This window comes from Bos grunniens, chromosome 23, assembly GCF_055505025.1.
Source record: "Bos grunniens cultivar Pamir isolate PY7600 chromosome 23, Bosgru_T2T1.0, whole genome shotgun sequence".
NCBI classification, from domain to species: domain Eukaryota; kingdom Metazoa; phylum Chordata; class Mammalia; order Artiodactyla; family Bovidae; genus Bos; species Bos grunniens.
Window position 1 is genome coordinate 36,430,444 of NC_141187.1, and position 64,933 is coordinate 36,495,376.

At 39.1% G+C, this 64,933-nt stretch overlaps 2 protein-coding genes and 2 non-coding genes across 4 annotated transcripts; 2 read left to right on the forward strand and 2 right to left on the reverse strand.

Moving 5' to 3' along the window:
* Nucleotides 1-13,528: 13,528 nt before the first annotated feature.
* Nucleotides 13,529-26,105, reverse strand: LOC147347630 (chorionic somatomammotropin hormone 2). Its single transcript, XM_086370802.1, has 5 exons — nucleotides 26,051-26,105; nucleotides 18,509-18,690; nucleotides 16,502-16,609; nucleotides 14,354-14,533; nucleotides 13,529-13,720 (listed from the first exon to the last, which is right to left on the reverse strand). Exons 1-5 carry the CDS (start codon nucleotides 26,103-26,105, stop codon nucleotides 13,529-13,531), a joined length of 717 nt encoding a protein of 238 aa, XP_086226928.1.
* On the forward strand, nucleotides 21,150-21,258 carry LOC147347631 (U6 spliceosomal RNA). The gene has a single exon (XR_015153315.1). It is a non-coding gene; the product is annotated as a U6 spliceosomal RNA (small nuclear RNA).
* Nucleotides 26,106-39,506: 13,401 nt separating the features above from the next.
* Nucleotides 39,507-51,993, reverse strand: LOC147347632 (chorionic somatomammotropin hormone 2-like). Its single transcript, XM_086370548.1, has 5 exons — nucleotides 51,924-51,993; nucleotides 44,382-44,563; nucleotides 42,373-42,480; nucleotides 40,332-40,511; nucleotides 39,507-39,702 (listed from the first exon to the last, which is right to left on the reverse strand). Exons 1-5 carry the CDS (start codon nucleotides 51,976-51,978, stop codon nucleotides 39,511-39,513), a joined length of 717 nt encoding a protein of 238 aa, XP_086226674.1. The 5' UTR covers nucleotides 51,979-51,993; the 3' UTR covers nucleotides 39,507-39,510.
* On the forward strand, nucleotides 47,013-47,121 carry LOC147347633 (U6 spliceosomal RNA). Its single transcript, XR_015153316.1, has one exon. It is a non-coding gene; the product is annotated as a U6 spliceosomal RNA (small nuclear RNA).
* Nucleotides 51,994-64,933: the final 12,940 nt, after the last annotated feature.

Consider the following 64,933-nt stretch of genomic DNA (forward strand, 5'->3'; position numbering starts at 1 on the left):
GCAAAGGAATTCCAGAAAATCATCTGCTTCATTGATCTCACCAAACTGTGTGGATCATAACACAGTGGAAAATTCTTAATGAGATGGGAATACCAGACGAACCTTACTTGTCTTCTGAGAAACTTGTATGCAGTTCAAAAAGCAACAGTTAGAAGCAGACAAGGAAAAATAAACTGGTTCAAAATTGATGAAGGCATCCGTCAAGGCTGAATATTGTCACCCTGCTGATTTAACTTGTATTCAGAGCATGTCATGCGAAATGCTGGACTGGATGAGTCCTAAAGGCTGGAATCAAGATTGCTGGGAGAAATATCAACAACCTCAGATACGTGAATGATACCACGTTAATGGCAGAAAGCAAAGAGGAACTAAAGAACCTCCGATGAGAGTGAAAGAGGAGAGTGAAAAAGCTGGCTGAAAACTCAATATCAAAAAAGCTAAGATCATAGCATCTCGTCCCATCATTTACATGCAAATAGAAGGGAAAAAAGGTGGAAGCAGTGACAGATTTCCTCTTCCTGGGCTCTAAAATCACTGTAGATGGTGACTGCAGCCACGAAATTAGAAGACGATTGCTTCTTGGCTGGAAAGCTGTGACAAACCTAGACAGTGTGTTAAAAGCAAAGACATCACTTTGCCGACAGAGGTCTGTATAGTCAAGGCTATGCTCTTTCCATTAGTCATGTACACATGTAAGAGCTGGACAGACAATAAAGAAGGCAGAGTGCTGAAGAACTGATGTTTTCGAACTGTGCTGGTGTAGAAGACTCTTGAGAGTCCCTGGGGCACCAAGGAGTTCGAAACCAGTCAATCTTAAAGGAAATCAACCCCATGTACCCTTCGGAAGGACTGATGCTGAAGCTGAAGCTCCAATACATTGGCCACCTAATGTGAATAGCTGACTTATTGGAAAAGACCCTGATGCTGGGAAATATTGAAGGCAGAAGAAAAAGAGGCTGATAGAGGATGAGATGGTTGAATAGCATCACCAATTCAATGGGCATGAACTTGGGCAAATTCTAGAAGATGGTAAGGGACAGGGAAGTCTGGCACTCTGCAGTCTATGGAGTCAGTAAGAGTCAGACATGAACAACAACAACAGTTTTATACAAGTTGTAGAATTTTTTTGTTTGTTTTGTGAAAAGTTTTGAAATTTTGAAAGAGACTGCAGTGATATGTAGATAGCTGTGGGTAGAATGGATGTATTAACAATATTAATTCTTCCAGTCAATAAATATGAAGTATGCTCCTTTTGTCTGTTTTAAACATTTCCTTCATGAGTTTCTTGAATGTTTTCATACATATATCTTTCAACACCTTGCTTTAATTTATTTAAGTATTTTGTTTTTTGATGCAATTGTAAATGTGATTATTTGTATTTCTGTAATGTGTTTTGGTGTGTGGATAGGTAACTGAGTTTTATATATTCAAATACAGTATACAAAACGCATGCTATTTTTTCCAGAATAGACAATTTTTCCTCTAAATAAAACAATTTTTAATCTGGGCAGTTTTTTATCTGTATCTTTCAAGACTCTGCAATCCCCTGGGTATATACTAGGAGAAATCTATAATTCCTTAGTCCTTGGCTTCATATCAGCACCACAGAGCATTCAGTATGGATGAGGCTTTGGGTTACCTTAGACAAGTCAGTCTCCTTGTTGAGTGCCATGGTCTAATGCTTATGTTCTCCCAAAATTCATATGTTGAAAATCTAATCCCCAAAGTGACGATTTTAGATGGTGGGACCATTAGAAAATAATTAGGTCATGAGTTCAGAACCCACATGAAGGCAGAGCCCACATGAATGGGATTAGGGCTCTTGTGAAAGAGGCCTGAAATACTTGCTCATCCCTTCTATTTAGGGATATGTCCTGGAAGAGGCCCTCACTCACTCAACCATGCTGGCTCCCTGATGTTGGACTTCTAGCCTCCAGAACTGTGATAAGTAACATCGTTTATAAACCACCCAGCCTCTGGCATTTTGTAATAGCATCCTGCATGCACTAAAACACTGGACATGATTAAGTGGGAAAAAAAATAAAATGTTGTCAATCTTGTTTTCCCTTCCTAGGTCATAAATGTGGAAAAGGTAGCATAGATATTCAATTCCAGTGTCACGTGATAACATACTCCATAGAATTGTAAATTTCTTTCAAATTGTAGTTCTTTAACATGCTCATCTGGGAAGATATTTTCTTAGATGTAATTAAGATTTAAACTATTAGATTTTGGATTTTATGGGATCAGTTGAGGGTGTTAAGAGCAAAGATAGAGCTTTCCCAAAGTAAAAGCAATTCAGCCTGAAGACTGCACCATTACTGGTACCCCAATCACCAGCCCGTCTGCCTAAGGATGAAGCAACTGGACCCTAAGGCCTGTCACTGGACTGTCATAGAATCCTAACTTAATTGCTCTTTGACTTAGAAAACTTATCTTCACTTCTCTAGGCCTTGGTTTTCTCAACTAAACAAGGAGATTAGAGTAGAAATTTTCTTACATTTCAAAAGAGTATGCATATCTCTGTATAAAACATGATCCCAAACTGAGGTTTTATCCTTTTTCGTGAAAAGAAAATTATCGATTGGTCATGAAGCTTCCATGTTTGGATCTCTTCTACTTCACATTATCTGCTCCATCTCACGGTGTATTTCTCTAGCTAGCCTTAAGGAAAATTCCTTGATAGAAATAATTACTTGATTGTTATGATATATTACTTTTATCTTTGGTTTTTCATTGAAAAGCTGGACTTGTAGTTAAGCACACTAGTGAGAGAAATTGTTTCTAAATGTCAGTATGTCACCTTGAGGAATTTTTCTATGTGGAGTTGCTCAGTCAAGTCCAGCACTTTACGACTCCATGGTCTGATGACCCACCAGGCTCCTCAGTCCATAGGGATTCTCTAGGCAAGAATACTAGAGTGGTTTGACGTGCCTTCTTCCAGGAATCTTCCTGACTAGGGATGAAATCCAGGTCTCCTGTACTGCAGGGGGACTCTACTGTGTGAGCCAACAGCTCCCAATAAAATGAGTCTGGACATATACAGAAGATGCGTGATTTGTCTACTTTTGTTTATTGCAACAGGGTTTTTTTTTTCCAGTTAACATATCAGTCCCGTTTCTATTCACCTGAAAGCAATCTAGAATCCAAGTTCTTTCTGAAACAAACAAACAAAAAATAACACAAAAGGAGCTTTTATCTGAAAGAGCAGTTAAGATTCTGTCCTTTTCAACCTTTTTGTCAGTGGTAGATTATCACATTATCTTAGGACATGAAACAGTGAGGGCTAGTGTATGTGGAATAAAAGACCGAACAGGTTTTAGTTCACTGTATGCTGTGAGACTAGCATCAAAAATTCATTGAAATTTTATTCTGCATGAATAAAAGTGTTTCATTGAACAAACACCTAATGAAGGCCTGTTGGATGCAAAGAATGGACAGCAGTGAAGGGCACACATGTGGACTTTATGAATTAGGACTTAAATTTTAACAAAAAAACAGGAATGAGGTGAATTTCAAAGTTAAATGTTGCACCACAACTGGGACACGTGTCCAGAGGGAAAAGCACAGAATGCCCTATGTCCACATAACAAGGAGACCTGAGCTGTGTCAGAGTCAGGAAACGCTGTTTGGAGGAACTGGTTTTTACTGAGATCTGAAAGATGTCGAGGAGGTAATCATGTAAGAGAGAGAGAGTGTTCCAGGGAGAAGAAGGCATTTATAAAGAGTTTTAGCCATATGTGAGAATATAGAGTTAGAAGAACCGACATGCCAGGACTGAGCCTTCAAGGAATTTAATTTACTTGGTAAAACTTAACCCTAACAGGACTATGAATACAAGGTAGAATATGATCAGTTCTGTGAAAGACATAAGAATCAAGCTTTGCAGAGCAAGGAGATATTTCCATTTGCCGGGGTAATTCGGTAAAGATTCACTTAAACCTAGGAAACCTGGTTTCTATTGCTACTTTTGGATCGAGTTTTATAAGTTTAGATAAGTGACATAATCATTCTTGGATTTACTTATATATTCTTAATATGGGAGGATTGCCTAGATAATGTCCAAGGTTTCTTACTTTTCTGAATATCCAATGAATCCCACTGATTATTATCTGGGGGAAAAAAAAAAAAAACCCTTTACATACCAAGTGTAATATCTGAAATAAATTATATAAAAAGCATTGAAATTCTTGCTATTTTTGTTTTTTTTCAGTTTTTTTTATTAAATTCAAATTTATTTATTTTAATTGGAGGCTAATTTTTTTAAATATATTTTCCAGATAAAATGGCAAGATATTTAAAGAATACATGACAATTTAAATAGGTATACATTATTAATGGATTCCCTCATTGATTTAATTAACATATCTATTAATATCACCTCACATATTTACCTTTCAAGATCTTTTTGGTGAGGACTTTTAAGTTTTACTATCTTACGTGTGTGCTAAGTGACTTCAGTCATGTCCAACTCTTTGTGACCCCATGGACTATATAGCCTGCCAGGCTCTTCTGTCCATGGGGATTATCCAGGAAAGAATGTTAAGGTGGATTGCCATGCCCTCCTCCAGGAGATCTTCATCTCTTTATTTTTTATGTAATGTCCTTATATTCCTTTGTCTTTGGAAATTTTCTTTGCTCTCAACTCTACTTTATCTAATAATAACATATGCTTTTATCCTTTTATTTTCCAAATATCCATGCCATTATTGAGTTTCTTGGGCTTTCCTGGTGGCTCAGACAGTAAGGAATCCACTTGCCTTGTGAAGACCTGGTTTCAATCCCTGGGTTGGGAAGATCTCCTGGAGGAGGATATGGGAATCTGTATTCTTGCCTGGAGAATTCATTCCATTGACATAGGAACCTGGTGGGCTACAGTCCATGGGGTCACCAAGAGTCAGGCACAGCCTGGCAACTAAACCACCACCTGGTGTTCCTTCACATTTATTCCTTGGAAGAACAGCCCTACTCAGGCTGCCTTCTGACACTAGGCTGGAGGTAGGAATGCTGGGCCTGGCTTGTCCTCTCTTAGGTGCTGCTGTGTTGCTCTTCCATTCTTCAGGCCCTAAGTGAGTACACTTTATGTTTCAGAAAACTGTAAGTCTGTATTTTTTCATAATTTTCTTTACAAATGCATATATATAGTGATATCCATATGACATTTTATTCATCCTTCTAGGCCATTGCTCCGCTTTTATTATGACTTGAGATTTAAACCCTGAAAAAAAGATATCTATTGTAGAGTTTGGATTATTTGACAGTAGATGAATTGATGGATTAACAAAAGAACTAAAGATGATTACTTAATTGAGCTCACAAAATTTTACATATGCATATGAAGAGAGTTATTCACATACAATTGTATTCCTGGCCCCTTGTGGTATTCTGAGAATTTTGATTGAAACTATATGTAAAAGAAATTACTTTATCATGATAGTTAAATAACTGTTATAATTATGTGTGTACATTCCGAATCTATTAGTCCAGTAACCATAAAAATGAGTGTCCTCATCCCCTGGAAGAAAATGTTACTATTTCCATTTCTATTTCTATTTATCTCAGTGTCATTTAGTTTATATTTTGTGTATATTTTATTAATGTCATAATATATTAGAATACCAATGCATATAAAATACTTTTACATAATATAATTATGTCACTAACAGTCTGTTGAAAAATGGAAATACTTTGGAGATTAGTTCTTCAGGAATCAGAAAATTATCAAATGTGCTGCATAAAATGTTACTTAATTTGGGGGAGTTTACCAACAATTTTTTATGAAACCAGTTCAACTGAAGAGAGGCAGAATGTTCAGAACACGCATATTTGCATGAGTTTGCATAGAGACTCAAAGACGGAAACATTATTGAAGTTGGGTAGTCCATGGGGTTGCTAAGAGTCGGACGCGACTGAGTGACTTCACTTTAACTTTTCACTTTCGTGCATTGGAGAAGGAAATGGCAACCCACTACAGTATTCTTACCTGGAGAATCCCAGGGATGGGGGAGCCTGGTGGGCTGCCTTCTATGGGGTCACACAGAGTCGGACACGACTGAAGCGACTTAGCAGCAGCAGCAGCAGAGGAAGACCAAGAGACCTGACTGGACAGGGGAAAACGTCAATCCTGAATGCAAGAGCAGGTTTGCTCCCCTCAGTGTGGTCTAAGTTGTTTTTCTTTAAATCACCTCCCTTTCTTCACCTTTATTCCCTAAATCCCGTCCTCTGCTTTACTAGTTCTTTTCCAATAGTACAGATCACCTGTTAACATACCATAAAATGTACTTGGATTCATGTCTATTGCAGATTATCTGTCTTTCCCCAGCTAGAATATCAGTTCCATGAGGATAAGTGTCTACCACTTTGTGTATTGATGTAAACAAAGCACCTATAAGAGTTTCTGAGTCAAGGAGGAATTAAGTCAATAATAAATTGGTTAAATGACCGATAGCAGAGTACTGGGCAGGCGTATAGGTTTCAAAATTTTGTGACTTTAATTAGCTATTGTAAATAAACTGTTCTGCAGTTAACGTTACAAGCTTAAGACATGTTTCTGTATCTATTATCAGCATAAACATAAACTATATTTAAAGAGCAAGTTTTAAATCAAACATGATAGCAAAAATGCACATTTGAAAAAAAATTTATACTAGTTTGTTTTCTTTATCCAAGATATAATTATATTCCTTTTCAAAACCTTTTCCTTACATAGGTGTGTGTACCTACACGTTTATATATATAAATAAAATTCCATCTATTCAAAGTTATGGTTTTCCCAGTAGTCACTATGGATGTGATAGCTGGACCATAAAGAAACTGAGCACCAAGGAATTGATGCTTTTGAACTGCAGTGTTGGATAAGACTCTTGAGAGTCCCTAGGACTGCAGGATCAAACCGGTCCATAATAAGGAAATCAGCCTTGAATATTCATTGAAAGGACTGATACTGAAGCTGAAGCTCCAATACTTTGGCCACCTGATGCAAAGAATTGACTTATTGGAAAAGAACCTGGTACTGGGAAACATGATGGCAGAAAGAGAAGGTGATGGCAGAGGATGAGATGGTTGGATGGCATCACCGACTCGATGGGCATGAGTTTGAGCAAGCTCCAGGAGATGGTGGAGGACAGGGGAGCCTGATCTGAGTCCGTGAGGTCTCAAACAGTTGGATATGACTGAGTGACTGAAGTAAATCGAAGGCATGCATATGTGCTATGTCCATAATATAATGATTATATGATCATTATATTATATAAGTCATTATATAAGTCACATTGACAAATATGCTATTTCAGTTTTAGGTATCATTGTATGTAGATAATATTGACATATAATGGTATTTGGTTTCAGGTGTACAATATAGTAATTTGATATATATTGCGAAATAATCTCCGCAATAAGTCTGGTGAACATCCCTCATAAGAAATAGTTACAATTTTCTCCTTGTGATGAAAACATTTACGATCTCTTGGCAGTGTTCAATTAGGCAATAACTATATTCCCTTTTTTACTTAATGCAGTGAAATGAGACAGTGGCGCTGAGTATTAGAATCAAAGAATCATGTTGAAACAGTTGAGTTGAATCAAACTTCTCAGTGCCAACTCATATAGAGCTGTCTTGAAAAATCCATCCCTCATTAGGCCCACCTGGCTCCCATCACAATGGTATGGTGTGCAGGCATAGATCGGTGTTTAAGGCTTATGGTATCTTTTCCACTTGTCCATGCATTTCTTTTTTTTTTTTTTTCACGGTTGTAAAATTATTTTTTATTCTAGGACCAAATTCCTTCTCCCTTGTTCAAAGCTCACAGTGTCATTTGCCTGAAACAAGAATCTACTAGCATCATGTAAGGTCAAGTGGTTTCCTCAATTTTATTCATTGTTTAAGATAAATGTTTGGTAGAATTCAATGGTGGTGCCATACAGACATAGACTTTTGTTTGAGTGGAAGTTTTTAACTACAGATTTAATATCTTTAGTAATTACAGGACTATTCTGATTTTTTATTTCTTCTTAATACGAGTTTTGAAAAGTTGTCTTGTTATAGAAAATTGTCCATTTTTCCTTCAATTTTCATTTTTTGGCATAAATTCTTTTTTAAATATTCTGGATCCTAATTTCAATTTCTGGAATATCTTTAGTGATGTCTCCTTTTTCATTATAATAATGGCTAGTGTATTTTCTTAATCAGTTTTCCTAGTAGGTATCTATCAATTTAATCTTTTAAGAAGTGAAGTTGCTGGCTCCTTGGGTATAAATCTATTCTACTTTTATTGATATGCTAAACAGTTTTCCAAAGTGGTTTTTACCAAATTACACACACACCAGCAGGATATGAGAGTTTTGCTTGGTCCCCATCTTTACGAGACAGCAAAAGAGACACTGATGTATAGAACAGTCTTATGGACTCTGTGGGAGAGGGAGAGGGTGGGAAGATTTGGGAGAATGACATTGAAACATGTAAAATATCATGTAAGAAATGAGGTGCCAGTCCAGGTTCGATGCACGATACTGGATGCTTGGGGCTAGTGCACTGGGACGACCCAGAGGGATGGTATGGGGAGGGAGGAAGGAGGAGGGTTCAGGATGGGGAACACATGTATACCTGTGGCAGATTCATTTTGATATTTGGCAAAACTAATGCAATTATGTGAAGTTTAAAAATAAAATAAAATTTAAAAATAAATAAATAAATAAAAATAAAATAAAATTTCAAAACTTCAAAAAAAAAAAAAAAAGAAAAGGCAAGTTAAGAAGCTGGGAGATGATATTTTGCAATACACATAACGTGAAAAGGACACATACGTAAATGTGTAAAATATATGAAAAATGTTAAAAAAAAAAAAAACCTCTTAGATAATAGAGAAATGGGCAAATACATAGAGAGGAACTTCATACTGGGTTTTGGCAAACATGCATTTCTTTCTCCACATCTTTCAGTGCTTCATCCGTCTCCTGTCTTCATTATCCAAAGAGGTTATAATTATGGCAGAATAGTCTAAGTAGCTAGACTCGCAATTGCTGCCCAGTGTACATTTTGGAAAGAGGCTGGGAAGGAGTCCTTCCAGTATTAGCATTTTACTTTCAGGGGATTAGAAAGCCTTTCATTTGAAGAGTCCATCAATACAAATATGTCTCAGGAGTGAACACTGGTAAATTATTTATTTGATTAGTGATTAGCTGACTGTCGGCTGAGAGTAAGGCAATGAAGGATTAATAAACAAGGTAGGATTCAGGCAAAAGGAATGAGAAACTCTTGGAGAAAGTGGACACATGATTAAGGAGACCATTACCTCTATTTGGTGTAGGTTTCAGGTTTTGTTTAGGCTGGCTCTTGGAGAAGACAATGGCACCCACTCCAGTACCCTTGCCTGGAAAATCCCATGGATGGAGGACCCTGGAAGGCTGCAGTCCATGGGGTCACTGAGGTTCGGACACGACTGCACCACTTCACTTTCACTTTTCACTTTCATGCATTGGAGAAGGAAATGGCAAGCCACTCCAGTGTTCTTGCCTGGAGAATCCCAGGGACAGGAGAGCCTGGTGGGCTGCCGTCTATGGGGTTGCACAGAGTCAGACATGACTGAAGTGACTTAGCAGGAGCAGCAGCAGGCTGGGTGTATAAATGTATGGGTTGTTTCCATTTGATTTCCATTCATCCTCTATGCTTTACAATGTATGTCTTATTTAAGTGTTGAAAGCGACTAGTGACTCACTGCTTGTTATCACTGGGTAGTCCTGCTTTGGTTCTGGTATTCCATAGGGTCTAGCAGAGGCACCTTAGAGTACTTATTTCTATCATTTGCTGCGGAACCTTAACATTTTTTGGTGATTTCTGGTACTAAGTTGATGACATACAGGACAATAGAGCTCAGGTGCTTTTGGATAAAACCCTAATTTATCTCCTCCCTTCTCTCTGACTTTTCAGTCACTTATTGACTCAGCTAGTCCCATGTTGCTGGATGTCTTTTTTGGCTCTTCTGTCTGCCTCATTCCTTGCATGTGGTCAAGGTCTATTTCATTTCCTGTATCTCTCACATGCTTTGCGACTTTTTACTAGGCAGAGCCCTCTTTGATTTTTAGTGTCATAATATTCCCAGCTCTTTCTGGTCTCTTTTTCTCTGCCAGCCCCATAAACATAACTCCTCAATCCACATTAAATTTTCTCTTATCTACTTCTGGACCTAGTGCTCTCTTGGACTGAATGTTCTTGGTTTCCTGTTGCATTGTAGAATAAAGACAAACTCTACATTTTGCAATATATGATTCTCCCTAGTGCATAAAAATCCATACAAGTATTTCCCCATTCTAACCCTACAATAATATATGCAATATATCGTGGGAGCATAACCATGAGAGATACAACATGAATGGTATAAAAAGAACATTTCTTGTGTTTTTGTCAGACTTGATTATTCAATGATACCTTATAATGCTATGTGTATTAATATCTCAGTTGCCTTGATCTAGGATGTCAGAGATCCTTACTTCATAAGATGATCATACATGAATTGACAGATATACTGTTTTCCTACTTTTGCACATCAATATCCCATCAACTTCTCAAAACTCCATCATAAAGCTATCCCATTTGAGTCACTCCTATGACACACTCAGATGGCTCCTAGCTTTACTTCAATCCACTGTAGCCCCGTGGTGGCTCCACATCTTATTCTTTTTCACGCTACCATGCAATATAGCAGTTTGTGTGTTTATATCACCCTCTCCTTCTTCACAACTTGCAGACCTGCTCTGGGACAAGAGAGATTTTTTTAAACCTCAGTTTAAGTCCTCATTGTATCCATGACATGTGACTTACTAACCTATAAGGTCAGTGAACTTCAAAGATTCTTCATTTGTTTCTTTTCGGGAACCACGGCTACTATTCTTGATATGATAGGGCCATTTCTTCAAATGTAATTTTATGTGGAAATCTGTAAAAGTTGGGAAAATCAACGCTTTCTGGAGGCAAGGGAGTGATTGTTAAATCCTGTCCAAATATCCCTGCTTTGGCTATTCCTGACTGACTCTATAGTATATCTATGGCTCTGTTCAATATTGTCTGACACCTACAGTATTCACTTTATATGTCACAGTCAAGCAAGGAGAGCGCTCTGAATGTCACCACTTCTGTTGTTGATCTAAAGTCCTAAATTTATGCTTGAAATAAATTTTATAAGAGACAAATCCACGAGGATGTGTGTGGTCTATTGGTGTGTGTATATTTCCTCCAATGGCATTGTCCCCCTTACTGCCAAATTTTCCCTCTAATAAATACCATCCTCTCTGCTGGAAATATCGAGACACTGAACAAAAGAAAGTTAAGCAAGTAACAAAATAGAATTAGATGTTTAGGGCAGTAAATGACTTAGAAAGTGCTTACAAGGTTTTTTCATGGAAAGGGAATATGAGGTATTTGCTCTTGAGATATTAAAAAAAAGCATATACATTTGGGTCCTTCAAAATAAAGTGTTCTAACAGCATTTCATCCTTCACTACCCAAGTCTTAGAATCACTTTCCCTTTGCTGCCTTTCCTTCCTTCTGTCTTTCTCTGCTTCTCTCTTATTCATCCCCCTTTCCCTTCTACTTTGTTTTTTCCCATTTTCTTTACCAGGAATTACTGCTAAAGCCGGAAAGACGCTGCAAAACCAGCCTCTTCTTAGGAAGAGCCATTATCTCCCTAAGTGACTGACTTCTAGGTACTGACTTCTTAGGAGAGACCGTCAAGTGATTGGCCCTCATCCCAGTTTGTTTGGAGGCTGTTGAACAAGTTGAGCATTCCTAATCCAGTCACATTGCTCCAGTCTCAGTAGAGACTCAGTCTATTTGGAGAATTTTATAATTCAGGGACCTACTAGGGCATGTTTGTAAGGCAAATAATTAATGGCAAGGATAGTTACTCTAAAAGGAAGACAGAATGATATCTCACTTTTCAGATAAATGAGTTTTTGAATCCAGCTTTCTGATCTACTCAGTGTCTACGTGACCAGTTGGACAATTGTCCAGAGGCCTCAGGTGGTGGACAGATGCACACCAGTATTTCTGCCATTCAATTGATCAGAGTGTTTATTATACATGGGGTTCCTGTGGGTCAGTTAGTAGGCAGCGACTATGGGCTGCTTAATTTTCTCCAGATGGTGCTTGCAGAGTGAGGGAAACAGAGAGGCTGTGGAGAATACTGCAGGTGGGGAGCTGTGGTTCCAGAACATTTCCCCTGATTAAAAAGGAAACCATGAATTTGGGGATCCCCAACTTGTGAATGTCCTGGAAAATCACCAGGATACCCCTCAAGAGAAACACCTGTTAGTCAGGGGGAATTTCAGATCAGTCCGTCTGGACCAAAGAAGGCTACAAGGGCACCATGGAAGTCAGTGATGTCAGAACTTTCCCATCTCATTACCATCTTCCCAGTTCCAACATGGCCCAAGGAATGAAGATCCAGAGAGGGAGAGAGAAGGAACGTTGCAGAAATGGACACATCTGCACTTTCTGGTAGGTCCCCTGGGCCTCAGCAGGGGAGAGGGAGACATTGAATAGGCTGAATATGAGATGGAGCTGACACTTGACTGACCTGGACTTGTGAAACCCAGAGTGATAGAGTGTATGGAATGGCTGCAAGGTGATGCTGGAAATGAGGATGCAGTGGACTGTGGGTGACGACAGCCACTGGAGGAGGATGAGCCAGTTCACCTTTGTATCTGCTATAGTCTCAGCCTTTGTGTCCCCCAGAAATTTCATATGATGAAATCCTGATTCCCAGGGTTATGGTAACCCTAGGTGCAGTCTTTGTGAGGTGATGGAGTTGTAAGGATGGACCCTCTTCAATGAGATGAGTGCTTTTATATACAAGAGACACACAGTGCTCCCGAGCCCTCCCCTGTGTGAGGATACAGTAGGAATTATGTGACCAGAAAGGACCCTGCATGACCCCGCTGTGGAAATCCATTTCCATTATTTTTAAGCCTGTGATATTTTGTTATAACATCCCAGAAGGACTAAGACAGCACCCTAACAATCTTTAGACAGTTCAGGAAACCTCATGCTATTTACACAAAGGTGCAAAGCATTTATCTTGTCTGGCGTAACACTGTGATAGTTGGCTGAAAGTCGTGGCTGGCTTTCATAAAGAATCCTGAGAATTCAGCCTTCTTGGTAGCATGACCAGAACCATGAACAATTTTCTAATTCTTTGATTCTAATAACTTGACCCAGAATCACTGGCTGTGATTCTTATGGAATCTCTTAATGGTCTTCTTTCTAATGCCAGCTTTTGCTATTTGTGACTAATTTTAATAGGAGCTTCATTCTCTCAATTGTAGGGGTGGATTTTCTTTTGATTTACTCTTAAATGAAGATAAGAAATGTTAACACATTGCCCTCTTAGATTTTGACATCTCTAAAGCATCTGTGTTTATTTTTTTAAGAGGAGACCCATTACAGAGCATGCATTAAAAAGCTCTAAATTTCAAGTAGCTCGCTATGGGATAGATGATTATGACCATCTCAGAGCTGGATGGGATGGATGTGGACTTAGCATGTTTTGCGGGTTCGGCACGTCAGGATCTTGATGTACATGTCAACTTTACGTGAATCCCTGCGCAGGCAGTAGAACAGGTTATAATATTCAGAAATACTCCTATCTTCATCGCTGAACGTCATGGATGAGAATCTTGACCAGGTATTGCTAACCTCGTGTATCATCTTCAAGACTGGAACAATAATCTGAATACCCAAATGATAATGACTTCTCATGCATTCTCTTAGTATTTGTTTATCTTTTTTTCTTCTAATTATCAAATAAAGATATGAGGAAGACATATGAATATAAAACTCTCTAGACATGGATTTTGGAGCCAGCCTATGAGAAAACTACTAGAAATCTAAAAACTAGATATGGAACTCAAGTTTAGTTTTAACTTTCTCTTTTCTTCCTGGGTTCCCACTCTCATCCTTTAATTTGAGGAGAACAGAGAAAGAAGACAAGTGGAACTTCAATAGCAGATGTCCAGGGTTACTTTAGAAAAATGCTGATCTTGGAAAGTCTGTTCTCTAGTACTATTACTCTTGAAAACATTACAACCACCAGTGCCCAGGAAGAGGCAAGCTGTTGGTGGAACTGTGTGCAATGCAGGGAAGGCTGCACATGTCAAAAATTGCAGTGAAATTCTGATTCCTTTACGGTAGAATCTATCACTATGAATGTCTAGGCTCCTGCTTTATGTAGTAGCCGTCTAGCATATAGAAGTCATGAATCTTTTTCTTACAAAATGAGATATTTCCAAACTCCTTATGCATTACAGTGGTCACCTCTTTCATTCATGAACAAAGCAAGAAAGCCCTCTGCAGGATGCTCACCTTCCTGAATTGACTCTCAATGAATGCTTGAAGTTTCTCTGACATGTTCTCAATCTCCATGGCACTTGATATGACTGCCTCTGACAGATTTTTCATATTCCGAAGCTCCAGGACTAGATAATACAGAGGATTATTCCAGGAGTACAGTAACACAAGTGTCCACTTACTAAGGTCTTCATTCTAAGCAACCAGAAGAAACGGTCTCATTAAAAAAATCATAATTCAGTGGTTTTGGTAACGTGGTCTTTGCTCAGAGCAGCTGACCTAAAAATCTTGGTTATTCCTATGTGTATGCAGAGATTTTTGAAGGTAGTAAAAGTTGCAAAAGTATAAAATGCAAGCTATTAGTTCACACTTTGCTGAATTTTTAAACATCTAGGTTATCTTAGGAACTAATTCTTCTGATGCATTCTAATGTATAACATGAAGAATTTTCTTTTTACTTCTGAAATTCTACCACCACTCAGTGAGTTCTTTTGTGTTTGTATATTTCCCGGAGAGAATCTAAGTATTTACGCAAGTGAGCATGTGCTGCAGTGCCTGACCCAGGAAAGAGGGATTCCACCTGTGCCCACATCATTGTCACCCAGTGATTCATTCGTATTAATGAATCGATGAGTCCTTCCTATTGATTGTAGATCGGTAATTGCTTTATGATATTACAACAAAGAGACAAGGAAGAAGACATGACGTTCCTAAACAGGCTTCTCTCCTCAGCTGATCCCACATCAGCCCCCTGCTGATATCAGAACAGTTGTTTTGTTGACATGCCTCCGGGCAGAAAATGGCACAGCGTTGTCTTAATAACAGCATCAGTGGGATTCACAGTGGAGGGTCCCCCCTAGTTCACTACTACTAGCAGAATTGAGCCTGAAAATACCGGGGGCTGAAAATCTCTAGTTAATATGCTTGATTTCTTTACAGCCATGAACTGTTTTAGTGGTAAAGAACAGAGAACTGAGTAGGATTAAATATAGTAATGCACATAAAGTGAAAGTGAAGTCGTTCAGTCGTGCACGACTCTTTGTAACCCCATGGACAGTAGCCTGCACCAAGCTCCTCTGTCCATGGGATTTTTTAGGCAAGAGTACTGGAGAGGGTTGCCATTTTCTTCTCCAGGAAGTCTTCCCGATCCAGGGATGGAACCCAGGTCTCCCGCATTGTAGACAGATGCTTTACCATCTGAGCCACCAGGGAAGTCTCGTCACATAAAGTGCTAAGTAAAATGTAAGGCCATGTAGTAACTCTAAATAAGCTTTAAATTTAAGCTTATTGAAAATCCCTCCTCTTCTTCCTCTTTGTCCTTTTTCCTTTACTTGTTCACCCTCATTATTAATGAGCTTAACAGGAGAATAGAATGCTAGTATCATTAAGAAGGTTGTAGAGAGAGAAGATAGAATTTTAAGGGGGGATACATGTGAAAATATTTTAAATAAGGTTAGGAGGAAGGATAATGCAGGAAATCAGAAAGAAGAGATTATAACAGTGAAAACTTGTAGCTGCCATAAATGATTGAGGCTTGTATGTAAACTGTGTTGTCCTCAGAACAGAGGCAATTGTTGCCACCATGAGAAGGAAAGCAATGTCTTATAGGCCATTGTGGGGGAGACTTACATATTAAGAATATAAGGTGACAGAGGAGTCGTTGAGAATGACGAATGAAGGAGGTGTCAGAGAAATAAAAGCAGAATCAGGAGAGCTTTGAAAGGCAGATGCGAGGGCTTGGGTGATGCAGTATAGGATTCCCAAGTAGGAGTCACTACTAACAGGGTGTACTCAAATCTGGGGTGTGTTTCTTACATATTCATGAATTTTGCAATCTTATATTTTACACATGGAAGTACCCATTCGTTTCCTGTTTTCATACAGAATAATAGCTGCAATCCTGTGTCTAATGCATGGGTTGAACTAAAGTTGTCTGCATGGACAATTTATGGATCTGTTATTTATCTTGCTACTACAGATCTTTAGTCATCCCTTGATTTCGCTCATGCTTCATCAGCTGCATAATATAGTTTCTCTTCTATTGCTTACAGTTCCTCCCACTTTTTCTGCATATACAGTTCACATAACCTCTAATAATCTGAAGTCTGGTAACCTACATACTGTCTCATTTGATTCGGTGAAAAACCCAGGTGAAAGACTCACGTTCATCTGCTGGGCTTTATCTCTTTCTTCGGGAGTATGGAAGGAATTGGTGTGGCAGCTCTTGGTGGCATTGATATAGTACAGTTTGCCCTGGGCATATTTTTCATCCTGAAAGTAATCAGGCAATTGGTTAGGGTTGTTGGACATTCAGTAGATGAACCCATTACCAGAACACTAACATGTTTGATAGACGTGTATTTTTTTTAATGGGGGGGGGTCACAAAATTTGAAAGTCAATCTTTTCCTACTTTTCTATATATTGTCTCTATAAAAATGATTTTACATATAACTTTTCTAAATTTAACCTTTTCCCTTCTCGTTTTATTATTATCTTTTTTTTTTTTTTTTTTTACTATTTGAACCAAATATAGCACATATGTACCAATATTTGGTGCTTCCCAGGGCACGGTAGTGGTAAAGAATATTCCTGCCAATGCAGGAGATATAACAAGACTGAGGTTTGAATCCTAGGTGAGGAGCATCCCTTGCAAGAGGGGACAGCAGCCTACTCCAGTATTCTTGCCTGGCCAATCCTATGGACAGAGGAGCCTGTTGGGCTACAGTCAGAAGGGTTGTCAAAAATTGGACACAACTGAAGTGACTTAGAATGCATGCATGCACCTCATTTAATCATTTAATCTTTTGTTTACTTGTAAGAGTTGGAAAAAAAATAGACAGTCAAAATGGAGGATAAAAGAAAATCTAATGAGTAAAAAGAACTACGTGAATTTAATAGAAAACTTTAGCTCCGCCTTTTATTACCTGTCTGCTCTACTGTGTGCTCCTTGATTGACCTAAAAGAATTAACATACAACTTTCAAATACCTTGCTCAGAAAGAGAATAATTGTTTCCAATTGTAAACATCCCTTCTACTGCAGCTCGAAACCTAGTCACTGCAAATCTTAAAACAATAATTTGTACCTTTAAAAAAACTACAAAGTATTCATTTCTGTGACCGGGATTCAGCTTTGTTTAACATGTTCCATCCACCCAGTTCACTGCAGAGCAGTTCTTATTTATTGGCTATTTACTCTGAGCCTGGAGAAGAAAGCTCAGAGAGAAAGGACCTGAAAATCAACAGGCTTCCTTTTCCCCAGTCCCACCTGAAAGTGCTTTGTGTCAGGTAGTATTGTGGGCTGAATCTGTGTTCTTCAAATTCATGTGTTAGAGCCCTAACTGCCAAAGTCCTGTGTTTTGAAAAGGGTTCTGACTTTTGGGGATCCCATGGTCTATAGCCCACCAGATTCCTCTGTCCATGGGATTTCTCAGGCAAGAATACTGGAGTGCTTGCCGTTCCAGTCTCCCGGGAATCTTCCAGACCCAGGGATAGAACCCAAGTCTCTCACACTGCAGACAGATTCTTTACCATCTGAGCCACCAGCGAAGCCCATTAAGGTCAAATGAGCTCTTAAGGTGGAACACTGATCCAATAGGTTTAGCGTCTTCATGAAGCGAAACAGCAGAGAATTCTCTCTGTGTCTTTGTGTCTCTGTGTCTTTTCCTCTATCTCTCTTCCCCACCCCCCACGCTTTGGGAGGAGTTACAGAGAAGCCAACCTGGGAAAAAAGAGTTCTTACCAGAACCTCACCTTGCTGGCACCCTGATCTGGGACTTCTATCCCCCAGAACTGTGAGGAAAGAAATTTCTGTCGTTTATTCCACTGAGTCTATTGTATTATTTTATGGCATTCCTAGCTGATAAATACCAAATCATTTATTTTGGAAATTTAAAAAAGAAAATGAATGAAAGGAAATTGAAAAAAGTATTGCACTTCTTAGGAATCTTTGAGATTCCACAAAACTGATCCTTTCTTCGATTTCAACTTCTTATGAACTGACGGCTTCTTTGACCTAGAGACGGTGTTATTGCAGCGTTCTTGTTTGAAGGATACTATAGCCCCGTCACTTAGGGGAAGTTTCCTTCTGGGAGCCTGGTGGTCTACAGTCCATGGGGTCGCAAGAGTCGGACACGATTTAGCAACTAAACCACCACACCAGAGTACTTACAAACTCATTGAACATTATTGTGGAAAGGTTATGGAAGTCGTGGGAGAGGCTGGCGGCATTGATAAACACGTCAATAAGGGATTTCTGTAAGGAGACAAACATGTCAGGACCGCAGGACGGGCAGGAGATGCCTTGGCACAGGAGCAGATTAGACACGACCAGCAGCAGCAGCAGGCAGGACCCTGTTTAAATAAAAACATGAGCCATTCTGAGATGATCTAGTCACCTGAGGTCATCAAATCCATCCTGTGGAGGGAAGCCTTTTCTTTCCCTGTTGCTCTGATCAGGAGTTCTTGCTGTAGAAGCTGGGGTGGGGAAGAAGAAGTGCCTTCAGTGTAAGTTTAGATGGTTGATGATATTTGCATAGATAGAGAGTTGGAGAAGTAGGTTATTCCATGTATTTTTGAATTGCTCCCAGAAGTACTTCTGTGCTCCGCAAACATTTGGAACTTAATTCTGAGCCAGAGGGTTTAGGCCATTTTTTAAAAACAGTTTAATCTTGGGACTCTGCAGACTCTGTGCAGCGAGGCCTTCTAGGAGTTTGCAATTTTTTTACTCTACATTGACTAATGCTTGAATTTTAGACACTGAAATGACAAGAAAAGTCCAGTTAATCTGTGTGGTTTACCATCACACTGGGGTAAGAGTAAACCCGTGACTGACTGATCACCACTATTGAGTACAGAGAGAATAATGAGAGAAAAAGATACTGTACCTTGGATCTGCTCACTCACCTTAGTAACCCCATGCATGTCTCTGATACTTTCAAAAAAGCTTTGAAACATCTCAAAATCTGTGTTCCACAGGAACCCTGTGAGATAGCCTTAATCTTCACTATGATCATCAAGTTATGTTAATGAAGATGTGATGACTTGGAGAGGGCAAGTAATTTTCCCCAGGTCCCATTATTAGCAGATGCAGATGACTGGGCACCAGTACATCTATTCACTTCCTGATGTCACATCACACATGCCTGTGGCCCTCGGTCTGCATGTGTGTAACCAGGACCACATCAGGAGCTGTGATGACTCTGCTTAAGAAGAAAAATATTTTGTCTTTGCCTGCAAAACAGCAGTGACCCTAGAACATTGGTTTTATCCATTTGTTCTGCTCTGTCTATAAAACACTCACTGTTACAGTCTTTGACAATTATCCGTGTGGGGGCCTGGTTCTCCTGGCTAGCCTTTCTTCTTGGCACCTTGGCAGCTCTTCTACTCTTATCCATCTTTATTCTTCTCATTACGTTTGTTTCTTGGAGAAAATACCAAATAAATCTCCAAATGATAACACAAGAATATTACCTGGTCAGCACCCAAGACAGCGTCATCGGCTCTGCAAACAAGGCCTGCCCTTTCCTGACTTTGACTTTTTAAGGACAAAATTTACCTATTTGGTCGGGAATACATCCTGACAACCCATGGGGCTTAGTTTTTAACCATCTCCAAACATCTCCTCTTTGACAGTAGAACTAGACCTTCATGCTTCCATGATGTATTGTAATATTTCAGAAATTATTCCTGGCCCTACCTTTGGCCAACAGAAGCATAAATCATAGACTCTTGCAAGTGTGATTTTAATATTACTTTTCCTGTCTGACCTTTGTAAGTAAGCAGAATTTAAGACTAAAGTGAGCAAGAATTGAGTTTGGACAAGAGAACTGAAAAAATAGAGATTTTATCCTCCTGAATGAGATCTGAACATGATTCTTTTTCCAATGTACCAGAAGAGTGAGAATTTAATTAAGGATAAGATATCAGCATTTAGTAGGTTTTCTCTGCTCTTAGTTAGTTTATTTTTTGTTATTTTTTTATTTTTATTTTTGTAGTTAGTTTAAATTGGCATGGTATCTAAGAATAAAATGAATATTTAAAATTAGGTGATGAAAATAAAAGAAAGTGAAAGTAAAGTCACTCAGTTGTGTCCGACTCTTACTGACCCCATGGACTACAGCCCACCAGGCCCTCTGTCCATGGGATTTTCCAAGCAAGAGTACTGGAGTGGGGTGCCATTGCCTTCTTTGGAAAATAAAAGAAGTGGTCCTCAAAAACAAGACATATAAGTTGGAGAAATTTGGGACTATCTCTCTCATCAAGTAAAGAGCTTATTGTGACAGGCCAGGAGGATAATAGCTTATATAACAGAAATGTATTTGTGTGCATATATTTCTGTGCATGTATACATGTGCTATGCATAAATATATGCTTAATTCCTTCATGAAACTTTGGACCTTATAAAATTCAATTTTATAAGAGGCGGTAAATATAGACGAATACCCTAATTCCTAATGTAATTGATCATCTATTGGTAGATGACTATATGATTTTTTTCTGTTAAATTGTTTTTTTTAATATTTTATTTCAAATACTTATTTTTTATTTTTTTAATTTAAATTTATTGATTTTAATTGGAGGCTAATTACTTTACAATATTCTATTGGTTCTGCCACACATCAACATGAATCTGCCATGGGCGTACATGTGTTCCCCATCCCTAACCCCTCTCCCACCTCCCTCCCTGTACCATCCCTCCGGGTCATCCCAGTGCACCAGCCCCAAGGATCCTGTATCGAACCTGGACTGGCGATTCGTTTCCTATATGATATTCTACATGTTTCCATGACATTCCCACAATTGTTATACGTGTGTTTGCTTTCACAGCACATATATTAAAAATTTGGAATAACACTGAGAAGATTAGCATGACCCCTGCCCAAGGATGACACACAAATTTGTTAAGCTTTTCATATTTTTCTGTAACAGCTTCAAGGGGTGGTGGCAAGGAGGTTCTAGAGCATGGGGACATAGGTATCCCTGTGGCTGATTCATGCTGAGGTTTGGCCAAAACCAGTACAGTATTGTAAAGCAAGTCCCCTTCAATTAAACATCAAGAAATTCAATTATAAAAACTGTTATTGGGGATCATATAACAGGTTCAGATATCCACTGTATGATTAAAGAGGATCTGACTGGAAACTGATGATGTCAATTATCATTGGTTAATGATTCATTAACTTTATAGTTGAATGAGAAAAGTAAACTCACAAACACTATTGTCTTGATTCAGTGTCATAGCAGGCTATAATCCTTGTCTGCATTCACTTTTCGGTGGTACGGTGCCCAAACTTTGAAACTGAGGCTGTTTCCAGAAGCGCACAGTCATGAGTCCTGCCCAGGGTTTTTGTTCCTGATGCTGGAGGCTTCTGTTCACTGGTCACTAAGGCCGAAATTTTCTCTGCTGAGAATTCTCTGGGTCTATCACGTGCACAAGTCTTTATATTTTGGTTTTCTAATTTGATTCTCTTATTCTTTTGATTATACTACCAATTCACTTTATGATTTATTTTTCAGACCTTTTGTGCTTTGATCTTTCTGATGCTCATTAGTGTATTTGCTTCCATGTCTACCTTTCTGACTAGTTTTCAGCATCACATAAACCCTACCCTATACTCTTTCTGTCTGGATTTTGGCATTTAACATCAGCATATTTTTATGAACTTCATTTTCCTTCTGGTGCAGTTTCTGGTACACAGTTTAAGCTGGTTGGCTCACATCTTGCTTGTTCGTGTTGTCTCCAAACAATTAGAGAACTCTGCTTTCTTTCTAGGCAATACTGCACTTCGTTTTGATACTGTTGATAATTTTCTGTGATTTCCCTTCCTGCCTCATAAGCTTTGTCTTTCTCAATATACTGTACCCTGAGTACTATGTGCTGTATGTTGTTATTACTATTTTAAATCAATATCCACTAGTATAGCAGAGAATTAAAGGCAATAAAATTGCAATAGTATTAGTAATAATACATTCCCCAAAAATGTAATCCAGTAATGCTCCCAGTTTTAAATAACTTTCTATGCATGTATTACTGAGGTCCCCTACTCATTTTTCCATAGTAGGTGTTTCAATTTTGAAAAAGAATGTAGAAAACATTGGAGTGGAAAATTCTGACAATCACCTTAGATTTTAAATGCCTCAACATTAAGTATGTAATTATTAGTTTGTTATAGTTAATAAGGCTATTCTGAGCACATATAGCTCAGTGTCGGGTGATTGCTATTGGATAAAGGATGTATACTGTGAACTGCATCACCAAACAGATGACTGGAGATAAAGAAAGCAATGCCAGGAAGACACAGGCTTTTGTTCTGGAAGGAAAAATGTATAGGGTCTATCATGTGCAGTCTACTCTTCAGATTTTTCAAAACACTTACTCTTCCTTTGCTCCTTTAATAATTTGGGTTGTTTGATTTCTTTTCATACTGAGTTGCATAAGTCTCTTATATATACTTGGATACAAAGTCCTTAGCAAATATGTGATTTGCAAATTTTTTTTTTCATTGCATAGGTTGTCATTTCATTTTACTGATGGCTTCTTTTACTATGCAGAAGGTTTTGAGTTTGATGTGGTCTCACTGGTTTATTTTTGCAGTTCTTGCCTTTGCTTTTGATGACTGAGTTGTTTGAGCTGCTTGTATTTTGGAAAGCAATCCTGTATCGGTTGTTTTATTTGCTATTATCTTCTTCCATTCTTACCAAATGCACAGACTGGCTGAATGGATACAAAAACAAGACCCATATATATGCTGTCTACAAGAGACCCTCTTCAGTCCTAGAGACACATACAGACTGAAAGTGAGTGGATGGAAAAAGATATTCCATGCAAATGGAAATCAAAAGAAAGCCAGATTGGCAATTCTCGTATCAGAAAAAACAAACCTTAAAATCAAAACTATTATAAGAGATTAAGAAGGGCACTACCAAATGATCAAGGAATCAGTCCAAGAAAAGACATAACAATTTTAACTATTTATGTACCCTACATAAGAGCACCTCAATACATAAGATAAACACTAACTGACACAAAAGGGGAAATTGAGCATAACACAATAATAGTAGGCATGTTAACCCCACACCTATACCAGTGGACAGATCATCAGAACAGAAAATATAAGGAAACATAAACCTAGAAGGAAATATTAGAGCAAACAGAACTAACTGATATCTTCAACACACTCCATCCAAACGCAGAAGAATACACTTTCTTCTCAAGTGGGAATGGAACATTCTCCTCATCTTGGGTCCCAAATCAAACCTCAATAAATTTAAGGAAATTGAAATTATATCAAGAATTTTCTCTGACCAAAACACTATGATACTGCTATTGCTACTGCTGCTAAGTCACTTCAGTCCTGTCTGAGTCTGTGCGAGCCCGTAGGCAGAAGCCCACCAGGCTCCCCCGTCCCTGGGATTCTCCAGGCAAGAACACTGGAGTGGGTTGCCATTTCCTTCTCCAGTGCATGAAAGTGAAAAGTGAAAGTGAAGTCACTCAGTCCTGTCCGACTCTTAGCAACCCCATGGACTGTAGCCCAGGAGGTCCTACATCCATGGGATTTTCAAGGCAAGAGCACTATGATATGAGATATCAATTATAGGGGGAAAAAAACTTTAAAGAACACAACCACATGGTGATTAAACAACACATTTCTATTAATGAGTTTCTTCAGTTTACTGAAGACATAAGGGAAATCAACACATTCCTAGAAACAAAGAACAATGAAAACATGATGATGAAAAACCTAGAGAATGCAACAAAAGCAGTTCTAAGAGGGAAGTTTATAGTAATACAAATCCTACCTCAAGAAACACATTCTATAGACAACCTAACTTTACGTATCTGTAACTCTTTTTAAATTTCTCTTATCAATGTCTTAAAGGTTTTGCATAACATCTTTCAGCACCTTGCTTGTTTATTTCTAAGTGTTTTATCTTTATTTGATGCAATAGCAAATGGGATTGTTTTCTTTATTCCACTTTCTGATAGTTTGTTGTTGATATATAGGTAGGCAACTGAGTTTCATATATTGGAATATAGTAAACATAATGTATGCTCCATCTTTTAAGAATAGACATTTTCCCACATATAAGACATATAGATGACCAAGAGGTATATGACAAGATGCTCAGTATCACTAGTAATCAAAAGAAATGCAGATCAAAAGCACAAGGGATATATCCGCATACCTGTTTGAAAGGTTAGTACCAAAAATGTAAGAAATGACAAATGTTATTGAGGCTGAGGAGAAAAAGGAGTGTTTATGCACTGTTGGTAGGGATGTATACTGGTGCAACTCCCATGAACACATACTGTGGAGGTTATTCAAGAAATTTAAAAGAGAACATTTCTGTGATCCATTATCCCACTTCTGGATATATAGTCAAAGCAAATGAAATCATTGTCTCAAAGAGAGATCTGTATTCCCATGTTCATTGCAGCATTATTCACAATAGCCTTGATATAGAAACAACAGTCTTTCAACAGGTGGATGGATTAAAACTATCTGATGTGACATATATACTACTACTACTAAGTCACTTCAGTCCTGTCCGACCCTGTGCGACCCATAGACAGCAGCCCACTAGGCTCCCCCGTCCCTGGTATCCTCCAGGCAAGAACACTGGAGTGGGTTGCCATTGCCTTCTCCAATGCATGAAAGTGAAAAGTGAAACTGAAGTCGCTGAGTCCTGTCTGACTCTTAGCAACCGCATGGACTGCAGCCTACCAGGCTCCTCCATCCATGGGATTTTCCAGGCAAGAGTACTGGAGTAGGGTGCCATTGCCTTCTCCCTGTGACCTATATAGGTAAATACTATATAGCCATTAGAATTAGAAAGAAATCCTTCCATTTGTGGCAACATGGATGGAACTGGAGGGCATTACACTAAGTAAACTAAGTCAGAGAAAGACAAATACCACAGGATCTCAACTATAAGGACTTTCAAAAAAAAAAAGGGGGGGGGGGACTCAGAGTAGAAAAATGACTGCCAAAGACTGAAGGGTAGGACAAATAGGGAGAGATTTTTAAAGGTTACATATTTTCATGTATAAAAAATTAATAAGGTGAGGATCTAAGTTTGAGCTTCATGATCTAATCATGATATTGAACAAGCTCTGGGAGTCGGAATGTACAGGGAAGCCTGGCGTGCTACAGCCCCTGCGGTCACACAGAGTGGGACACTACTGAATGACTGACTGAACTGAAGAGAGTGGGACTTACCTGTGTTCTCCTCAAAAAGCAAAAGTTAAATGTGTGTGGTGATGACAATGTTACTTAATAGAAGGGAAACTCGTTTCTAATCCATGCACAAATGGGGTGGACAAGATGACGGAGGGTAGGTGGAAGTGGGGTACACCTCTCTCCACTGATGCATCAAGAACGTCTAAAGACGCAGCAGTTCTCACAGAAGACCAGGTGAATCCTGGCAGGACTCCCTGACTACTGAAAAGGAACATCCGGATCCATACAGAACTTGGTAGGACAAAGGAAAGAAGGGACAAGGAGGAAGGGGAAAGGAGGAGGAGAGCAAGTGGGACCAGCCTGAACCTGGGGGAGAGGGAGCTGAAGCACAGGGGATAGATCCCCGTGTCCATGGCCGTCCACTGGGACGGGGGAGGCATTTGAAGCTGTTGGGGAGTGAACTCACTAATCTGTGACAGTCTGAACGGAGTGAGAACCACATAGACAAGCCATGCTGCAGCCTCTCATACCTCGGACAGGGTTATAAGTCCACTGGTGTCCACGGAAGCTGGGAGCTGGAGCCATGGGGATTGCAGAATGATCCCAGGGTGAGGACTCCTGTTGACTGTGGGGAGTCAGCCTGATGGGATGGGGTGGAGGAAATGTGCTGCATGGAATGCTTCTTAAGGAAAGCCATGAGGCCATAAAAGTAGGGTTCAACTGCCTGTGGAGTAGAGCTATCTCTTACTCCATGCTGGTACCTGTAGGTTGAGCAATAAAGACTTCAGTGAGGGTGATCCTTGATGCACTAATCAATGGAGAACTTGGAATGTCTCTAAACCCGACCCTACACTATTCTCTGTCTAAATTTTGGGTTTTAGCATCATAATGTTTTTATGAACTTAAATTTCTTCTGGTAGAGTTTCTGGTTTACAAATTAAGCTAATTCCTGACAGCTGGCACGATCTTGATGTTTCAAGAAACTTTGAGAACCTTCGTTCCTCTCAAGGTAAAACTGCCCTTTACTACCATTGCTGACTTCCCATACTTTCACTTCTTGCCTAATATGTTCTATGTCTTTCTCTATTCGCTATAACTTTAGTAGTATGTACCCCTGTGTTGGTATTAATATTTATAATCAATTATTAATGGATGCAGTAGAGATCCAAAAGGACGACAGTTACAACAGTAGTAATAAATACCCCCAAATTATAATCCATTAATGCTCCCATTTAAAACTGATTTTCTATCTATATATTATTGAGGTCTCTTAACTCATTTTCCTTACTAGGTAGCTCAATTTTGAAATGAAATTTAGAAAACAATGTAGTGGTAAACTCTGGAAATTACCTTCCTTTGGATATGCCTCATTAGTAAGGATGCAAACATTAGGATTTTTTTTTTTCCCCTGGTGGGGCTGTTCTTAGTACATATTATAGCTCACTGTGGGGTGATTGCTATTGACTGAAGAATGTACACATTGAAGTATAATTGTCAAATAAGTGAGTGGAGATGAAGAAAGTAATGCAGGAAGGCACAGGCTTTTATTGTTCTAGAACGAAAACCTTGCTGTGTCTCTCATCTATAGTCTAATCTTCAGATTTATTGAAAGTCTTACTATTCTTATCCTCCACTAAATATTTGGATTATTTGGGGGTTTTTGTCCTTGAGTTGTATGTCTCATGTATTTTTGGATATTAAGCCCTTATCAAATATATGATTTGGAATATCTTCTGTCAATCTGTAAATTGCCATTTGATTTTGTTGATGTTCCTTTCTTTGGAGTCTGATGTGGTTCCACTTGTTTTGGCAGTTGTTGCCTTTGCTTTTGGTGTGAAACCCAAAACCTCGTTGTAAACACCGATGGCAAGAAGATTACCTCAGTGTCTTCTTCTAAGAGTTTAATTGCTTAAAGTCTTATGTTCTAATTTTTAATCCATTTTTATGCATGGTAAACGACAGGGGTACAGTTCCATTTTTTCATAGGACTATCCAGTTTCCCCAGCGCCATTTTTGACAAGCTTGTACTTTCCCCACTGGATAGTCTTAGCTCCTTTTTCATAAGCTAACCAACAATATATGTGTGTGTTTCTTTCCAGCTTCGCTATTCTGCTCTGGTGATCTGTGTGTCTATTTTCATGCCAGAAGCAAAGCATTCTGTTTTGATTTCTATAGCTTTCTAATACAATTTGATATCAGCAACCTTAGTCTCGAACTTTTTCTTCTTTCTCTAGATCACTTTTATCTTTGGTGCTTTGTGATTTAATACAGCAGAATAGACCAAGAAGAGATGGAAAAAGTACACAGAAGAACTATACAAAAACATATCTTAATGACCCAGATAATCACAATGATGTAGTTTCTCACTCAGAGCCAGAAATTCTGGAATGTGAACTCCAGTGGGTCTTAAAAAGCACTGCTGCCAACAAAGCTAGTGGAGGTGATAGAATTCCAGCAAAGCTATTTAAAATCCTGAAAGATGGTGCTATTAAAGTGGTCCACTTAATATGTCAGGAAACTTGGAAGATCCAGCAGTGATCAGAGGACTGGAAAAGGTCAATCCTCATCCCAGTTCCCAAGAAGGACATTGTTAAAGAATGTTCAAGCCACTGAACAGATGCACTCATCTCCGGGGCTGGTAAGGTTATGATCAAAATCTTCCAGGCTAGGCTTCAGCATTATGTGAACCTAGAACTTCCAGATGTTCAAGCTGGGTGTAGAAAAGGGAGACGAACCAGAGATCAAATTGGCAACATTTGCTGGAACATAGAGAAAGCAAGGGAATTCCAGAAAATCGTCTGCTTCATTGATCTCACCAAATTGTGTGGATCACAACACAGTGGAAAATTCTTAATGAGATGGGAATACCAGATGAACCTTTACTGTCTTCTGAGAAACTTGTATGCAGTTCAAAAAGCAACAGTTAGAAGCAGACAAGGAAAAATAAACTGGTTCAAAATTTGTGAAGGAGTCCGTCAAGGCTGAATATTGTCACCCTGCTGATTTAACTTATATGCAGAGCATGTCATGCAAAATGTTGGACTGGATGAGTCCTAAAGGCTGGAATCGAGATTGCTGGGAGAAATATCAACAACCTCAGATATGTGAATGATACCATGTTAATGGCAGAAAGCGAAGAGGAACCAAAGAGCCTCCAATGAGGGTGAAAGAGGAGAGTGAAAAAGCTGGCTGAAAACTCAATATCAAAAAAGCTAAGATCATGGCATCTGGTCCCATCACTTACATGCAAGTAGAAGGGGAAAAGTTGGAAACAGTGACAGATTTCGTCCTCCTGGGATCTAAAGTCACTGTGGATGGTGATTGCAGCCACAAATTTAGAAGAAGATTGCTTCTTGGCAGGAAAGCTCTGACAAACCTAGACAGTGTGTTAAAAGCAAAGACATCACGTTGCTGACAGAGGTCTGTATAGTCAAGGCTATGCTCTTTCCATTAGTCATGTACACATGTAAGAGCTGGACAGACGATAAAGAAGGCAGAGTGCTGATGAACTGATGTTTTTGAACTATGGTGCTGTAGAAGACACTTGAGAGTCCCTTGGTCATGAAGGAGTTCAAAACCAGTCAAGCTTAAGGAAATCAACCCCATATACTCTTTGGAAGGACTGATGCTGAAGCTCCAATACATTGGCCACCTAATGTGAATAGCTGACTTATTGGAAAAGACCCTGATGCTGGGAAAGATTGAAGGCAGAAGAAAAAGAGGCTGACAGTGGATGAGAATTGGTTGAATGGCATCACCAATTCAATGGGCATGGACTTGGGCAAATTCTAGGAGACGGTAAGGGACAGGGAAGTCTGGCACACTGCAGTCTAGGGCGTCACTAAGAGTCAGACATGACCTGGCAAACCGAACAACAACAACAGTTTTACACAAGTTGTAGAATTTTTTTGTTTGTTTTGTGAAAAAATTTGACATTTTGAAAGAGACTGCAGTGAAAATGTAGATAGCTGTGGGTAGAATGGATGTATTAACAATATTAATTCTTCCAGTCAATAAATATGAAATATGATCCTTTTGTCTGTTTTAAACATTTCCTTCATGAGTGTCTTGAATGTTTCATCCATAGATCTTTCAACACCTTGCTTTAATTTATTTAAGTATTTTATTTTTTGATGCAATTGTAAATGTGATTTTTTGTATTTCTGTAATGTGTTTGATGTATGGATAGATAACTGAGTTTTATATATTCAAATATAGTATACAAAATGCATGCTATTTTTTACAGATTAGACAATTTTTCCCCTAAATATAACAATTTTTTATCTGGGCAGGTTTTGTGTGTATCTTTCAAAACTCTGTAATCCCCTGGGTATATACCGGGAGAAATCTGTAATTCCTTAGTCCTTGGCTTCATATCAGCACCACAGAGCATTCAGTATGGATGAGGCTTTGGGTTACCTTAGACAACTCAGTCTCCTGGTTGGGTGCCATGGTCTAATTCTTGTTTTTTCCCAAAATTCCTATGTTGAAAACCTAATCCCCAAAGTGATGACTTTAGATGGTGGGACCATTTGAAAATAATTAGGTCATGAGTTCAGAACCCACATGAAGGCAGAGCCCACATGAATGGGATTAGGGCTCTTGTGAAAGCACTAGTTCACTGTATGCTGTGAGAGCAGCATCAGAAATTCATTGAAATTTTATTATGCACGAATAAAAGTGTTTCATTGAGCAAACACATAACAAAGGCCTGATGGATCCAAAGAATGGACAGCAATGAAGAGCACACATGTGGACTTTATGAATTGGGATTTAAATTTTAACAGAAAAACAGAAATGAGGTGAATTTCAAAGTTAAATGTTGCACCACAACTGGGACACGTGTCCAGAGGGAAAAGCACAGAATGCCCTATGTCCACATAACAAGGAGACCTGAGCTGTGTCAGAGTCAGGAAACGCTGTTTGGAGGAACTGGTTTTTACTGAGATCTGAAAGATGTCGAGGAGGTAATCATGTAAAAGAGAGAGTGTGTTCCAGGGAGAAGAAGGCATTTATAAAGAGCTTTAGCCATATGTGAGAATATAGAGTGAGAAGAACAGACATGCCAGGATTGACCCTTCAAGGAATTTAATTTGCTTGGTAAAACTTATGTTAACTGGACAATGAATACAAGGTGGAATATGATCAGTTCTTTGAACGAGATAAGAATCAAGTTTTGCAGAGCATAGGAGACATTTCCATGCGGGGTAATTCCGTAGAGATTCACTTAAACCTAGGAAATCTGGTTTCTATTGCTACTTTTGCATCGAGTTTTATAAGTTTAGATAAGTGACATAATCATTCATGGATTTACTTACATATTCTTAATATGGGAGGATTGCCAAGATAATTTCCAAGGTTTCTTAATTTTCTGAATATCCAGTGAATCCCACTGATTATTATCTGGGAAAAAAAAAAAAAAAACAACTCTTTTTCTGCCAAGTGTAATATTTGAAATAAATTATATAAAAAGCATTGAAATTCTTGCTATTTTTGTTTTTTCAATTTTTTTATTGTTTTTTTGCTTATTAAATTTAAATTTATTTAATTGGAGGCTAATTACTTTAAAAATATATTTTCCAGATAAAATGGCAAGTATTTAAAGAATACATGACAATTAAAATAGGTATACATTATTACTGGATTCCCTCATTGATTTAATTAACATTTAATTATTAATATCACCTAATATATTTACCTTTCAAGATCTTTTTGGTGAGGACTTTTAAGTTTTACTCTCTTACATGTGTGCTAAGTGACTTCAGTCATGTCCAACTCTTTGTGACCCCATGGACTATATAGCCTGCCAGGCTCCTCTGTCCATGGGGATTCTCCAGGGAAGAATGTTAAGGTGGGTTGCCATGCCCTCCTCCAGGAGATCTTCCTGACCCAGGGGTTCAACTCTGTATTCTTTATGTAATGTCCTTATATTCCTTTGTCTTTGGAAATTTTCTTTGCTCTCAACTCTACTTTATCTAATATTTACATATGCTTTTATCCTTTTATTTTCCAAATATCCATGCCATTATTGAGTTTCTTGGGCTTTCCTGGTGGCTCAGACAGTAAGGAATCCACTTGCCTTGTGAAGACCTGGATTCAATCACTGGGTTGGGAAGATTCCCTGGAGGAGGACATGCGAATCTGTATTCTTGCCTGGAGAATTCAGTGGACAGTCCAACCTGATGGGCTACTGTCCATGGGGTCACACAGAGTCAGGCACAGCTTAGCAATTAAACCACCACCTGGTGTTCCCTCACATTTATTCCTTGGGAGGAACAGCCCTACTCAGGCTGCCTTCTGAGGCTAGGCTGGAGGTCAGGAATGCTGGGCCTGGCTTGTCCTCTCTTAGGTGCTGCTGTGTTGCTCTTCCATTCTTCAGGCCCTAATCTAGTTCACCGTCTTCTTGCCAAATATACAAGGTCTCCTTTGGTGGTCTCTTTTTCCAGAACTGACAGAGATGTGGGCACAAAGGGATCAATGTCATCTTGTCTGAACCAGAAGCCCAAGGTGTGTTTTATTACCTAGGGAAGAGATTTCATGGAGGGAAGTGGAGGAGGAAAATGGAAGGGAGTCCACAGTAGGCTGGAGATGAAAGTCATGGGGTCCCTTTCTTTAGAAGTCATCAAAGCTGAGAAAGTATTTTTTCTAGGTGATATGTATATTCATCTCTGAGTGAGTACACTTTCTGTTTCAGCAAACTGTGAGTCTGTATTTTTTCATTAATTGTCTTTACAAATGCATATATATGATGATATCCATAAGACATTTTATTCATTCGAGGCCATTGTTCTGCTTTTATTATGACTTGAGATTTAAACCCTGAAAATAGGATATCTATTGTAGAGTTTGGATTATTTACCAGTAGATGAATTGATGGAATAACAAAAGAACTAAAGATGATTACTTAATTGAGCTCACACAATTTTATATATGCATATGAAGAGAGTTATTCACATACAATTGTATTCCTGGCCCCTTGTGGTATTCTGAGAACTTTGATTGAAACTATATGTAAAAGAAATTACTTTATCATGATAGTTAAATAACTGGTATAATTATGTGTGTACATTCATATCCATTAGTCCAGTGGCCATAAAAATGAGTGTCCTCATCCCCTGGGGAAGAAAATGTTACTATTTCTATTTTTATTTCTATTTATCTCAGTGTCATTTAGTTTATATTTTGTGTATATTTTTTAAATGTCATAATATATTAGAATACCAATGCATATAAAATACTTCTACATAATATAATTACATCACAGACAGTGTGTTGAAAAATGGAAATAGTTTGGAGATGAGTTCTTCAGGAATCAGAAAATTATCAAAATTTGCTGCATAAAATGTTACTTAATTTTAGGGAGTTTACCAACAATTTTTTATGAAACCAGTTCAACTGAAGAGAGGCAGAATGTTCAGAACATGCATATTTGCATGAGTTTGCATAAAGCCTCAAGGACGGAAACAGTTTTGAAGTTGGGTAGTCTATGGGGTCGCTAAGAGTAGGACACAACTGAGTGACTTCAGTTTCACTCTTCACTGTCAAGCATTGGAGAAGGAAATGGAAACCAACTCCAGTGTTCTTGCCTGGAGAATCCCAGGGATGGGGGAGCCTGGTGAGCTGCCATCTATTGGGTCGCTAGAGCCAGACATGACTGAAGTGACTTAGCAGCAGCAGCAGCAGAGGAAGACCAAGAGACCTGACTGGACAGGGGAAAACCTGAATCTTGAATGCAAGAGAGCATGTTTGCTCCCCTCAGTGTGGTCTAAGTTGTTTTTCTTTAAATCACCTCCCTTTCTTCACCTTTATTCCCTAAATCCCGTCCTCTGCTTTACTAGTTCTTTTCCAATAGTATAGATCACCAGTTAACATACCATAAAATGTACTTGGATTCATGTTTATTGCAGATTATCTGTCTTCCCCCAGCTAGAATATCAGTTCCATGAGGATAAGTGTCTGCCTGCTTTGTGTATTGATGTAAACAAAGCACCTATAAGTGTTTCTGAGTCAAGGAGGAATTAAGTCAATAATAAATTGGTTAAATGACCGATAGCAGAGTACTGGGCAGGCGTATAGGTTTCAAAATGTTGTGACTTTAATTAGCTATTGTAAATAAGCTGTTCTACAGTTAATGTTACAAGGTTAAGACATGTTTCTGTATCTATTATCAGCATAAACATAAACTACATTTAAAGAGAAGGTTTTAAATCAAACATGATAGCCAAAATGCACATTTGAAAAAAAAAATTAGACTAGTTTATTTGTTTTCTTTATCCAAAATATAATTATATTCCTTTTCAAAACCTTTTCCTTACATAGGTGTGTGTACATATATGTTTATATATATAAATACAATTCCATCTAGTCAAAGCTATGGTTTTCCCAGTAGTCAGTATGGATGTGAGAGCTGGACCATAAGGAAACTGAACACCAAGGAATTGATGCTTTTGAACTGCAGTGTTGGAGAAGACTCTTGAGAGTCCCTAGGACTACAGGGAGATCAAACCGGTCCATACTAAAGGAAATCAGCCTTGAATATTCATTGAAAGGACTGATACTGAAGCTGAAGCTCCAATACTTTGGCCACTTGATGCAAAGAATTGGCTCATTGGGAAAGACCCTGTACTGGGAAAGATTGATGGCAGAAAGAGAAAGTGATGGCAGAGGATGAGATGGTTGGATGGCATCACCGACTCGATGGGCATGAGTTTGAGCAAACTCCAGGAGATGGTGAAGGATAGGGAAGCCTGATGTGCTACAGTCCGTGGGGTCTCAAACAGTTGGATATGACTGAGTGACTGAAGTAAATTGAAGGTATGATATGTGCTTTGTCCATATTATAATGATTATATGACTATTATATTATAGAAATCATTACATAAGTCACATTGACAAATATGCTATTTCAGTTTCAGGTATCATTATACATAGATAATATTGACATATAATGTTATTTTGGTTTCAGGTATACAACCTAATAATTTGATATATATTGTGAAATGATCACCATATAGCTACAATTTTCTCCTTGTGATGAAAACTTTTATGATATCTTGGCAGTGTTCAAATAGGCAATAAGTATATACCCTTTTTGACTTAGTGCAGTTAAATGAGACAAGTGGTGCTGAGTCTTAGAATCACAGAATCATGTTGAAAGAGTTGAGTTGAATCAAACTTCTCAGTGCCAACTCATATAGAGCTTTCTTGGAAAATCCACCCCTGATTAGGCCCACCTGGCTCCCATCACACATGGTATGGTGTGCAGGCATAGATCAGTGTTTAAGGCTTATGGTGTCTTTTCCACTTGTCCATGCATTTCTTTCTCGATATCTTTCAGTGCTTCATCTGTCTCCTGTCTTCACTATCCAAAGAGGTTATAATTATGGCAGAAGATGTCCAAGTAGCTAGACTCGCAATTGCTGCCCACTGGGCATTTCAAAAGCAGATACATTACTTTGCCAACGAAGGTTCGTCTAGTCAAGGCTGTGGTTTTTCTTGTGGTCATGTATGGATGTGAGAGTTGGACTGTGAAGAAGGCAGAGCACCGAAGAATTGATGCTTTTGAACTGTGGTGTTGGAGAAGACTCTTGAGAGTCCCTTGGACTGCAAGCAGATCCAACCAGTCCATTCTGAAGGAGATCAGCCCTGGGATTTCTTTGGAAGGAATGATACTAAAGCTGAAACTCCAGTACTTTGGCCACCTCATGCAAAGAGTTGACTCATTGGAAAAGACTCTGATGCTGGGAGGGATTGGGGGCAAGAGGAGAAGGGGACGCCAGAGGATGAGATGGCTGCATGGCATCACTTACTCGATGGACGTGAGTCTGAGTGAACTCCAGGAGTTGGTGATGGATAGGGAGGCCTGGCTTGCTGCGATTCATGGGTCGCTGAGAGTCGGACACGACTGAGCAACTTCACTTTCACTTCTACTTTCATGCATTGGAGAAGGAAATGGCAACCCACTCCAGTGTTCTTGCCTGGAGAATCCCAGGGATGGAGGAGCCTGGTGGGCTTCCGTCTATGGGGTCACACAGAATCGGACATGACTGAAGTGACTTAGCAGGAGCAGCAGCAGGCTGGGTCTGTAAAGGTATGTGTTGTTTCCATTTGATTTCCATTCATCCTCTATGCTTTACAATGTATGTCTTATTTAAGTGTTGAACATGATTAGTGACTTACTGCTTGTTATCACTGGGTAGTCCTGCTTTGGTTCTGGTATTCCATAGGGTCTAGCAGAGGCACCTTAGAGTACTTATTTCTATCATTTGCTGCAGAACCTTAACATTTTTTGGTGATTTCTGGTACTAAGTTGATGAAATACAGGAAAATAGAGCTCAGGTGCTTTTGGATAAAACCTTAATTTATCTCCCCCCTTTTCTCTGACTTTTCAGTCATTTATTGACTCAGCTAGTCCCATGTTGCTGGATGCCTTTTTTGGCTCTTCTGTCTGCCTCATTCCTTGCATGTGGTCAAGGTCTATTTCATTTCCTGTATCTCTCACATACTTTGTGACTTTTTACTTGGCAGAGCCCTCTTTGATTTTTAGTGTCATAATATTCCCAGCTCTTTCTGGTCTTTTTCTTTTTCTCTACCAGCCCCAACAGCCACCACTCCTCAATCCACATTAAAGTTTCTCTTATCTAATTCTGGACATAGTGCTCTCTTGGACTGAATGTTCTTGGTTTCCTGTTGCATAGTAGAATAAAAACAAACTCTCCATTTTGCAATATATGATTCTCCCAAATGCATAAAAATCCATACAAGTATTTCCCCATTCTAACCCTACAAAATATATGCAATATATCGTGGGAGCTTAACCATGAAAGATACAACATGAATGGTAAAAAATGAACATTTCTTGTGTTTTTGTCAGACTTGATTATTCACTGATACCTTATAATGCTATGTGTATTAATGTCTCAGTTGCCTTGATCTAGGATGTCAGAGATCCTTACTTCATAAGATGATCATACATGAATTGATAGATATACTGTTTTCTTATTTTTGCACATCAATATCCCATCAACTTTTCAAAACTCCATCATAAAGCCATCCCATTTGAGTCTCTCCTATGACACACTCAGATAGCTCCTAGCTTTACTTCAATCCACTGTAGCCCCGTGGTGGCTCCACATCTTATTCTTCACCCAGCCATGCAATATAGCAGTTTGTGTGTTTATATCACCCTCTCCTTCTCCACAACTTGTGGACCTGCTTTGGGAAAAGAGAGATTTTTTTAAACCTCAGTTTAAGTCCTCATTGTATCCATGACATGTGACTTACTAATCTATAAGGTCAGTGAACTTCAAAGGTTCTTCCTTTGTTTCCTTTCGGTAACCACGGCTACTATTCTTGATATGATAGGGCCATTTCTTCAAATGTAATTTTACGTGGAAATTTGTAAAAGTTGGGAAAATCAACGCTTTCTGGATGGCAAAGGAGTGGTTGTTAAATCCTGTCCAAATATCCCTGCTTTGGCTATTCCTGACTGACTCTATAGTATATCTATGGCTCTGTTCAATATTGTCTGACACCTACAGTATTCACTTTATATGTCACAGTCAAGCAAGAAGAGCGATCTGAATGTCACCACTTCTGTTGTTGATCTAAAGTCCTAAATTTATGCTTGAAATAAATTTTATAAGAGACAAATACATGAGGATGTGTGTGGTCTATTGGTGTGTGTGTATTTCCTCCAATGGCATTGTCCCCCTTACTGCCAAATTTTGCCTCTAATAAATACCATCCTCTCTGCTGGAACTATCGAAACATTGAATGAAAGAAAGTTAAGCAAGTAACAAAATAGAATTAGATGTTTAGGGCAGTAAATGACTTAGAAAGTGCTTACAAGGTTTTTTCATGGAAAGGGAATATGAGATATTTGCTCTAGGATATTAAAAAGAGCATATACATTTGGGTCCTTCAAAATAAAGTGTTCTAACAGCATTTCATCCTTCACTACCCAAGTCTTAGACTCACTTTCCCTTTGCTGCTTTTCCTTCCTTCTGTTTCTCTGCTTCTCTCTTATTCACCCCCCTTTCCCTTCTACCTTTTTATTTCCCATTTTCTTTACCACAAATCACTGCTAAAGCCGGAAAGATGCTGCAAAACCAGCCTCATCTTAGGAAGAGCCATTATCTTCCTAGTGACTGACTTCTAAGTCACTGACATCTTAGGAGAGACAGTCAAGTGACTGGCCCTCATCCCAGGTTGTTTGGCGGCTGTTGAACAAGCTGAGCATCACTAATCCAGTCACATTGCTCCCGTCTCAGTAGAAACTCAGTCTATTTGGAGAATTTTATAATTCAGGGACCTACTAGGGCATGTTTGTAAGGCAAATAATTAACGGCAAGGATAGTTACCCTAAAAGGAAGACAGAATGGTATCTCACTTTTCAGATAAATGTGTTTTTGAATCCAGCTTTCTGATCTACTCAGTGTCTACGTGACCAGTTGGACAATTGTCCAGAGGCCTCAGGCGGGGCACAGATGCACACCCGTATTTCTGCCATTCAATTGATCAGAGTGTTTATTATACATGGGGTTCCTGTGGGTCAGTTAGTAGGCAGCTGACTGTGGGCTGCTAATTTTCTCCAGATGGTGCTTGCAGAGTGAGGGAAACAGAGAGGCTGTGGAGAAAACTGCAGGTGTGGTGCTGTGGTTCTAGAACATTTTCCCTGATAAAAAAGGAAACCAGGAATTTGGGGATCCCCAACTTGTGAATATCCTGGAATATAATCAGGATACCCCTCAAGAGAAACACTTGTTAGTCAGGGGGAATTTCAGATCAGTCCGTCTGGACCAAAGAAGGCTACAAGGGCACCATGGAAGTCAGTGATGTCAGAACTTTCCCATATCATTACCATCTTCCCAGTTCCAACATGGCCCAAGGAATGAAGATCCAGAGAGGGAGAGAGAAGGAACGTTGCAGAAATGGACACATCTGCACTTTCTGGTAGGTCCCCTGGGCCGCAGCAGGGGAGGGGGAGACATTGAATAGGCTGAATATGAGATGGAGCTGACACTTGACTGACCTGGACTTGTGAAACCCAGAGTGATAGAGTGTATGGAATGGCTGCAAGGTGATGCTGGAAATGAGGATGCAGTGGAGTGTAGGTGACGACAGCCACTGCAGGAGGATGAGCCGGTTCACCTTTGTATCTGCTATAGTCTCAGCCTTTGTGTCCCCCAGAAATTTCATATGATGAAATCCTGATTCTCATGGTTATGTTACCCCTAGGTGGGGCCTTTTTGAGGTGATGGAGTTGTAAGGATGGACGCTCTTCTGTGAGATGTGTGCTTTTATATATAAGAGACACTCAGAGCTCCCGAACCCTGCCCCGTGTGAGGATACAGTAGGAATTGTGTGACCAGAAAGGACCCTGCATGTCCCCGCTGTGGAAATCCATTTGCACTGTTTTTAAGCCTATGATATTTTGTTATAACATCCCAGAAGCACTAAGACAGCATCCTAACAATCTTTAGACAGTTCAGTAAACCTCATGCTATTTACACAAAAGTGCAAAGCACTTATCTTGTCTGGTGTAACACTGTGATAGTTGGCTGAAAGTCGTGGCTGGGTTTCATAAAGAATCCTGAGATTCAGCCTTCTTGGTAGCATGACCAGAACCATGAACAATTGTCTAATTCTTTGATTCTAATAACTTGACCCAGAATAATTGGCTGTGATTCTTACATAATCTCTTAATGGTCTTCTTTGTAATGCCAGCTTCTGCTATTTGTGACTAATTTTAATAGGCGATTCATTCTCTCAATTGTAGGGTTGGATTTTCTTTTGATTTACTCTTAAATGAAGATAAGAAATGTTAACACATTGCCCTCTTAGATTTTGACATCTCTAAAGCGTCTGTGTTTAATTTTTAAGAGGAGACCCATTACAGAGCATGCATTAAAAAGCTCTAAATTTCAAGAAGCTCGCTATGAGATAGATCATTATGACCATCTCAGACCTGGATGGGATGGATGTGGATTTAGCACGTTTTGTGTGTTCGGCACGCCAGGATGTTGATGTACATGTCAACTTTACGTGAATCCCTGCACAGGCAGTGGAACAGGTTATAAAATTCAGAAAGACGCCTATCTTCATCGCTGAACTTCATGGATGAGAATCTTGACCAGGGAATGTGAGCCTCGTGTATCGTCTTCAAGACTGGAAAAATAATCTGAATACCCAAATGATAATGACCTCTTATGTGTTTTATTAGTATTTGCTTATCTTTTTGCCTTCTAATTATCAAATAAAGATTTGGGGAAGACATATGAATATAAAACTCTCTAGATATGGATTTTGGAGCCAGCCTCGGAGAAAACAATTAGAAATCTAAAAACTAGAAATGGAACTCAAGTTTAGTTTTAACTTTCTCTTTTCTTCCTTCCCACTCTCATCCTTTGATTTGAGGAGAACAGAGAAAGAAGACAAGTGGAACTTCAATAGCAGATGTCCTGGGATACTTTAGAAAAATGCTGATCTTGGAAATTCTGTTCTCTAGTACTATTACTCTTGAAAACATTACAACCACCAGTGCCCAGGTAGAGGCAAGCTGTTGGTGGAAGTGTGTGCAATGCAGGGAAGGCTGCACATGTCAAAAATTGCAGTGAAATTCGGACTCCTTTACAGTAGAATCTATCACTATGAATGTCTAGGCTCCTGGTTTATGTAGTAGCCATCTAGTATATAGAAGTCATGAATCTTTTTCTTACAAAATGAGATATTTCCAAACTCCTTATGCATTACAGTGGTCACCTCTTTCATTCATGAAGAAAGCAAGAAAGCCCTCTGCAGGATGCTCACCTTCTTGAATTGACTCTCTATGATTGTTTCAAGTTTCTCTGATATATTTTCAATCTCCATGGCACTTGATATGACAGCCTCTGACAGATTTTTCATACTCTGAATCTCCGGAACTAGATAATACAGAGGATTATTCCAGCAGTACAGTAACACGAGTGTCCACTTACTAAGGTCTTCATTCTAAGCAACCAGAAGAAACAATCTCATTAAAAAAATCATAATTCAGTGGTTTTGGTAACGTGATCTTTGCTCAGAGCAGCTGACCTAAAAAACTTTTGGTTATTCCTATGTGCATGCAGAGATTTTTGAAGGTAGTAAAAGTTGCAAAAGTATAAAATGTAAGCTATTACTTCACACTTTGCTGAATTTTTAAACATCTAGGTTATTTTAGGAACTAATTCTTCTATGCATTCTAATGTATAACATGAAGAATTTTCTTTTTACTTCTGAAATTCTACCACCACTCAGTGAGTTCTTTTGTGTTTGTATATTTCCTGGAGAGAATCTAAGTATTTACGCAAGTCAGTATGTTCTGCAGTGCCTGACCCAGGAAAGAGGGATTCCACCTGTGCCCACATCATTGTCACCCAGTGATTCATTCGTATTAATGAATTGATGAGTCCTTCCTATTGATTGTAGATTGGTAATTGCTTTATGATATTACAACAAAGAGACAAGGAAGAAGACATGACGTTCCTAAACAGGCTTCTCTCCTCAGCTGATCCCATACCAGCCCCCTACTGATATCAGAACAGTTGTTTTGTTGACATGTCTCCGGGCAGAAAATGGCACAGTGTTGTCTTTAGTAACAGCATCAGTGGGATTCACAATGGAGGGTCCCCCCTAGTTCACTACTACTAGCAGAATTGAGCCTGAAAATCCCAGGGGCTGAAGATCTCTAGTTAATATGCTTGATTTCTTTACAGCCATGAAGTGTTTCACTGGTAAAGAACAGAGAACTGAATAGGATTAAATATAGTAATGCACATAAAGTGAAGTCGTTCAGTCATGCACGACTCTTTGTAACCCCATGGACAGTAGCCTGCACCAAGCTCCTCTGTCCATGGGATTTTCTAGGCAAACCACCAGGGATGTCTTGTCACATAAAGTGCTGAGTAAAATGTAAGGCCATGTAGTAACTCTCAATGAACTTTACATTTAAGCTTATTGAAAATCTCTCCTCTTATTCCTCTTTGTCCTTTTTCCTTTACTTGTTCACCCTCATTATTAATGAGCTTAACAGGGGAATACAATGCTAGTATCATTAAGAAGGTTGTAGAGAGAGAAGATAGAATTTTAAGGGGGGATACATGTGAAAATATTTTAAATAATGTTAGGAGGAAGAATAATGCAGGAAATCAGAAAGAGATTATAACAGTGAAAATTTGGAGTTGCCATAAATGATTGAGGCTTGATACATAAACTGTGTTGTCCTCAGAACAGATGCAGTTGTTGCCGCCATGAGAAGCAAAGCAATGTTTTATAGGCCATTGTGGGGGAGACTTACATATTAAGAATAAAAGGTGACAGAGGAGTCGTTGAGAATGACGAACGAAGAAGGTGTCAGAGAAGTAGAAGCAGAATCAGGAGAGCCTTGAAAGGCAGATGCGAGGGCTCGGTTGGTGCACTATAGGATTCCCAAGTAGGAGTCACTAGTAACAGGGAGTACTCAAAACTGGGGTGTGTTTCTTACATATTCATGAATTTTGCAATCTTATATTTTACACATGGAAGTTCCCATTCATTTCCTGTTTTCATACAGAATAATAGCTGCGATCCTGTGTCTAATGCATTGGTTGAACTAAAGTTGTCTGCATGGACAATTTATGGATCTGTTATTTATCTTGCTACTACAGATCTTTAGTCATCCCTTGATTTCGCTAATGCTTCATCAGTTGCATAGTACAGTTTCTCTTCTATTGCTTACGGTTCCTCCACCTTTTTCTGCATATACAGTTAACATAACCTCTAATAATCTGAAGTCTGGTAACCTACAGACTGTCTCTTTTGATCCGGTGAAAAACCCAGGTGAAAGACTCACGTTCATCTGCTGGGCTTTATCTCTTTCTTCGGGAGTATGGAAGGAATTGGTGTGGCAGCTCTTGGTGGCATTGATATAGTATAGTTTGCCCTGGGCATATTTTTCATCCTGAAAGTAATCAGGCAATTGGTTAGGGTTGTTGGACATTCAGTAGATGAACCCATTACCAGAACACTAACATGTTTGATAGATGTGTATTTTTTTTAACGGGGGGTGGGGGATCACAAAATTTGAAAGTCATTCTTTTCCTACTTTTCTATATATTGTCTCTATAAAAATGATTTTACATATAACTTTTCTAAATTTAACCTTTTCCCTTCTCGTTTTATTATTATCTTTTTTTTCTTTTTTTACTATTTGAACCAAATATAGCACATATGTACCAATATTTGGTGCTTCCCAGGGGACGGTAGTGGTAAAGAATATTCCTGCCAATGCAGGAGATATAACAAGACTGAGGTTTGAATCCTAGGTGAGGAGCATCCCTTGCAAGAGGGGACAGCAGCCTACTCCAGTATTCTTGCCTGGCCAATCCTATGGACAGAGGAGCCTGTTGGGCTACAGTCAGAAGGGTTGTCAAAAATTGGACACAACTGAAGTGACTTAGAATGCATGCATGCACTGCATTTAATCATTTAATCTTTTGTTTCCTTGTAAGAGTTGGAAAAAAAAATAGACAGTCAAAATGGAGGATAAAAGAAAATCTAATGAGTAAAAAGAACTACGTGAATTTAATAGAAAACTTTAGCTCCACCTTTTATTACCTGTCTGCTCTACTGTGTGCTCCTTTATTGACTTAAAAGAATTAACATACAACTTTCAAATACCTTGCTCAGAAAGAGAATAATTGTTTCCAATTGTAAACATCCCTTCTACTGCAGCTCGAAACCTAGTCACTGCAAATCTTAAAACAATAATTTGTACCTTTAAAAAAACTACAAAGTATTCATTTCTGTGACCGGGATTCAGCTTTGTTTAACATGTTCCATCCACCCAGTTCACTGCAGAGCAGTTCTTATTTATTGGCTATTTACTCTGAGCCTGGAGAAGAAAGCCCAGAGAGAAAGGACCTGAAAATCAACAGGCTTCCGTTTCCCCAGTCCCACCTGAAAGTGCTTTGTGTCAGGTAGTATTGTGGGCTGAATCTGTGTTCTTCAAATTCATGTGTTAGAGCCCTAACTGCCAAAGTGCTGTGTTTTGAAAAGGGTTCTGACTTTTGGGGATCCCATGGTCTATAGCCCACCAGATTCCTCTGTCCATGGGATTTCTCAGGCAAGAATACTGGAGTGCTTGCCGTTCCAGTCTCCCGGGAATCTTCCAGACCCAGGGATAGAACCCAAGTCTCTCACACTGCAGACAGATTCTTTACCATCTGAGCCACCAGCGAAGCCCATTAAGGTCAAATGAGCTCTTAAGGTGGAACACTGATCCAATAGGTTTAGCGTCTTCATGAAGCGAAACAGCAGAGAATTCTCTCTGTGTCTTTGTGTCTCTGTGTCTTTTCCTCTATCTCTCTTCCCCACCCCCCACGCTTTGGGAGGAGTTACAGAGAAGCCAACCTGGGAAAAAAGAGTTCTTACCAGAACCTCACCTTGCTGGCACCCTGATCTGGGACTTCTATCCCCCAGAACTGTGAGGAAAGAAATTTCTGTCGTTTATTCCACTGAGTCTATTGTATTATTTTATGGCATTCCTAGCTGATAAATACCAAATCATTTATTTTGGAAATTTTAAAAAGAAAATGAATGAAAGGAAATTGAAAAAAGTATTGCACTTCTTAGGAATCTTTGAGATTCCACAAAACTGATCCTTTCTTCGATTTCAACTTCTTATGAACTGACGGCTTCTTTGACCTAGAGACGGTGTTATTGCAGCGTTCTTGTTTGAAGGATACTATAGCCCCGTCACTTAGGGGAAGTTTCCTTCTGGGAGCCTGGTGGTCTACAGTCCATGGGGTCGCAAGAGTCGGACACGATTTAGCAACTAAACCACCACACCAGAGTACTTACAAACTCATTGAACATTATTGTGGAAAGGTTATGGAAGTCGTGGGAGAGGCTGGCGGCATTGATAAACACGTCAATAAGGGATTTCTGTAAGGAGACAAACATGTCAGGACCGCAGGACGGGCAGGAGATGCCTTGGCACAGGAGCAGATTAGACACGACCAGCAGCAGCAGCAGGCAGGACCCTGTTTAAATAAAAACATGAGCCATTCTGAGATGATCTAGTCACCTGAGGTCATCAAATCCATCCTGTGGAGGGAAGCCTTTTCTTTCCCTGTTGCTCTGATCAGGAGTTCTTGCTGTAGAAGCTGGGGTGGGGAAGAAGAAGTGCCTTCAGTGTAAGTTTAGATGGTTGATGATATTTGCATAGATAGAGAGTTGGAGAAGTAGGTTATTCCATGTATTTTTGAATTGCTCCCAGAAGTACTTCTGTGCTCCGCAAACATTTGGAACTTAATTCTGAGCCAGAGGGTTTAGGCCATTTTTTAAAAACAGTTTAATCTTGGGACTCTGCAGACTCTGTGCAGCGAGGCCTTCTAGGAGTTTGCAATTTTTTTACTCTACATCGACTAATGCTTGAATTTTAGACACTGAAATGACAAGAAAAGTCCAGTTAATCTGTGTGGTTTACCATCACGCTGGGGTAAGAGTAAGCACATGACTGACTGATCACCACAATTGAGTACAGAGAGAATAATGAGAGAAAAAGATACTGTACCTTGGATCTGCTCACTCACCTTAGTAACCCCATGCATGTCTCTGATACTTTCAAAAAAGCTTTGAAACATCTCAAAATCTGTGTTCCACAGGAACCCTGTGAGATAGCCTTAATCTTCACTATGATCATCAAGTTCTGTTAATAAAGATGTGATGACTTGGAGAGGGCAAGTAATTTTCCCCAGGTCCCATTATTAGCAGATGCAGATGACTGGGCACCAGTACATCTATTCGCTTCCTGATGTCACATCACACATGCCTGTGGCCCTCGGTCTGCATGTGTGTAACCAGGACCACATCAGGAGCTGTGATGACTCTGCTTAAAGAGAAAAATATTTTGTCTTTGCCTGCAAAACAGCAGTGACCCTAGAACATTGGTTTTATCCATTTGTTCTGCTCTGTCTATAAAACACTCACTGTTACAGTCTTTGACAATTATCAGTGTGAGGGCCTGGTTCTCCTGCCTAGCCTTTCTTCTTGGCACCTTGGCAGATCTTCTACTCTTATCCATCTTTATTCTTCTCATTACGTTTGTTTCTTCGAGAAAATAGCAAATAAATCTCCAAATGATAACACAAGAATATTACCTGGTCAGCACCTAAGACGACGTCATCGGCTCTGCAAACAAGGCCTGCCCTTTCCTGACTTTGACTTTTTAAGGACAAAATTTACCTGTTTGGTCAGGAATACATCCTGACAACCCATGGGGCTTAGTTTTTAACCATCTCCAAACATCTCCTCTTTGACAGTAGAACTAGACCTTCATGCTTCCATGATGTATTGTAATATTTCAGAAATTATTCCTGGCCCTACCTTTGGCCAACAGAAGCATAAATCATAGACTCTTGCAAGTGTGATTTTAATATTACTTCTCCTGTCTGACCTTTGTAAGTAAGCAGAATTTAAGACTAAAGTGAGCAAGAATTGAGTTTGGACAAGAGAACTGATAAAATAGAGATTTTATCCTCCTGAATGAGATCTGAATAGGATCCTTTTTCCAATTTACCAGAAGAGTGAGAATTTAATTAAGGATAAGATATCAGCATTTAGTAGGTTTTCTCTGCTCTTAGTTAGTTTTTTTTTTTTTTTTCCGTAGTTAGTTTAAATTGGTATGGTATCTAAGAATAAAATGAGTATTTAAAATTAGGTGATGAAAATAAAAGAAAGTGAAAGTAAAGTCACTCAGTTGTGTCCGACTCTTATTGACCCCATGGACTACAGCCCACCAGGCCCTCTGTCCATGGGATTTTCCAGGCAAGAGTACTGGAGTGGGGTGCCATTGCCTTCTTTGGAAAATAAAAGAAGTGGTCCTCAAAAACAAGACATATAAGTTGGAGAAATTTGGGACTATCTCTCTCATCAAGTAAAGAGCTTATTGTGACAGGCAAGGAGGATAATAGCTTATATAACAGAAATGTATTTGTGTGCATATATTACTGTGCATGTATACATGTGCTATGCATAAATATATGCTTAATTCCTTCATGAAACTTTGGACCTTATAAAATTCAATTTTATAAGAGGTGGTAAATATAGCAGAATACCCTAATTCCTAATGTAATTGATCATCTATTGGTAGATGACTAACTATATGATTTTTTCTGTTAAATTGTTTTTTTTTAATATTTTATCTCAAATACTTATTTTTTTATTTTTTTAATTTAAATTTATTGATTTTAATTGGAGGCTAATTACTTTACAATATTCTATTGGTTCTGCCACACATCAACATGAATCTGCCACGGGCGTACATGTGTTCCCCATCCCTAACCCCTCTCCCACCTCCCTCCCTGTACCATCCCTCCGGGTCATCCCAGTGCACCAGCCCCAAGGATCCTGTATCGAACCTGGACTGGCGATTCGTTTCCTATATGATATTCTGCATGTTTCCATGACATTCCTACAATTGTTATACGTGTGTTTGCTTTCACAGGACATATATTAAAAATTTGGAATAACACTGAGAAGATTAGCATGACCCCTGCCCAAGGATGACACACAAATTTGTTAAGCTTTTCATATTTTTCTGTAACAGCTTCAAGGGGTGGGATGGGAAGGATGGTGGCAAGGAGGTTCTAGAGCATGGGAACATAGGTATCCCTGTGGCTGATTCATGCTGAGGTTTGGCCAAAACCAGTACAGTATTGTAAAGCAAGTCCCCTTCAATTAAACATCAAGAAATTCAATTATAAAAACTGTTATTGGGGATCATATAACAGGTTCAGATATCCACTGTATGATTAAAGAGGATCTGACTGGAAACTGATGATGTCAATTATCATTGGTTAATGATTCATTAACTTTATAGTTGAATGAGAAAAGTAAACTCACAAACACTATTGTCTTGATTCAGTGTCATAGCAGGCTATAATCCTTGTCTGCATTCACTTTTCGGTGGTACGGTGCCCAAACTTTGAAACTGAGGCTGTTTCCAGAAGCGCACAGTCATGAGTCCTGCCCAGGGTTTTTGTTCCTGATGCTGGAGGCTTCTGTTCACTGGTCACTAAGGCCGAAATTTTCTCTGCTGAGAATTCTCTGGGTCTATCACGTGCACAAGTCTTTATATTTTGGTTTTCTGATTTGATTCTCTTATTCTTTTGATTATACTACCAATTCACGTTATGATTTATTTTTCAGACCTTTTGTGCTTTGATCTTTCTGATGCTCATTAGTGTATTTGCTTCCATGTCTACCTTTCTGAGTAGTTTTCAGCATCACGTAAACCCTACCCTATACTCTTTCTGTCTGGATTTTGGCGTTTAACATCAGCATATTTTTATGAACTTCATTTTCCTTCTGGTGCGGTTTCTGGTACACAGTTTAAGCTGGTTGGCTCACATCTTGCTTGTTCGTGTTGTCTCCAAACAATTAGAGGACTCTGCTTTCTTTCTAGGCAATACTGCACTTCGTTTTGATACTGTTGATAATTTTCTGTGATTTCCCTTCCTGCCTCATAAGCTTTGTCTTTCTCAATCTACTGTACCCTGAGTACTATGTGCTGTATGTTGTTATTACTATTTTAAATCAATATCCACTAGTATAGCAGAGAATTAAAGGCAATAAAATTGCAATAGTATTAGTAATAATACATTCCCCCAAAAATGTACTCCAGTAATGCTTCCAGTTTTAAATAACTTTCTATGCATGTATTACTGAGGTCCCCTACTCATTTTTCCATACTAGGTGTTTCAATTTTGAAGAAGAAAGTAGAAAACATTGGAGTGGAAAATTCTGACAATCACCTTAGATTTTAAATGCCTCAAGATTAAGAATGTAATTATTAGTTTGTTATAGTTAATAAGGCTATTCTGAGCACATATAGCTCAGTGTTCAGTGACTGCTATTGGGTAAAGGATGTATACTGTGAACTGTATCACCAAACAGGTGATTGGAGATAAAGAAAGCAATGCCAGGAAGACACAGGCTTTTGTTCTGGAAGGAAGAACTTACAGGGTCTGTCATCTACAGTCTACTCTTCTGATTTTTCGAAACACTTACTCTTCCTTTGCTCATTTAATAATTTGGGTTGTTTGATTTCTTTTCATACTGAGTTGCATAAGTCTCTTATATATACTTGGATACGAAGCCCTTAGCAAATATGTGATTTGCAAATTTTTTTTTTTCATTCCATAGGTTGTCATTTCATTTTACTGATGGCTTCTTTTACTATGCAGAAGGTTTTGAGTTTGATGTGGTCTCACTGGTTTATTTTTGCAGTTCTTGCCTTTGCTTTTGATGACTGAGTTGTTTGAGCTGCTTGTATTTTGGAAAGCAATCCTTTATCGGTTGTTTTATTTGCTATTATCTTCTTCCATTCTTACCAAATGCACAGACTGGCTGAATGGATACAAAAACAAGACCCATATATATGCTGTCTACAAGAGACCCACTTCAGGCCTAGAGACACATACAGACTGAAAGTGAGTGGATGGAAAAAGATATTCCATGCAAATGGAAATCAAAAGAAAGCCAGATTGGCAATTCTCATATCAGAAAAAACAAACCTTAAAATCAAAACTATTATAAGAGATTAAGAAGGACACTACCAAATGATCAAGGGATCAGTCCAAGAAAAGACATAACAATTTTAACTATTTATGTACCCTACATAAGAGCAACTCAATACATAAGATAAACACTAACTGACACAAAAGGGGAAATTGAGCATAACACAATAATAGTAGGCATGTTAACCCCGCACCTATACCAGTGGACAGATCATCAGAACAGAAAATTAATAAGGAAACATAAACCTAGAAGGAAATATTAGAGCAAACAGAACTAACTGATATCTTCAACACATTCCATCCAAACGCAGAAGAATACACTTTCTTCTCAAGTGCACATGGAACATTCTCCTCATCTTGGGTCCCAAATCAAACCTCAATAAACTTAAGGAAATTGAAATTATATCAAGAATTTTCTCTGACCACAACTCTATGATACTGCTACTGCTACTGCTACTGCTGCTAAGTCGCTTCAGTCGTATCCGAGTCTGTGCGAGCCCATAGGCTGCAGCCCACCAGGCTCCCCCGTCCCTGGGATTCTCCAGGCAAGAACACTGGAGTGGGTTGCCATTTCCTTCTCCAGTGCATGAAAGTGAAAAGTGAAAGTGAAGTCACTCAGTTGTGTCCTACTCTTAGCAACCCCATGGACTGTAGCCCAGGAGGTCCTACATCCATGGGATTTTCAAGGCAAGAGCACTATGATATGAGATATCAATTATAGGGAAAAAAGAACTTTAAAGAACACAAACACATGGTGATTAAACAACACATTTCTAAATAATGAGTTTCTTCAGTTTACTGAAGACATAAGGGAAATCAACACATTCCTAGAAACAAAGAACAATGAAAACATGATGATCAAAAACCTAGAGGATGCAACAAAAGCAGTTCTAAGAGGTAAGTGCATAGTAATAAAAATCCGACCTCAAGAAACACATTCTATAGACAAACTAACTTAACATATCTTTAACTCTTTTTAAATTTCTCTTATCAATGTCTTAAAGGTTTTGCATAAAATCTTTCAGCACCTTGCTTGTTTATTTCTAAGTGTTTTATCTTTATTTGATGCAATAGCAAATGGGATTGTTTTCTTTATTCCACTTTCTGATAGTCCATTGTTGATATATAGGTAGGCAACTGTGTTTCGTGTATTGGAATATAGTAAACATAATTTATGCTCCATCTTTAAAGAATAGACATTTTCCCACATATAAGACATATAGATGATCAAGAGGAATATGACAAGATGCTCAGTATCACTAGTAATCAAAAGAAATGCAGACCAAAAGCACAAGGGATATCTCCTCATACCTGTTTGAAAGGTTAGTACCAAAAATGTAAGAAATGACAAATGTTATTGAGGCTGAGGAGAAAAAGGAGTGTTTATGCACTGTTGGTAGGGATGTATACTGGTGCAACTCCCATGAACACATACTGTGGAGGTTATTCAAGAAATTTAAAAGAGAACATTTCTGTGATCCATTATCCCACTTCTGGATATGTAGTCAAAGCAAATGAAATCATTGTCTCAAAGAGAGATCTGTATTCCCATGTTCATTGCAGCACTATTCGCAATAGCCTTGATATAGAAACAACAGTCTTTCAACAGGTGGATGGATTAAAACTATCTGATGTGACATATATACTACTACTACTAAGTCACTTCAGTCCTGTCCGACCCTGTGCGACCCATAGACGGCAGCCCACTAGGCTCCGCTGTCCCTGGTATCCTCCAGGCAAGAACACTGGAGTGGGTTGCCATTGCCTTCTCCAATGCATGAAAGTGAAAGTGAAGTCGCTGAGTCGTGTCTGACTCTTAGCAACCCCATGGATGCAGCCTACCAGGCTCCTCCATCCATGGGATTTTCCAGGAGAGTACTGGAGTAGGGTGCCATTGCCTTCTCCCTGTGACCTATATAGGTAAATACTATTTAGCCATTAGAATTAGAAAGAAATCATTCCCTTTGTGGCAACATGGATGAAACTGGAGGGCATTACACTAAGTAAACTAAGTCAGAGAAAGACAAATACCACAGGATCTCAACTATAAGGACTTTCAAAAAAAAGAAGGGAACTCAGAGTAGAAAAATGACTGCCGAGGACTGAAGGGTAGGACAAATAGGGAGAGATTTTTAAAGGTTACATATTTTCATGTATAAAAAAGTAATAAGGTGAGGATCTAAGTTTGAGCTTCATGATCTAATCATGAGATTGAACAAGCTCTGGGAGTCGGAATGTACAGGGAAGCCTGGCATGCTACAGCCCCTGGGGTCACACAGAGTGGGACATGACTGAATGACTGACTGAACTGAAGAGAGTGGAACTTACCTGTGTTCTCCTCAAAAAGAAAAAGTTAAATGTGTGTGGTGATGACAATGTTACTTAATAGAAAGGAAACTCGTTTCTAATCCATGCACAAATGGGGGTGGACAAGATGACGGAGGGGTAGGTGGAAGTGGGGTACACCTCTCTCCACTGATGCATCAAGAATGTCTAAAGAAGCAGCAGTTCTCCCAGAAGACCAGGTAAATCCTGGCAGGACTCCCTGACTACTGAGAAGGAACATCCAGATCTACACAGAACTTGGTAGGACAAAGGAAAGAAGGGACAAGGAGGAAGGGGAAAGAAGGAGAAGAGCAAGTGGGACCAGTCTGCACCTGGGGGAGAGGGAGCTGAAGCACAGGGGAGAGATCCCCATGTCCATGGCCATCCACTGGGAAGGGGGAGGCATTTGAAGCTGTTGGGGAGTGAGCTAACTACTCTGTGACAGTCTGAACAGAGTGAGAACCACATAGACAAGCCATGCTGCAGCCTCTCATACCTCGGACAGGGTTATAAGTCCACTGGTGTCCATGGAAGCTGGGAGCTGGAGCCATGGGGATTGTGGAATGATCCCAGGGTGAGGACTCCTGTTGACCGTGGGGAGTCAGCCTGATGGGATGGGATGGAGGAAATCTGCTGCATGGAATGCTTCTTAAGGAAAGCCATGAGGCCATAAAAGTAGGGTTCAACTGCCTGTGGAGTAGAGCTATCTCTCTTCATGCTGGTACCTGTAGGTTGAGCAATAAAGACTTCAGTGAGGGTGATCCTTGAGTGCCTGATGCACTAATCAATGGAGAACTTTGAATGTCTATATACCCGACCCTACACTATTCTCTGTCTAAATTTTGGGTTTTAGCATCATAATGTTTTTATGAACTTAAATTTCTTCTGGTAGAGTTTCTGGTTTACAAATTAAGCTAATTCCTGACAGTTGGCACGATCTTGATGTTTCAAGAAACTTTGAGAACCTTCGTTCCTCTCAAGGTAAAACTGCCCTTTACTACCATTGCTGACTTCCCATACTTTCACTTCTTGCCTAATATGTTCTATGTCTTTCTCTATTCGCTATAACTTTAGTAGTATGTACCCCTGTGTTGGTATTAATATTTATAATCAATTATTAATGGATGCAGTAGAGATCCAAAAGGACTACAGTTACAACAGTAGTAATAAATACCCCCAAATTATACTCCATTAATGCTCCCATTTAAAACTGATTTTCTATCTATATATTATTGAGGTCTCTTAACTCATTTTCCTTACTAGGTGGCTCAATTTTGAAATGAAATATAGAAAACAATGTAGTGGTAAACTCTGGAAATTACCTTCCTTTGGATATGCCTCATTAGTAAGGATGCAAACATTAGGATTTTTTTTTTCCCCTGGTGGGGCTGTTCTTAGTACATATTATAGGTCACTGTGGGGTGATTGCTATTGACTGAAGACTGTACACATTGAATTGTAATTGTCAAATAAGTGAGTGGAGATGAAGAAAGTAATGCCAGGAAGGCACAGGCTTTTATTGTTCTAGAAGGAAAACCTTGCTGTGTCTCTCATCTATAGTCTAATCTTCAGATTTATTGAAAGTCTTACTATTCTTATGCTCCACTAAAAATTTAGATTATTTGGGGGTTTTTGTCCTTGAGTTGTGTGTCTCATGTATTTTTGGATATTAAGCCCTTATCAAATATATGATTTGGAACATCTTCGATCAATTTGTAAATTGCCATTTGATTTTGTTGATGTTCCTTTCTTTGGACTCAGATGTGGTTCCACTTGTTTTGGCAGTTGTTGCCTTTGCTTTTGGTGTAAAACCCAAAACCTCATTGTAAACACCGATGGCAAGACGATTACCTCAGTGTCTTCTTCTATTAGTTTAATCGCTTAAAGTCTTATGTTCTAATTTTTAATCCATTTTTATGCATGGTAAACGACAGGGGTACAGTACCATTATTTCACTGGACTATCCAGTTTCCCCAGTGCCATTTTTGACAAGCTTGTCCTTTCCCCACTGGATAGTCTTAGCTCCTTTCTCATAAGCTAACCAATAATATATGTGTGTGTTTCTTTCCGGCCTCGCTATTCTGCTCTGTTGATCTATGTGTCTATTTTCATGCCAGAAGCAAAGCATTCTGTTTTGATTACTATAGCTTTCTAATACAATTTGAAATCAGCAACCCTAGTCTTGAACTTTGTTCTTCTTTCTCAAGATCACTTTTATCTTTGGTGCTTTGTGATTTAATACAGCAGAATAGACCAAGAAGAGATGGAAAAAGTACACAGAAGAACTATACAAAAACATATCTTAATGACCCAGATAATCACAATGTTGTAGTTTCTCACTCAGAGCCAGAAATTCAGGAATGTGGACTCCAGTGGGTCTTAAAAAGCACTGCTGCCAACAAAGCTAGTGGAGGTGATAGAATTCCAACAAAGCTATTTAAAATCCTGAAAGATGGTGCTATTAAGGTGGTCCACTTAAAATGTCAGGAAACTTGGAAGATCCAGCAGTGACCAGAGGACTGGAAAAGGTCAATCCTCATCCCAGTTCCCAAGAAGGACATTGTTAAAGAATGTTCAAGCCACTGAACAGATGCACTCATCTCCAGGGCTGGTAAGGTTATGATCAAAATCTTCCAGGCTAGGCTTCAGCATTATGTGAACCTAGAACTTCCAGATGTTCAAGCTGGGTTTAGAAAAGGGAGACGAACCAGAGATCAAATTGGCAACATTTGCTGGAACATAGAGAAAGCAAGGGAATTCCAGAAAATCGTCTGCTTCATTGATCTCACCAAACTGTGTGGATCACAACACAGTGGAAAATTCTTAATGAGATGGGAATACCAGATGAACCTTTACTGTCTTCTGAGAAACTTGTATGCAGTTTAAAAAGCAACAGTTAGAAGCAGACAAGGAAAAATAAACTGGTTCAAAATTTGTGAAGGAGTCCGTCAAGGCTGAATATTGTCACCCTGCTGATTTAACTTATATGCAGAGCATGTCATGCGAAATGTTGGACTGGATGAGTCCTAAAGGCTGGAATCGAGATTGCTGGGAGAAATATCAACAACCTCAGATATGTGAATTATACCATGTTAATGGCAGAAAGCGAAGAGGAACCAAAGAGCCTCCACTGAGGGTGAAAGAGGAGAGTGAAAAAGCTGGCTGAAAACTCAATATCAAAAAAGCTAAGATCATGGCATCTGGTCCCATCACTTACATGCAAGTGGAGGGGAAAAGTTGGAAAGACTGACAGATTTCGTCTTCCTGGGATCTAAAGTCACTGTGGATGGTGATTGCAGCCACAAATTTAGAAGAAGATTGCTTCTTGGCAGGAAAGCTCTGACAAACCTAGACAGTGTGTTAAAAGCAAAGACATCACATTGCTGACAGAGGTCTGTATAGTCAAGGCTCTGCTCTTTCCATTAGTCATGTACACATGTAAGAGCTGGACAGACAATAAAGAAGGCAGAGTGCTGATGAACTGATGTTTTTGAACTATGGTGCTGTAGAAGACTCTTGAGAATCCCTTGGTCATGAAGGAGTTCAAAACCAGTCAAGCTTAAGGAAATCAACCCCATATACTCTTTGGAAGGACTGATGCTGAAGCTCCAATACATTGGCCACCTAATGTGAATAGCTGACTTATTGGAAAAGACCCTGATGCTGGGAAAGATTGAAGGCAGAAGAAAAAGAGGCTGACAGAGGATGAGAATTGGTTGAATGGCATCACCAATTCAATGGGCATGGACTTGGGCAAATTCTAGGAGATGGTAAGGGACAGGGAAGTCTGGCACACTGCAGTCTAGGGCGTCACTAAAAGTCAGACATGACCTGGCAACCGAACAACTACAACAGTTTTACACAAGTTGTAGAATTTTTTTGTTTGTTTTGTGAAAAATTTTGACATTTTGATAGAGACTGCAGTGAAAATGTAGATAGCTGTGGGTAGAATAGATGTATTAACAAGATTAATTCTTCCAGTCAATAAATATGAAATATGCTCCTTTTGTCTGTTTTAAACATTTCCTTCATGAGTGTCTTGAATGTTTCATCCATAGATCTTTCAACACCTTGCTTTAATTTATTTAAGTATTTTATTTTTTGATGCAATTGTAAATGTGATTTTTTGTATTTCTGTAATGTGTTTGATGTATGGATAGGTGACTGAGTTTTATATATTCAAATATAGTATACAAAATGCATGCTATTTTTTACAGATTAGACAATTTTTCCCCTAAATATAATAATTTTTTATCTGGGCAGGTTTTGTCTGTATCATTCAAAACTCTGTAATCCCCTGGGTATATACTGGGAGAGATCTGTAATTCCTTAGTCCTTGGCTTCATATCAGCACCACAGAGCATTCAGTATGGATGAGGCTTTGGGTTACCTTAGACAACTCAGTCTCCTGGTTGGGTGCCATGGTCTAATTCTTGTTTTTTCCCAAAATTCCTATGTTGAAAACCTAATCCCCAAAGTGATGACTTTAGATGGTGGGACCATTTGAAAATAATTAGGTCATGAGTTCAGAACCCACATGAAGGCAGAGCCCACATGAATGGGATTAGGGCTCTTGTGAAAGCCCTAGTTCACTGTATGCTGTGAGAGCAGCATCAGAAATTCATTGAAATTTTATTATGCACGAATAAAAGTGTTTCATTGAGCAAACACATAACAAAGGCCTGATGGATCCAAAGAATGGACAGCAGTGAAGAGCACACATGTGGACTTTATGAATTAGGATTTAAATTTTAACAGAAAAACAGAAATGAGGTGAATTTCAAAGTTAAATGTTGCACCACAACTGGGACACATGTCCAGAGGGAAAAGCACAGAATGCCCTATGTCCACATAACAAGGAGACCTGAGCTGTGTCAGAGTCAGGAAACGCTGTTTGGAGGAACTGGTTTTACTGAGATCTGAAAGATGTCGAGGAGGTAATCATGTAAGAGAGAGAGGGTGTTCCAGGGAGAAGAAGGCATTTATAAAGAGCTTTAGCCATATGTGAGAATATAGAGTGAGAAGAACAGACATGCCAGGATTGACCCTTCAAGGAATTTAATTTGCTTGGTAAAACTTATGTTAACTGGACAATGAATACAAGGTGGAATATGATCAGTTCTTTGAACGAGATAAGAATCAAGTTTTGCAGAGCATAGGAGACATTTCCATGCGGGGTAATTCCGTAGAGATTCACTTAAACCTAGGAAATCTGGTTTCTATTGCTACTTTTGCATCGAGTTTTATAAGTTTAGATAAGTGACATAATCATTCATGGATTTACTTACATATTCTTAATATGGGAGGATTGCCAAGATAATTTCCAAGGTTTCTTAATTTTCTGAATATCCAATGAATCCCACTGATTATTATCTGGGAAAAAAAAAAAAAACAACTCTTTTTCTGCCAAGTGTAATATTTGAAATAAATTATATAAAAAGCATTGAAATTCTTGCTATTTGTGTTTTTTCAATTTTTTTATTGTTTTTTTGCTTATTAAATTTAAATTTATTTAATTGGAGGCTAATTACTTTAAAAATATATTTTCCAGATAAAATGGCAAGTATTTAAAGAATACATGACAATCAAAATAGGTATACATTATTACTGGATTCCCTCATTGATTTAATTAACATTTAATTATTAATATCACCTAATACATTTACCTTTCAAGATCTTTTTGGTGAGGACTTTTAAGTTTTATTCTCTTACATGTGTGCTAAGTGACTTCAGTCAAGTCCAACTCTTTGTGACCCCATGGACTATATAGCCTGCCAGGCTCCTCTGTCCATGGGGATTCTCCAGGGAAGAATGTTAAGGTGGGTTGCCATGCCCTCCTCCAGGGGATCTTCCTGACCCAGGGGTTCAACTCTGTATTCTTATGTAATGTCCTTATATTCCTTTGTCTTTGGAAATTTTCTTTGCTCTCAACTCTACTTTATCTAATATTAACATATGCTTTTATCCTTTTATTTTCCAAATATCCATGCCATTATTGAGTTTCTTGGGCTTTCCTGGTGGCTCAGACAGTAAGGAATCCACTTGCCTTGTGAAGACCTGGATTCAACCCCTGGGTTGGGAAGATCCCCTGGAGGAGGACATGCGAATCTGTATTCTTGCCTGGAGAATTCAGTGGACAGTCCAACCTGATGGGCTACTGTCCATGGGGTCACACAGAGTCAGGCACAGCTTAGCAACTAAACCACCACCTGGTGTTCCCTCACATTTATTCCTTGGGAGGAACAGCCCTACTCAGGCTGCCTTCTGAGGCTAGGCTGGAGGTAGGAATGCCGGGCCTGGCTTGTCCTCTCTTAGGTGCTGCTGCGTTGCTCTTCCATTCTTCAGGCCCTAATCTAGTTCACCGTCTTCTTGCCAAATACACAAGGTCTCCTTTGGTGGTCTCTTTTTCCAGAACTGACAGAGGAGTGGGCACAAAGGGATCAATGTCATCTTGTCTGAACCAGAAGCCCAAGGTGTGTTTTATTATCTAGGGAAGAGATTTCATGGAGGGAAGTGGAGGAGGAAAATGGAAGGGAGTCCACAGTAGGCTGGAGATGAAAGTCATGGGGTCCCTTTCTTTAGAAGTCATCAAAGCTGAGAAAGTATTTTTTCTAGGTGATATGTATATTCATCTCTGAGTGAGTACACTTTCTGTTTCAGCAAACTGTGAGTCTGTATTTTTTCATTAATTGTCTTTACAAATGCATATATATGATGATATCCATAAGACATTTTATTCATTCGAGGCCATTGTTCTGCTTTTATTATGACTTGAGATTTAAACCCTGAAAATAGGATATCTATTGTAGAGTTTGGATTATTTACCAGTAGATGAATTGATGGAATAACAAAAGAACTAAAGATGATTACTTAATTGAGCTCACACAATTTTATATATGCATATGAAGAGAGTTATTCACATATAATTGTATTCCTGGCCCCTTGTGGTATTCTGAGAACTTTGATTGAAACTATATGTAAAAGAAATTACTTTATCATGATAGTTAAATAACTGATATAATTATGTGTGTACATTCATATCCATTAGTTCAGTGGCCATAAAAATGAGTGTCCTCATCCCCTGGGGAAGAAAATGTTACTATTTCTATTTTTATTTCTATTTCTATTTATCTCAGTGTCATTTAGTTTATATTTTGTGTATATTTTTTAAATGTCATAATATATTAGAATACCAATGCATATATAATACTTTTACATAATATAATTAGGTCACTGACAGTGTGTTGAAAAATGGAAATAGTTTGGAGATTAGTTCTTCAGGAATCAGAAAATTATCAAAATTTGCTGCATAAAATGTTACTTAATTTTAGGGAGTTTACCAAAAATTTTTTAGGAAACCAGTTCAACTGACTGAAGAGAGGCAGAATGTTCAGAACATGCATATTTGCATGAGTTTGCAAAAAGCTTCAAAGACGGAAACATTTTTGAAGTTAGGTAGTCTATGGGGTCGCTAAGAGTTGGACACAACTGAGTGACTTCAGTTTCACTTTTCACTGTCAAGCATTGGAGAAGGAAATGGCAACCAATTCCAGTGTTCTTGCCCGGAGAATCCCAGGGATGGGGGAGCCTGGTGAGCTGCCATCTATTGGGTCGCACAGAGTCAGACACGACTGAAGCGACTTAGCAGCAGCAGCAGAGAGGAAGACCAAGAGACCTGACTGGACAGGGGAAAACCTGAATCTTGAATGCAAGAGAGCATGTTTGCTCCCCTCAGTGTGGTCTAAGTTGTTGTTCTTTAAATCACCTCCCTTTCTTCACCTTTATTCCCTAAATCCCGTCCTCTGCTTTACTAGTTCTTTTCCAATAGTACAGATCACCAGTTAACATACCATAAAATGTACTTGGATTCATGTTTATTGCAGATTATCTGTCTTCCCCCAGCTAGAATATCAGTTCCATGAGGATAAGTGTCTGCCTGCTTTGTGTATTGATGTAAACAAAGCACCTATAAGAGTTTCTGAGTCAAGGAGGAATTAAGTCAATAATAAATTGGTTAAATGACCAATAGCAGAGTACTGGGCAGGCATATAAGTTTCAAAATTTTGTGACTTTAATTAGCTATTGTAAATAAGCTGTTCTACAGTTAATGTTACAAGGTTAAGACATGTTTCTGTATCTATTATCAGCATAAACATAAACAACATTTAAAGAGAAGGTTTTAAACCAAACATGATAGCCAAAATGCACATTTGAAAAAAAAATCAGACTAGTTTATTTGTTTTCTTTATCCAAAATATAATTATATTCCTTCTCAAAACCTTTTCCTTACATAGGTGTGTGTACCTATATGTTTATATATATAAATACAATTGCATCTAGTCAAAACTATGGTTTTCCCAGTAGTCAGTATGGATGTGAGAGCTGGACCATAAGGAAACTGAGCACCAAGGAATTGATGCTTTTGAACTGCAGTGTTGGAGAAGACTCTTGAGAGTCCTTAGGACTGCAGGGAGATCAAACCGGTCCATACTAAAGGAAATCAGCCTTGAATATTCATTGAAAGGACTGATACTGAAGCTGAAGCTCCAATACTTTGGCCACTTGATGCAAAGAATTGACTCATTGGAAAAGACCCTGTACTGGGAAAGATTAATGGCAGGAACAGAAGGTGATGGCAGAGGATGAGATGGTTGGATGGCATCACCGACTCGATGGGCATGAGTTTGAGCAAGCTCCAGGAGATGGTGGAGGACAGGGGAGCCTGATGTGCTACATCCGTGGGGTCTCAAACAGTTGGATATGACTGAGTGACTGAAGTAAATTGAAGGTATGATATGTGCTATGTCCATATTATAATGATTATATGACCATTATATTATAGAAATCATTACATAAGTCACATTGACAAATATGCTATTTCAGTTTCAGGTATCATTATACATAGATAATATTGACATATAATGTTATTTTGGTTTCAGGTGTACAACCTAATAATTTGATATATATTGTGAAATGATCACCATATAGTTACAATTTTCTCCTTGTGATGAAAACTTTTATGATATCTTGGCAGTGTTCAAATAGGCAATAAGTATATACCCTTTTTGACTTAGTGCAGTTAAATGAGACAAGTGGTGCTGAGTCTTAGAATCACAGAATCATGTTGAAAGAGTTGAGTTGAATCAAACTTCTCAGTGCCAACTCATATAGAGCTGTCTTGAAAAATCCACCCCTGATTAGGCCCACCTGGCTCCCATCACACATGGTATGGTGTGCAGGCATAGATCAGTGTTTAAGGCTTATGGTGTCTTTTCCACTTGTCCATGCATTTCTTTCTCGATATCTTTCAGGGCTTCATCTGTCTCCTGTCTTCACTATCCAAAGAGGTTATAATTATGGCAGAAGATGTCCAAGTAGCTAGACTCGCAATTGCTGCCCACTGGGCATTTCAAAAGCAGATACATTACTTTGCCAAAGAAGGTTCATCTAGTCAAGGCTGTAGTTTTTCTTGTGGTCATGTATGGATGTGAGAGTTGGACTGTGAAGAAGGCAGAGCGCCGAAGAATTGATGCTTTTGAACTCTGGTGTTGGAGAAGACTCTTGAGAGTCCCTTGGACTGCAAGCAGATCCAACCAGTCCATTCTGAAGGAGATCAGCCCTGGGATTTCTTTGGAAGGAATGATACTAAAGCTGAAACTCCAGTACTTTGGCCACCTCATGCAAAGAGTTGACTCATTGGAAAAGACTCTGATGCTGGGAGGGATTGGGGGCAAGAGGAGAAGGGGACGCCAGAGGATGAGATGGCTGCATGGCATCACTTACTCGATGGACGTGAGTCTGAGTGAACTCCAGGAGTTGGTGATGGACAGGGAGGCCTGGCGTGCTGCGATACATGGGTCGCTGAGAGTCGGACACGACTGAGCAACTTCACTTTCACTTCTACTTTCATGCATTGGAGAAGGAAATGGCAAGCCACTCCAGTGTTCTTGCCTGCGAATCCCAGGGATGGAGGAGCCTGGTGGGCTTCCGTCTATGGGGTCACACAGAGTCAGACATGACTGAAGTGACTTAGCAAGAGCAGCAGCAGGCTGGGTCTGTAAAGGTATGTGTTGTTTCCATTTGATTTCCATTCATCCTCTATGCTTTACAATGTATGTCTTATTTAAGTGTTGAACATGATTAGTGACTTACTGCTTGTTATCACTGGGTAGTCCTGCTTTGGTTCTGGTATTCCATAGGGTCTAGCAGAGGCACCTTAGAGTACTTATTTCTATCATTTGCTGCAGAACCTTAACATTTTTTGGTAATTTCTGGTACTAAGTTGATGAAATACAGGAAAATATAGCTCAGGTGCTTTTGGATAAAACCTTAATTTATCTCCCCCCTTCTCTCTGACTTTTCAGTCATTTATTGACTCAGCTAGTCCCATGTTGCTGGATGCCTTTTTTGGCTCTTCTGTCTGCCTCATTCCTTGCATGTGGTCAAGGTCTATTTCATTTCCTGTATCTCTCACATACTTTGTGACTTTTTTCTTGGCAGAGCCCTCTTTGATTTTTAGTGTCATAATATTCCCAGCTCTTGCTGGTCTTTTTCTTTTTCTCTACCAGCCCCAACAGCCACCACTCCTCAATCCACATTAAAGTTTCTCTTATCTAATTCTGGACATAGTGCTCTCTTGGACTGAATGTTCTTGGTTTCCTGTTGCATAGTAGAATAAAAACAAACTCTCCATTTTGCAATATATGATTCTCCCAAACGCATAAAAGTCCATACAAGTATTTCCCCATTCTAACCCTACAAAATATATGCAATATATCGTGGGAGCTTAACCATGAAAGATACAACATGAATGGTAAAAAATGAACATTTCTTGTGTTTTTGTCAGACTTGATTATTCAATGATACCTTATAATGCTATGTGTATTAATATCTCAGTTGCCTTGATCTAGGATGTCAGAGATCCTTACTTCACAAGATGATCATACATGAATTGATAGATATACTGTTTTCCTATTTTTGCACATCAATATCCCATCAACTTTTCAAAACTCCATCATAAAGCCATCCCATTTGAGTCACTCCTATGACACACTCAGATGGCTCCTAGCTTTACTTCAATCCACTGTAGCCCCGTGGTGGCTCCACATCTTATTCTTCACCCAGCCATGCAATATAGCAGTTTGTGTGTTTATATCACCCTCTCATTCTCCACAACTTGTGGACCTGCTTTGGGAAAAGAGAGATTTTTTTAAACCTCAGTTTAAGTCCTCATTGTATCCATGACATGTGACTTACTAATCTATAAGGTCAGTGAACTTCAAAGGTTCTTCCTTTGTTTCCTTTCGGTAACCACTGCTACTATTCTTGATATAATAGGGCCATTTCTTCAAATGTAATTTTACGTGGAAATTTGTAAAAGTTGGGAAAATCAACAGTTTCTGTTTGGCAAAGGAGTGGTTAAATCCTGTCCAAATATCCCTGCTTTGGCTATTCCTGACTGACTCTATAGTACATCTATGGCTCTGTTCAATATTGTCTGACACCTACAGTATTCACTTTATATGTCACAGTCAAGAAAGAAGAGCGATCTGAATGTCACCACTTCTGTTGTTGATCTAAAGTCCTAAATTTATGCTTGAAATAAATTTTATAAGAGACAAATACATGAGGATGTGTGTGGTCTATTGGTGTGTGTATATTTCCTCCAATTGCATTGTCCCCCTTACTGCCAAATTTTGCCTCTAATAAATACCATCCTCTCTGCTGGAACTATCAAAACATTGAATGAAAGAAAGTTAAGCAAGTAACAAAATAGAATTAGATGTTTAGGGCAGTAAATGACTTAGAAAGTGCTTACAAGGTTTTTTCATGGAAAGGGAATATGAGATATTTGCTCTAGGATATTAAAAAGAGCATATACATTTGGGTCCTTCAAAATAAAGTGTTCTAACAGCATTTCATCCTTCACTACCCAAGTCTTAGACTCACTTTCCCTTTGCTGCTTTTCCTTCCTTCTGTTTCTCTGCTTCTCTCTTATTCATCCCCCTTTCCCTTCTACCTTTTTATTTCCCATTTTCTTTACCACAAATCACTGCTAAAGCCGGAAAGATGCTGCAAAACCAGCCTCTTCTTAGGAAGAGCCACTGTCTTCCTAGTGACTGACTTCTAAGTCACTGACATCTTAGGAGAGACAGTCAAGTGACTGGCCCTCATCCCAGGTTGTTTGGCGGCTGTTGAACAAGCTGAGCATCACTAATCCAGTCACATTGCTCCAGTCTCAGTAGAGACTCAGTCTATTTGGGGAATTTTATAATTCAGGGACCTACTAGGGCATGTTTGTAAGGCAAATAATTAATGGCAAGGATAGTTACTCTAAAAGGAAGACAGAATGGTATCTCACTTTTCAGATAAATGTGTTTTTGAATCCAGCTTTCTGATCTACTCAGTGTCTACGTGACCAGTTGGACAATTGTCCAGAGGCCTCAGGCGGGGCACAGATGCACACCCGTATTTCTGCCATTCAATTGATCAGAGTGTTTATTATACATGGGGTTCCTGTGGGTCAGTTAGTAGGCAGCTGACTGTGGGCTGCTAATTTTCTCCAGATGATGCTTGCAGAGTGAGGGAAACAGGGAGGCTGTGGAGAAAACTGCAGGTGTGGTGCTGTGGTTCTAGAACATTTTCCCTGATAAAAAAGGAAACCAGGAATTTGGGGATCCCCAACTTGTGAATATCCTGGAATATAATCAGGATACCCCTCAAGAGAAACACTTGTTAGTCAAGGGGAATTTCAGATCAGTCCGTCTGGACCAAGGGAAGGCTACAAGGGCACCATGGAAGTCAGTGATGTCAGAACTTTCCCATCTCATTACCATCTTCCCAGTTCCAACATGGCCCAAGGAATGAAGATCCAGAGAGGGAGAGAGGAGGAACCTTGCAGAAATGGACACATCTGTACTTCCTGGTAGGTCCCCTGGGCCTCAGCAAGGGAGGGGGAGACATTGAATAGGCTGAATATGAGATGGAGCTGACACTTGACTGACCTGGACTTGTGAAACCCAGAGTGATAGAATGTATGGAATGGCTGCAAGGTGATGCAGGAAATGAGGATGCAATGGAGTGTGGGTGAGGACAGCCACTGGAGGAGGATGAGCCAGTTCACCTTTCTATCTGCTATAGTCTCAGCCTTTGTGTCCCCCAGAAATTTCATATGATGAAATCCTGATTCCCATGGTTATGTTACCCCTAGGTGGGGCCTTTTTGAGGTGATGGAGTTGTAAGGATGGACCCTCTTCTGTGAGATGTGTGCTTTTATATATAAGAGACACTCAGAGCTCCCGAACCCTGCCCCGTGTGAGGATACAGTAGGAATTGTGTGACCAGAAAGGACCCTGCATGACCCCGCTGTGGAAATCCATTTCCATTGTTTTTAAGCCTGTGATATTTTGTTATAACATCCCAGAAGCACTAAGACAGCATCCTAACAATCTTTAGACAGTTCAGTAAACCTCATGCTATTTACACAAAAGTGCAAAGCACTTATCT

What these genes read in the sequence shown, in the direction of transcription:
- LOC147347630 (XM_086370802.1), bottom strand. Translation starts at nt 26,105, where the DNA reads ATGGCTCCAGCTCCCAGCTTCCGTGGACACCAGTGGACTTATAACCCT. An exon ending in CAATAATGTTCAATGAGTTT is followed by an intron (nt 16,610 to 18,508) that starts GTAAGTACTCTG and finishes GATTACTTTCAG; the next exon opens with GATGAAAAATATGCCCAGGG. An exon ending in TTGAGAGTCAATTCAGGAAG is followed by an intron (nt 13,721 to 14,353) that starts GTGAGCATCCTG and finishes TTGGGTATTCAG; the next exon opens with ATTATTGTTCCAGTCTTGAA.
- LOC147347632 (XM_086370548.1), bottom strand. Translation starts at nt 51,978, where the DNA reads ATGGCTCCAGCTCCCAGCTTCCATGGACACCAGTGGACTTATAACCCT. An exon ending in GACTTATAACCCTGTCCGAG is followed by an intron (nt 44,564 to 51,923) that starts GTATGAGAGGCT and finishes TTATTTAAACAG; the next exon opens with GGTCCTGCCTGCTGCTGCTG. An exon ending in TAGAGAGTCAATTCAAGAAG is followed by an intron (nt 39,703 to 40,331) that starts GTGAGCATCCTG and finishes TTGGGTATTCAG; the next exon opens with ATTATTTTTCCAGTCTTGAA.